The following is a 55,461-nucleotide window of genomic DNA, read 5'->3' as shown; positions in this document are numbered from 1 at the left end:
AAATTGTGGATTGCCCCCAGTTGGTCAGGGCCCCTAGAATTGTCATCCCTTTTCCCCCTTTACCACGCCCCTGGGCAGGGGGAACCCTATCTGATGGGGAAACGCAGATCGACCTGCCCTCTTTATCCTGGATCTTCATAGTATCTCAGTATTTCGAGAAAGTATCTCGAATTAATGGGATTGATTGATTATTTATTTATTTATTTATTTATTTATTTATTTATTTATTTATTTATTTATTTACCAGAGTGGCGGAAACGAGCTTCCATAGTGTGGGAGAGATTGTATCTGAGTGGGCTTCCCCACATAGGTTCCACCTCTGCTCTGCTGCTTATATCTGTCATTAAATTAACAGCTGATAATGTTTGCGAAAGCCTGTTTTTACAAAAGAAGAGTGTACATTGTTGAATTTATACTAGCAATTTGATTAAACGGAGTATCTGGTAGTTGTGTTGTAAACTCAAGATTCTTGTTTCTGTAGATTTCTCTCTGAAGAACGGTCCTCTTAAGTGAACCAATCACAGAGGCCAGTGGAAAGCGTTCTTTACAATGATTGGCTGAAACTTCTGTCAGTCATTTGTGGGAGCGTGTCTACTTGCTGCAGCTGTCAGATTGGGAGCCGCCTGCAACCAAACAGCAAACACAAGAGCTTAGAGAACAAAAAAGACAGAGGAATACCGGTCGTCTGTGTAGTGCCGTGTTTCTAGGACAGAGGTAAGAAGTATATTAGCCCAATAAATAATTTCAAACAGCATAAACGGTTAGAGGGGCACGGCTTACCGCGCCCCAAGATGTGTTTTTAACACGCAGGTATGATCACGCTAACGGTCAGCTGGCAATGACGATGAGGGAATCCCGGATACCAGGTCGCTTTGTCCGCCTTTTCATTTTATACAGCCACGGCTTTGGGTTTTGCACCGTCGTATTTCGCTTCAAATTATCTGGTATTGATAGGAGAGACTGACTCAACCCCCTGTTTGGAGACAATACAGAGGCGTAACTAGAAAAATTGGGGGGAAGGTTCGCCAGCCGTTGCTGTACATCTTCCCCCAGTTCTCCACACCCCCCTTTCCAAAACAGATTACCTTTTCAAAACTGATGTTCTCATTCCATTCATTTCAAAGAGCATTAGAATACCTTTGAAATAATACCAATATCATGCATGTAGGATAAATTAGGATGTTGTAATTAGGTGGTTTAGGATCGACACATAACGTTAGATCTGTTTTGCAATGTAATAACTATAACGGGAAATTTACAGGAAAATAGTAATATGGCATGGCAGGACACAGGTAAAATACGGTAGTTTCCTAGCCAAAATGGGAGAATTGATAGGAGTGTTGTGTCATTTTTTCAGACTTTGAACCCATAAGTTCCAACTTTGCAGTACAAATAATTACGCAGTTAAATTTGTTTCACAATTATTCATTCAAAAATAAAATCATGTCATACAAACAAATAAAAAATAAAATTGTGATCAAAACTTTTGGATTTGCAAAAAAGATGTTTCAAACAAAAAAATAGTCTGAATAAAAAAATGAAACTGGTCAAAACTTTTTGTATTGTAATATTTTTTTAACAAAAAAAATTAAGAAACATTTTTCTTTTTTAAAAAATTTTAAATCACTCATTTTAAGCCTACTTTTTACACTTTACCTAGTGCTGACATTAGGTAGCACGATATGCTTACAGGGGTCGTGGCAGACAAGATATGTGACTGCCATCATAAATTGTGTAAAATTTATTTTTTGAAAAAAAGGTGGACATTTTAGTAGCTGTTAAACAGTGTAATTTTGTGAAGATTACTTACCATTCACATTCTGTGTCCCGTCACCGAAGCGAAGCAGAAAGCGTTGCAGTTCGGGAGAGTTCTGAGATAGCAGGGAGTCAGTCATCCACTTTAGTCAGCGCTAACCAATAGGGACAGGTCTGACATCGTTCGTCTTTAGGCCCCACCCAGGATGTTCATTTGAGAATTGCAAGCAAAACTCGTTGAGTTCAACCAAAAAAAAGGGAGCATCAACCAAAACTGAGAATCTCAACTAAAAACTTAGGCTGTCAACCAAAAAATTCTGACATGTGCAAATTAAAAGTTTATGTTCTGCAAATAACTTTGTCACTTCATCAAGCAAAAATGAGTGATTTTAATAATAATAAAAAGCTTTTTTAACAATAAAAAAGTTATTGCAATTCAAAAGGTTTCATTTGTTAATTTTTTTTGATTGTGATAAAGTTTTTTTTGTTCAAAACAAAACATTTTTTGCAAATCCAAAAGTTTTGATCACAAATTTATTTTTTTTATGTGATTTTTTTTTTTATTGAATAATTGTGAAACAAATTTAACTCCATAAATACAGGATGTTAAAATTGTTTTGCCTGTTATTTTATTAAATAACAGTAAGCCTCAGATGTCAACTTCTTCAAAGCATCTTCTGATTTGTAGCAGTCTATACCAGATTCTGGAGCCATCACCAGAAACCCTCCAATTCTCAACCCAGTGTTGCCATGGAGACTCCCAACAACTATGTGTTCATCCACGGGAAAAACATCTCCCACAACACGTTGGCTGGCTCCGCTGTGGGACCCCACATGTCCATTGACAAGCTGTTTCCGGCTCTCCTTGAGTGCTTTGGAATCATTCTGTGTGGTTACATAGCTGGACGGTAGGTGTATGGAAACAGAGACATGTGTGTGTGACATGTCAAATAATTTGAACTTGGAAGATTTAAACCTTTTTCTTCCCACAGGACTGATATGATCACGGAAAGCCAGGCAAAGGGTTTGGGGAACTTTGTCTCTAAATTTGCTCTTCCTGCTTTACTCTTTAAAAACATGGTCGTGTTGGACTTTGGGGACGTCATTTGGGCTTTTCTTTGGAGTGTCTTGGTTGCAAAGGTTTATATGTTATTATTATAGACACACTGCAACGTGACGTCACGCACGGATGACTGTCGATGATGACTACCATTGGTTTTAGTTTCAAATTGTCAACATAACATGCTAAATCTTAAATGTATACATGACATAAAAGATAAAGGGATGCAACGCTTTGCTACTTACTGTCAACACTACGACAATTAGGTAACAAAGTTCAAGGATATCCCATTTCACAAGTCAGGAAAAAGTTTCCATTTTAAAAAAATAGGAGAGGGAGGCCAGTCAATTATGCTAGCTTGACTTTGACAACCTTGACATGTAGATGTGCTGCAGAATTTGGTGTGTTTACTTCAGTTAAAAAAAAGGCGACCTACACACCAACTCTGACAGATCATCAATGGAGCAGGTGACTAAATTAACTAATCAACTGTTACTGCGTGAACACAGTAACAGTTTACCTGTTAATTGTAGTTGATCATCTGAACATGATCAACTACAACAAAATAAACATCAAGCTTAAAACAATAAAACTGTGATGGACTGAATGTTTTGTTGTTTTTGAGGAAGATTTTTGCGTGTTTTTTTTGTGCTGAACTCATGGAGCTGTAGTCAATCAGTTACTATGGTAATAAGTCTGTGTGTAACATAGCTGACAGACCGAGGAAAAAAAAGAAAGCCAGTGGTTTTGAATAATTCCACAATGATTTTTCTGCGTTATTTTTCCCTTAGCTGAGGCGCTCTGCACTAAATAACACCAACATCTTCAGGTTTCATTTAGTTAACAGAATGATTCTATTACAGCAGCTCTGTGGATGACATGTAAAAGAATTGCCTTTTTGCCCTCCAGCGTTGTGCGCGTGCGTAACATGCAATGTGTCTATATATTTTTATTATATTATTATTGCTATATTAGAAGAAAATTAATAACCTTGTCTTGCTAGCAGGTTACGGTGTTTGTGCTGGTGTGTGTGCTGACACTGATGGTGGCCAGTCCAGACAATAGATACAGCAAGGCTGGTCTCTACGCCATTTTTGCTACCCAGAGTAATGACTTTGCCTTGGGATACCCAATTGGTAAGAATCACCCGGCATGGACATTTGATCTGAGATAATTTCTCAGGTCTGGCTGTGTCTTCTCTTCCAGTCGACGCTTTGTATCGAAGCACGTACCCAGAATACCTGCAGTACATCTACCTAGTCGCCCCGGTTTCCCTCATGCTCCTCAACCCCATTGGCTTTGCTCTCTGTGAAGTGCAAAGTTGGAGGCAGGCCAGCCATCTGCAACACAATAGTCTTGGCATTCTGGGAATTGTAGTTTTACAGGTAATATCAGTTATGAAGTATTAACGTTTGGTTCATTCTTCTAAATTTGTCTCTTTGCCTCTTAAGGTGTTGAAGAACCCAATAGTGTTCATGGTGATAGTGGGAATCATCTCTCATTTTGCCCTGGGAGAACGGATTCCCTCCGTTCTTTCTGAGTTCATAGACGGCCTGGCCAACTCCTTCGGAGGAGCAGCGTTGTTTTACCTTGGCCTCATTATGGTGAGCTGTTGGAGATTGAATCTTTTTTTTTTTTTATGGTCACAAGCCTAAAAGGTTTACTGAGATGTTATCTCTGTACTTATGAGGCAGGTCGGCCAGCTAAGAAAACTAACCAGAGACACTGGAGTTGCCCTGATTCTCCTCATAACAGCCAAACTGTAAGTAAGACAGAGGAGGATGTCAGGAGTGTTCACTTCTAGTCAGTTTTATTTTTGTAAAATCAAATACTGACCCTTTGTACATGACATCAATCTATTCAGAATGCGGCTTACTCCGCCATGATAGCCGTCAAGACAACCTATGTAAAAGTCACTTTTATTCAGTTAATGTAACTCTAAAACTAGTCATAAAAACTGTGAGGTCAGCTGCACAGACAGACAAGGATACAAACCAAACTTATTTTATTGTTCGTTCCTGCTTTTTTCACTCATTTTTGTTTGAAGTGTAAAAGTTATTTTCAGAACATAATCTTTTATTTGTGCATGTCAGAATTTTTTGGTTGACAGCCTAAGTTTTTAGTGGAGATTCTGAAAGTTTTGTTTGCTGCTCCCTTTTTTTGGTTGAACTCAACGAGTTTTGCTCACGATTCTGCTGGGCGGGGCCTGAAGATGAATGATATAAGACGTGTATCTGTTGGTTAGCGCTGACTAAAGCGGAGGTCTCTGGCTCCCTGCTTTCTCAGAACTCTCCCGAACTGCAAGGCTTAGAAGTTAGGACATTTTTTTACAGAAATGTAAAAAAAAAAATCAGGGCCCTGTCTATTACTGTTATTGTGTTTTTTTTAGCAGTAAAAATTAAATGTTACCCCTCCCAGACCAAAAAGTGCACATCTACATTTGTATTGAACACCCCTCCTGGATCTGCATGAAAATGGTTTGTTCCTGCTTGGCGCACTTGACAGTGACGTTTTCAGCAGCAGTCAGTAGAAGACAAGAACGACTGTGGCAGTCACTATGCTGCCTAGAAAAATAATGAAGTCAAGTTTTCAAAAAAGTAGAGAGATAAGAGATAGAAAATGACAAGAGTGTGAATTTGTAACACAGTTTTTCTCTGAGAGGTGAGTAGACTGTGTGAGATTATCAACCATTCAGCATAGTTGGCTTAGCTACAGACTACTGTTTGCCTCCATAGCATTTAATGAATTAAGGAAAAGAAATACCAAGATATTCATATGTTGAACTTGTACCTGTACCTCTTAAGAAACTCGTCTCTTAACAACAGACGAGTCAGTCAGCAGCAGCTCTAACCACCATACCAGCATACACCTTCTTCCCCCCCTGTCCCAGTGAAAAAGGTGAGCAACACTGTGTCCAATGACAAGCTAGTTAGCATCACTCCAGGGAATCTATACGGATTTCTCTGTGTCTTTGCTCTTTTTACAATTACACAACAAAAACAATGTATTTGTTGCTGACAGAAATTCAAACAATCTTTATAAAATGATAATAAAAAACAGCCTCCTGTCTGGACTGCAGCCAGCCCACACAGTTTTACCTTGGCTTGCATTTAAATTACAGATATACAGTATGTTGCCACGTCCTTCCTGACCTGTCCTCTTCTAACTGAAATTAAAGCTGCAGTATTTAACGTTTATAAAAAAGATTTCTTTTTACATATTTGTTAACTGTCATTGTGTTGTGACAGTGTAGCATGAGAGATAATTTGTGAAAAAATTATTTCCTCTACTTTCTCCCCGTGCTATCTAGAAACAACCAATCAGAGGCAGGAGGTGGGTTTTAGCGCCGTCAATCACAATCTCATGTGGCTGCTCATCCTCCCTTCCCCTTGCTCTGTGCTATGCTGTAACTAGCATAGCACAGAGCTATGCAGATTCAAACTGAATGCTCAGTCTAGTTTGCATAGCTACCAATGAAGTTTTCCTGTAACAATAAGTTGTTTCTCTGCCATTAGCACATTTAGAAAGGAGTGAATGAGGTAGATTAACAACAGTAAGACCCTCCTCCTGGTTCTGATTGGTTGTTTTTGGTCAGAACGTTGCATTACTTTAGCTAACAATAGTAGTTCAGCGAGGAGGTGAAGGAGATTGATTTTTTTCAGATTATCCGTCTCATAGTCACAACATTGTGACTTTAACAAACAGATAGACTCAAGAAACTGTAGCAGCAGTTGCAGGGGGGGGGGGGCAATTTAATTTTTTGTCATGAGGCCCAGGATTCCTGGCGGCGCCCCTGGTCGTGTGATTAAGTGATGGGCTTGCAAAGAGTCGGTAACAGGGTTAATAGTGGGTTAATCGAGGAGCCATGCTGGGATGACTTCCTGAAGGCGGAGATTCAGAAAGAGCTGAAGCTTCTTAAAGAGACAGACCCAATTTCAAGGCATTGAATTACAAAGTGAAATTTCTTTTAAATCATGTTTGATATATACAGTATTTTATAACAACTGAAGTTAATGTAGTTATTTGGTTGTCCTATAAAATGGCATTTTGGGCCTGGAAAATGCTTGACACTGCCCCCTTCTGGGCTCTGTCATCTTTACAGGGTAAAGTATATAAGCTGAAAAGTTTGGAGATCTAAAACCGAGCTACAAAGTGCAACATCTGGAAGCGTTTAGTGTTTTAGTAATTATGTGGTGTTTGTCTGGTCCAGCCTGGTGATGCCGTTGGTCTGCAAAGACATGGTGGACATCCTGGATGTCGGGGTGAACAGCACAAGTCCGAACCACACCAGTTTATCCAATTTTGCTTTTCTCTATGGAGTCTTTCCAACTGCACCAAGCGTGGCTATATATGCCGGCCACTACAACATGGAGCTGGAGGTGGTGAGTTCTTGAGTTCTGTTTGAAACAACAAACTGCATTACAACAGTGGTGGGAAGTAACAAAGTACAAGTACTTCGTTACTGTACTTAAGTACAATTTTCGTGTATCTGTACTTTACTTAAGTAGATTTAATAATGGGTACTTTCTACTTTTACTCCATTACATTTTACAGTAAGTATCTGTACTTTCTACTTCACTATATTTCTACAAAACTGTCGCGTTACTCGTTCAGAGTCTTAAGGTGGCGCCGTAAAATCCAAGCAATAATGTGACTTAGTGTCTGTCACCCATCGCCTCCACCTTTACTCGCATGCGGAGCTCCAGACATGCGCAGAGGTTTCCTCTGAGCGGGAGAAGATGTCTGTCTGATCGTCAGTAATATAATAGCGCTGCATAAATTATAAGATATGGCGACATGTAAAATCAGCACCGCGGTAAAGCTAGCCGGCTCTGACTCCAGCCGGCCCAGCACACAATATACAAGTGCGCGGTCGCTCAAGACATTTTGCACCATTTACGTGCTGCTTTCACAATAAAAGCGCACATCCGGTCCATGTTTGAGCTACTCAAATCCAGCCGCATCATTTGCAAACAGAAAATAATATATGCTGAGAGACTAATACAAAACATATATATATATATATATATATATATATATATATATATATATATATATATATATATATATATATATATATATATATATATATATATATATAGAGTCATTTTTATCTTTTTCCCCTAAGTTGCCGTGCCCATTGCTGAGAAACTCTCTGTTTCCAAAGACTCCTACCACTTCTGGGTGACAGAGGGACACCTCTAGAACAGAACCAGAAAGTTGCAACCAGATCTGATGTGTAATTTCAAAATAAAAGCCTATCAAAAAAGTCATTTTTTTATCTTTTCCCCCTAAGTTGCCGTGCACATTGCTGAGAAACTCTCTGTTTCCAAAGACTGCTACCACTTCTGGATGACAGAGGGACACCTCTACAACAGAACCAGAAAGTGGCAACCAGATCTGATGTGTAATTTCAAAATAAAAGCCTATCAAAAAAGTCATTTTTTATCCTTTCCATCTAAGTTGCCGTGCACATTGCTGAGAAGCTCTCTGTTTCCAAACACTGCTACCACTTCTGGGTGACAGAGGGACACCTCTAGAACAGAACCAGAAAGTTGCAACTAGATCTGATGTGTAATTTCAAAATAAAAGACCATTAAAGTAGTAGTTTAGATCTATTCCACCTAAGTTTCCGTGCCCATTGCTGAGAAACTCTCTGTTTCCAAAGACTGCTACCACTTCTGGATGGCAGAGGGACACCTCTAGAACAGAACCAGAAAGTTGGAACAAGATCTGATGTATAATTTCAAAATAAAAGCCTATCAAAAAAGTCATTTTTTATCTTTTCCACCTAAGTTGCCGTGCACATTGCTGAGAAACTCTCTGTTTCCAAAGACTGCTACCACTTCTGGATGACAGAGGGACACCTCTAGAACAGAACCAGAAAGTGGCAACCAGATCTGATGTGTAATTTCAAAATAAAAGCCTATCAAAAAAGTCATTTTTTATCCTTTCCATTTAAGTTGCTGTGCACATTGCTGAGAAACTCTCTGTTTCCAAAGACTTTTACCACTTCTGGGTGACAGAGGGACAACTCTAGAACAGAACCAGAAAGTGGCAACCAGATCTGATGTGTAATTTCAAAATAAAAGCCTATCAAAAAAGTCATTTTTTATCCTTTCCATCTAAGTTGCCGTGCACATTGCTGAGAAACTCTCTGTTTCCAAAGACTGCTACCACTTCTGGGTGACAGAGGGACAACTCTAGAACAGAACCAGAAAGTTGCAACTAGATCTGATGTGTAATTTCAAAATAAAAGACCATTAAAATAGTAGTTTAGATCTATTCCACCTAAGTTGCCATGCCCATTGCTGAGAAACTCTCTGTTACCAAAGACTCCTACCACTTCTGGATGACAGAGGGTCACCTCTAGAACAGAACCAGAAAGTTGCAACTAGATCTGATGTGTAATTTCAAAATAAAAGACCATTAAAATAGTAGTTTAGATCTATTCCACCTAAGTTGCCATGCCCATTGCTGAGAAACTCTCTGTTACCAAAGACTCCTACCACTTCTGGATGACAGAGGGTCACCTCTAAAACAGAACCAGAAAGTGGCAACCAGATCTGATGTGTAATTTCAAAATAAAAGCCTATCAAAAAAGTCAACGTCTTACAACGTCTGAGTGTTGTAAGAAGAAGGGGAGATGGCACAGAGTGGTCAAAATGGCCGTGTTCCAACTTTTTTGGGATTTATAGACATTGTGAAATTTTGACTCAACATATATCTCCTGTAAAATGTTACATTTACTCAGATTAAACTTTTGATCTGCCATCTATGTTCTATTACGAATAAAATATTATATGTTGCCACCTCCACACCATTGCATTCAGTTTTTATTCACAAATTGTTTAGTGTCACACCTGTTTTGAAATCTGGTTTGTATATAAGTAGTACATGTATAGGAGATTATAGAAAAATCTGTATATAAAAAAGATGATTGAGTGAGGCAGCTCTTTACATTTTCTACTTATTTGTGTATATAAAAATAAAAACGTATTATTTTAAAGGGATTTAATTTTGAAATTATAGATCATATGTGTTTGATATTTTCTGGTTGTCTTGTAGAGGTGTCCATCTGTCACCCAGAAGTGAGAGAAGTCACTGGAAACACAGTTTTTCAGCAATGTGCAAGGCAAATTGGTGGGAAAAAGATAAAAAATGACTTTTTTGATAGGCTTTTAATTTGAAATTACACATCAGATCTAGTTGCAACTTTCTGGTTCTGTTCTAGAGGTGTCCCAATGTCACCCAGAAGTGGTAGCAGTGTTTGGAAACAGAGTTTCTCAGCAATGGGCACGGCAACTTAGGTGGAATAGATATAAACTACTACTTTAATGGTCTTTTATTTTGAAATTACACATCAGATCTAGTTGCCACTTTCTGGTTCTGTTCTAGAGTTGTCCCTCTGTCATCCAGAAGTGGTAGGAGTCTTTGGAAACAGAGAGTTTCTCAGCAATGTGCACGGCAACTTAGGGGGAAAAGATAAAAAATGACTTTTTTGAAGTGCTTTTATTTTGAAATTATACATCAGATCTGGTTGCAACTTTCTGGTTCTGTTCTAGAGGTGTCCCTCTGTCACCCAGAAGTGGTAGCAGTCTTTGGAAACAGAGAGTTTCTCAGCTATGTGCACGGCAACTTAGGGGGAAAAGATAAAAAAATGACTTTTTTGTAGTGCTTTTATTTTGAAATTATACATCAGATCTGGTTGCAACTTTCTGGTTCTGTTCTAGAGGTGTCCCTCTGTCACCCAGATGTGGTAGCAGTCTTTGGAAACAGAGAGTTTCTCAGCAATGTGCACGTCAACTTAGGGGGAAAAGATAAAAAATGACTTTTTTGAAGTGCTTTTATTTTGAAATTATACATCAGATCTGGTTGCAACTTTCTGGTTCTGTTCTAGAGGTGTCCCTCTGTCACCCAGAAGTGGTAGCAGTCTTTGGAAACAGAGAGTTTCTCAGCAATGTGCACGGCAACTTAGATGGAAAAGATAAAAAATGACTTTTTTGATAGGCTTTTATTTTGAAATTACACATCAGATCTGGTTGCCACTTTCTGGTTCTGTTTTAGAGGTGCCCCTCTTTCATCCAGAAGTGGTAGCAGTCTTTGGAAACAGAGAGTTTCTCAGCAATGTGCACGGCAACTTAGGGGAAAAAGATAAAAATGACTATATGGTATTAGTTTTGTATTAGTTTCTCAGCATATATTATTTTCTGTTTGCAAATGCTGCGGCCAGATTTGAGTAGCTCAAACATGGACCGGATGTGCGCTTTTATTGTGAAAGCAGCACGTAAATGGGTGTACCATAATGTCTCGAGCGACCGCGCACTTGTATATTGTGTGCTGGGCCGGCTGGAGTCAGAGCCGGCTAGCTTTACCGCGGTAAATCAGCAGCACTTCGCTTTCACATACAGTGGGGACTTCGTCCAACTTTTAGCGTCACTTCAAAGGAAAGCTTAAAGAAAGGTCAGATCCGTGGACGTGATGCTAGCAAAGCTAGCTGTACTGAGACACATATGTTGCATCTGCAATGAAAAAAAGTTGTCACTCATGCGCTGAATTATTGTGTGGAGGTGTTGACTGAGGTGTCGCATATATGGGACAACGCTGTGACCAAAGTACAATATAGTGATATGACATTCAGGAACGATCCGATTCTTCCGGACGGATTTTTACCAAGTCCTATAGGACTTCCATATCCTTCCCTGCCAGTTGGATTTCTTTCAAAATAAAAGTCACTAGTGGCCAAAAAAGAAGAAGTAGTTCATGCTATGTTAGGGCAGGAGACAAGATGTTTCCATCCCTGAAATTATGATGCATAGAATCAAATATCTAAGTCTAAACTATGTTATAGAGTAAACACAATGAAAACATGCTTTATCTGTGGCATTGTTCATTAAAATGGCACATTACTGATGTATTAAAATTAAATACGATCAGTTCACTTAATATTAGCAATTAGGTATTATTCAGCAAGTACTTTTACTTTTAATACTTAAGTATTTTTAAAATCCAGTACTTTTTTACTTTTACTTAAGTAAAATGTTAATGTGGTACTTTTACTTTTACTTGAGTATATTTTTGTCTGTGTATTTGTACTTTTACTTAAGTAAATTTTTTGAGTACTTTCTCCACCACTGCATTACAATACTAATGCCATACAGCATTTCAAACATTTAAGCATGTAAGATCCATGCAACAGAAGTGAAGCAGGAGCAGCATGAAGCTTTCATCTTTTAATGAAAGAAATGCCTCATATATATATATCTATAGATATATATCTATATATATCTATAGATATATATATATATATATATATATATATATATATATATATATATATATATCTATATATATATATATCTATAGATATATATATAAAATGTCATTATTACAAACTATGCAATATAGTACTACAGGGTATAATGCCCTTATGGCTACCGGGTATAAACTGTTCTTCAGGCTGTTTTTTCTTGCTTTAATGCAAATTGTAACCGGGGTGTGAGGAGTCTTAAAATGTTCTTGGCTTTTTTAATTGGAATCCTGGGGTACACATGAATTCTAACACTTTTTATGTTTGTATTCATCCTCACGTCTGGTACTGGAGAGTACTGTGGTTCAGCCCTTATAGCTAACAAAACAACAACTATTGTTTTACACTCCGACATAATTTACGGTCCCTAACAGTAAGGTCACAGATTATTATGGCCAGGGGTACGGTCGGGTACTGCTTACCCCTAAAAGATTTAGTGGGGGTACGCAGTACCTGCAAGAGAGAGGAGCAGCTGTCTGCTGTAAAGAATCATTGGGTCCACTGTGCAGCCGTGAGTGCACCCACGAATCCGCCGTGACTGATTAGTTTTTCAAGAACAATCCAAAACATACGGAGCCCTCCAGGGGACATGGGGAATTTTTTTTCTTTTGCGTTCCCTCGCAATACTTTTGCGTTCCCTCGCAATACTTTTACGTTTTCACTGAGGCTCTATAAGAGCAATATGAATGAAATAAGTAATTATTGATATGACAGGAGCAGCTTTGACACCTGGTGGTGGGCGTGTCAATGTGGGAGTGACGTCATCTAATATGAATGGGAAGGTGACGCTGCTGGCTGTGTGTGTATGAGGAAGCGAGTGAGCTGGGTGGTCAGTCCTCGCAAAGTTTGGAGCATGATAATAAAAATAAAAAAATCGATAATTGTGACAGAACAAAGAAGAGGTTAGGAGTTGATTGATACATGGTCAGATGAGATTCCCCGAGTTAATCCAGTGCGGCCGTCTACCACCATTAGTTTGCTGTGTTTTATAATAATAAAACGTGTTTATTATTATTAACGCTTTGGTGCAAAAAACTGATTGAAAATCAATTTATTTACTGCATGTTTATGTCTGTTAAGGCTCAGATGGAACTGCACAGAAAGCAGGCCTTTAAACCATTCAGACACGAACACAATGGAGACACAATCAGACGACTTATTACCCCGCGATAATAACTCAATAGTCCATGGAAAAACCTTATAAGCTTGTATAAAAGCAGAAAGTACGGCGGCCACCGTAAAAAAGGCTTATAGTATCAATTGTGCCGCATGAACTGATCAGTAGGTTATTGCGAGGGAACACAAAACCTTTTGCGAGGGAATGCAAAAGAAAAAAAAATCCCCATGTTCCCTGGGGGGGCTCCGTAAAAACATGACTTAATCAGTTAATAAATAGCTTTTCCCCCCCATTTCATATTGTTTCTGAACTCTTCGTGCTTTGCTGCAATACGTCGATCGTGGAAGGTTTTGAGTTGATCTCAGCATTAGATGACAAACTGAACGCCGCCAGGACGATGAGACCAGTACTTCCTCCTCTGACTGGCTTATCAAAACGTTCATAACTTCATTAAAGAAAAACAAACAAAAGAAAGTCAATAAAACGTGTTCAAATTAATGACCCAAAAAAATAAAAATTTCAGTAAATATTGTTTCAATAAGGTGTTGCGCAATTCTGCGCGTTTCGGTTCCATTATCAAAATAACTAGCAGAGCAGGAATTTAAAATTAACTAATCAACCACCGCTGTGTTCATGAGAGCGCTTATTAATAAGCAAAATAAATATCAAGCCTGAAAACCTATCGTAACGGACAAAATGTTTTAAACGTAATCTGTGCTCGGCTCAAGGAATGAGCCGTTGCCACGGCAACGGGTGTGCTTAAACGACAAAGAGAGAGAGAGTAAAAAGGTGCGAGTGGTTTTGAGTTGACCACCTGTTCAGGTTATTTTGTTTATCTTTGCTGTGGTGCATCACAGCTGCTGTAGTTTCTGAATTGACAAACTTGGACTAATTATCTTGTTCGTCTGCGAGTATACGTCATTCACAACAAACATCAAACACAATAAATATGTTTCATTAAGTATTTAACAAACAAATGGCTTCTACCGCTATAATTATGTGAAATTAAGTTGTTAGTTTTATTGCTCTCTGGCATCTCGCTTTCAGCTCAGTCATTTTTTCCTCTATCAAAGATTTTTTGCTTCTTATTTAGTGAAAATATTGATGTTGATGGGACTTTCTCCAAAAATAACCTTTTTCAACCTTTATAACTCCACTGTTGAAAATACAGCTCCATTCTGTAACAATGCAAGAGCTACCCAGCTTTTATTGCTCGAACATTCACAAATAACATTGAAATAAAAACCAGTCCAACATCTGGTTTGAGGTGATTCCTCTGGAACCTTTTGGAGGAGACATATATCAACTTCAGAAGATGTGCTTTTAACTTAACAGAGCTCCTATCAGTATAAGAGTGAGGGTGAAGCCATGTCAGGAAGACGAAGTGGAAGCTGCAGGATCTTCAGAACAAACAGGTCATGATGCTAGGCCTACTAATTATCCCTCTATCTGGACACAGGATCAATATAACCAATTTAAAAGCTAAAATGAATGGTTATATGCCAGACATGGAAAACTGGGATGCACCCCATGCCATGATGTTCAGAATTTAGGTCTCATGGCATCTCATGGTGTCGACATTGCAGCCAGTGGGCTGAGGGAAATACAGTTCCAATCTGTAACAATGCAAGAGCTACCCAGCTTTTATTCTTTTATTGCTTCGCAAAAGAATTCATCAGCACAGAAACTCCAAAGAAGCAATTTTATATATATATATATATATATATATATATATATATATATATATATATATATATATATATATATATATATATATACTTTTGTCATAGTACCCCCAAGAATTTAAAACATTTAAAACTACTTTCACCCCTAATTATGGCCATCAAAATCTCTGACCAGTGTCAGTTTGGCTATTTGAGGGTTAAATATTGTTAGAAGTGTGATATGACTGTAATGAAGTGGCAGAAACATTAAAAATCATGTTAAAAACTACCAGAGCACTTAGAATAATTTCTTGATCGTTTATCGATTTATCAAATGGCTGAAGTTGGTTTACATATTTCAATGATAGCACACAGGCATTCAGTGCGATGATCAGATAGTTTAGAGTCAAATACGAAGTAATACATTATTTTCTCGTTAATGCAAAGGTAATAAAGGAGCCATGAAGTTTACAATCCCAACTGTATCAATATTTACACAGTTTACGTAAATACTCTTCTCGCTGATCTTCAAGATGTACCTACCAGCGCTCTATCGCCCTATGCAGTCACAGAAAATCATCATTTTGATGTAGCACTTGCTATGTCCTCCGGGATGTAAAATATTAGAGTGTAAAAAAATCAGCCGTAAGACTCTGTTCGCAGCAAACAGAACATGTTTACTGTAGCGGTGGTTCATGTTTAGCCAAGAGGTGGTTCGCCCAACTTAAAGTGAAATGATCCAAGTTAATACCACCGAAATGCAGGAAAAGTGCCAAGCCACTGCATCTCAGTGCGCTGCCATGGCAACACATATATTATATTGACCCCCCCCCACCTCCCTTATCTGTGTTAAATGGTTCGTTCCTGCTTGAAGCGCTTCACCGTGATGCTGTTCAGCTGCACAAAGTGGAAGACAAGAACGATTGTGGCAGTTACTATATGCTGCTAAGAAAAGTTATAAAATCAGGTTTTCAAAAAAAAAGAGAGGGAGAGAAAGAAAAAGGCAAGAGTGTTAATTTATAACCCAGTTTTTGTCCAAGAGAGGTGGGTAGACTGTGAGATTATCAACCAATTAGCATAATTAGCTTAGCTACAGACTACTGTTTGCCTCCTTTTCACTAGCATTTGATGAATTAAGGAAAAAAAATTACCAACATATTAATGTATTTAACTTGTCCCTTGTACCTTTTATCACTTAACAGGTGAGTCAGTCAGCAGCAGCTATAACCCACATCCCTCCTGACCCGTCCTCTCCTGAGTGAAATTAAAGCTACATTATGTAACTTTTATATAAATATATTTTTTCCACATATTTGTTAAAACTGTCATTATGTTGTGACAGTATGGTATGACAGGTAATAATAATAATAATTATAATAAATTTAATTTATAATGCACTTTTCATTAATAAAAATCTCAAAGTGCTACATGGTTCATCTAAAAACATAAAATCAACAATCAAAAACAATTAAAAAAAGACTATCAAATAAAAGTGGAGAAGGCTTGTCTAAAGAGGAAAGTTTTCAAGCCAGTTTTAAAATCGGACAATGATTGCGGGGCTCTCAAATAGTCCGGGAGAGAGTTCCAAAGATGAGGAGCAGCCACAGCAAATGCCCGATCACCCATAGTCCTTAGTCTTGATCGAGGAAGGTGGAGAAGATTGCTGGATTGGGATCGTAGGGGTCTAGAAGTTGAATGTGAAGTAAGGAGGTCCTTCAGGTAATCCGGTGAGGTTCCATGTAGACAGTGATGGGTGATAAGTGCAATTTTATATTGAATCCTATAAGTTACAGGAAGCCAGTGAAGCTCGTAAAGAGTTGGTGTGATGTCATCAAATTTACGAGCTCTCACTAGGATCCTGGCAGCACTGTTTTGAATATACTTAAGCCTCTGAAGGTGTTTTTGGTGGACTCCGATGAACATGGAGTTACAGTAGTCGAGACTGGAGGAGACAAAGGTGTGGATGAGGGTCTCAGCATCAGAACGGGAGAGAGATGAACGAATTTTGGAAATATTGCAAAGATGGAAAAAAAACAGGTTTTAAACAGGTGCTTAATGTGATTTTCAAATGTGAGATGGGAGTCCATTCGGACGCCAAGGTTTGTAACAACGGAGGAAATGGGAATGTCTTGTCCAGAGAATAAAATACTCGTCAGAGTCGAGGATTGAACCTGATGAGGTGTTCCGATCAGTATGGCCTCGGTTTTGGAACAGTTCAACTGAAGAAAGTTATGGGTCATCCAAGACTTAATCTCCTCCAGGCAGGACGTTAGCGCAATAAGCGGAGGTGAAGTGGAAGGTGATCCCGTTCTAATGTAAAGTTGCAAATCATCCGCATAACAGTGAAATGAAATGTTATGCCGAGTAATGCATAACATTTTCCGAGGTAATCTGTGAAAAATGATTTCTTCTGCCTTCTCCCAGTGCTAGAAAGAACCAGTCAGTGGCAGGAAAGGTTTAGTGCTGTCAATCACAATCTCATGTGGTGCTGCTCATCCTTCCTCCACCTTGATTTGTGCTGTGCTGCAGATAGCATAGCACAAAACTGTGAATGCTCAGTTTAGTTAGCATAGCTACCAATGATGGCAGACAAATGGTTTCTTGTAATGATTAGTTGTTTCTCCACCATTTAGCAGTGAGCGAATTAAGTTGATTGGCAACACTAAGAGCGTCCTACTAATTCTGATTGGTTGTTTTGGTCAGGACTCCAGAACTCCAGTAATTGTAGTTCAGGAAGGAGGTGGAGGAGATTAATTGTTTTCACAGATTATCTGTCTCATAACAAACTGCTACGACATCGTGACGGCTTTAACAAATATGGAGAAAACATCGTTTTTATTAAAGTTATAGACTGCAGCTTGAATAAAATGCAACTACATAGAATTTTTGAGAAGTCTGGATTGCTTCATGTATTTTTGTACATTGCTTTTGACTGTTGCTCATGGGGAGACACATTTCAGTAATCTAATAGAAAATAAATTAAGCAACCTACTGGCATACTGGATGTGGACTGTTGGGTGTTAAATCCATGAGCAGTAAATATTGTCAGTATTGATTATCAGTAATAATTATCAGTATTGAACCAAAGAAAGCAAGGTAGATGCAAGCCTTTAAAATTGTGATGCTTTTTATAGATCAAATAGACTCAAAAAATTGTAACAGCAGCTGTGCAGGGGGGCCCAAACAAATTTTTTGTCAGGGGGCCCAAGATTCCTGGCGGCGCCCCGTATGTATGTGTGTGTGTCTGTGTGTGTGCGCGTGTGTGTGTGTGTGTGTGTGTAATTTAATATGACTTAAATATAAAATACACCACTAAAATAGCAAGTATGTGCAAAGAAATATGTTAATTTATATGTTAATTTATAGATAAATGTCAGACCTAAGTAGAATTAGACTTAATCACTCAGAGTTGGATGCTGTATAATCTAATCTAATATAATATAATATAATGCAAACAAGCAACACACACTCATGGACACACACTTTACCTGGTTATCAGTAAGGGTGTGAATATTTCCAACCTCTCTGTAACTGATGTCGCCCTGTCGGATCACTTTGCTGTTATCTTTGAAAGTTCTTTATCCGTTAACCCACTTGTACAATAAGCTACTATCACAAAACGTACTTTCACAGAAAACACAGAAACATTTAATCAAATCTATTCTTCCTCGTCCTTAAGCTATAATGACGTAGATAAGTTGGTAGATGATTTTCAGTGCAAACTTTCAGATATCATTGATTACATTGCCCCCATTAAAGTGAAGGTTGTGTCTGGTAGGAAGAAATCTCCATGGAGAAATGCACAAGCAGTTCAATCTGCAAGACAACTCTGCCGTAGGGCCAAACGCAAATGGCATAAAACTCAACTGCACGTTTATTATGACATCTATAAAGAAAGACAATGTAACTATCACTCAACACTAAAACATGCAAGAGAGACTTTCTTTGCAGATGTCACAAACAAAAACATTAACAATGCTTGAGCTCTATTTGCTACTGTTGACAGGCTCACAAATCCTCCTGTGACGCTGCCACCTAAACTTCAATCTAATGCCGCCTGCAACAAGTTTTCCAGTTACTTTTCAGAGAAAATTCAAAAGATCAGAGGATTAATCTGCACATCCACTCCAAAGCCAGTACCAATGCTGTGCCCAAACAAAACAAATGCAGGAAAAATGACTCAATTTCAACTACTTCATTATAAAACCCTAGAAGAAATTATAAGTCAATTAAGCTCCAGTTTCTGCTGTCTGGATGTCCTACCCACATGTTTCTTTAAGAAAGTTTTGCCTGTCGTTGCTAATGATCTGATCCAAATAGTAAACTCATCGCTCTCTTCAGGTGTTTTCCTGAACTTTGAAAACAGCAGTTATCAAACCACTGATAAAAAAGAACAATCTAGACAAATCACTACTGAAGAATTACAGGCCCATCTCCAACCTCTCATTCATCAGCAAAGTTCTTGAAAAAGCAGTTTTTAAACAATTAAATAACTTCCTAACAATAATGAATCGCTTTGACTCCTTCCAGTCTGGTTTTCGTGCTCACCACAGCACGAAGACGGCCTTTGTAAAAGTGTTCAATGACATCCATATAAATACAGACTGTGGGAGTACCACAGTGCTGGTTCTGTTGGACCTCAGTGCAGCTTTCGACACTGTTGACCATGACATTTTACTGAATCGACTGGAGAGTTGGGTCGGGCTCTCCGGTCCAGTGCTCAACTGGTTTGAATCTTGCATAAAGAACAGGGATTTCTTTGTTTTAATCGGAAACTGCTCATCAGAGAGGTCAAAGGTCACATGTGGGGTACCCCAAGGTTCAATCCTAGGGCCCCTTCTTTTAAATGTTTATATGCTCCCACTGGCTCAGGTTATAACAGGAAATAGGATTAGCTACTATAACTATGCGGATGATACACAGCTCTACATTACGATGTCACCAGGTGACTCTGAACCCATCCAATCACTGAACAGATGCTTAGAACAGATAAATGTGTCGATGTGCCAAAACTTTCTCCAGCTGAACAGAAACAAAACTGAAGTTATTATCTTTGGACCTAAAGAGGAGCGATATAGAGTCAATGCACAGCTTCAGTTATTACAACTAAAAACCAGCGATCAGGCCCAAAACCTGGGTGTTTATCTTCAGCCACATTGATTACTGCAACAGCGTCTTCACAGGTCTGACTAATAAGTCAATCAAACAGCTGCAGCTGATCCAGAACGCTGCTTCTCGTGTTCTCACTAAAACCAGGAAGATAGAGCACATAACACCAGTTTTAAAGTCCCTACACTGGCTCCCTGTAGCTCAAAGAATATACTTTAAAATACTGTTGTTAGTTTATAAATCACTGAACGGTTTAGCACCACAATACCTTAAAGATCTGTTATTGCTGTACCAACCGTCTAGACCCCTCACATCTTATGGTTCTGGTCTGCTCTGCATCCCCAGAACCAGAACCAAACGAGGAGAAGCAGCATTCAGTTTCTATGCACCACATATTTGGAACAAACTTCCAGAAAACTGTAAAACAGCTGAAACACTGGGTGCCTTTAAATCTCAACTTAAAACCCACCTGTTTAGAGTTGCTTATGGCTAAATTAGGGTTAGAGTGTGGGTTTTGATGTCTTCGATGTTTTTAATGTTTTTATCTTTAGTTTTTATGTCTTCGATGTTTTTAATGTTTTTATCTTTACTTTTCATCTAGTTATTAACTTATTTTTATTTCTCTTTCACACTGACTATGTAAAGCCCCCAGTAAATGTCCCAGTTCAACGAATCTATATCTAGGGGTGTGAGAATCCTTGTTAAATGACGTTTAACTAAAGTCCTATGGGGTTAAGAGTCCCAGTTGACGGTGTTTCAACTAAAAACCTAGAGGTTGGAGTCCTTGTCAAACGGTGTTTTTGACTAAAGTCCCAGAGGGTTAGAGCCCCAGTTAAAACGACATTTAACTGAAGTCCTAAAAGGGGTGCGGGTTTGAAATGTTTTTATCTTTTTTAATCTTTTTCAAAATGTCTTTCTCTTTCTCAGTTTATTCAATGTCACATGCTGTTTTTATTTTAATTATGTAAAGCACTTTGAAATGCCTTGCTGCTGAAATGTGCCATATGAATAAAATTTGATTGATTGATTGATATAATATTATATAATCTAATCTAATAATATAAATTAATTTATTGCTACACTTTTTTTTTATCTTGAAGTAGATCTGTTATGGAGACAAATGTTGCTGGACAATTTGTTACCGATAAACAACCTTAATATTTTTGAGATTATTTTCAAGTAATGTATTGATAACAGCATAATAATGCAAGTTTACCACCTCAAAGACTCATTAACTTAAATTGTATGTTGAACTGGAAGATAACTTGAATATTAAAATTAAAACACAACAATCAAAAACAATAAATAAAAGGAAATAAAAACCACACACACAACCAAAACTTTAAATAAAATCGATTATGAAGTTTGAAAACAAAATTATCCTTCAAATAATATTAATCATCCGAATTCTAATTATCAAGCTTATTTTAATTCATAATGTAATTAACCGATCAATTGCTTATTGCAACAGGCTTAATGCCAACTAAATTGCATGAATCTGCAGATCCATCTCATTTGCTTTTGCTGCTTCTCTTTAAATCTCTATTTGATTAGAAAGCCTAGCAGAGTGAAAAGACTTTGAACTGTGACCAGAAATCTTTTGACTTGAAGCAGTTTTTCTATGTTCTAGGTGACGTCTGGGATGGTGATCAGCACTTTTTTGTCGGCTCCGATCATGTACGTGTCGGCCTGGTTGTTGACCATTCCTTTGATGGACCCTAGTCCCCTGGTGGCAGAGCTGGAAAACGTCAGCTTCAACATCAGCATCATCAGCCTCATAGGACTGGTTCGTGGTTTTGGTGCTTCTACATTGCTGCTCCCTCAAGTTCAACGATATCATATCAATATCTGGATCATTCTCGATGTTTGAAAAACAATCCAGATTGAGTATCAATGACAATGTGCCCAATTCATAAGGTCAAATCTATTCAGTCTAGTTCTGTTAAAACAGCTTTCCATAGTCAGTACGCATACATACAATCCACCTTTTAGCTCAAAACATCACATGCAGCAATGACTTGTGGGTAATACACTTCACCAAAGTCCGTAAATATGAAAGTACACTTCGCTGCAGCAAACAGAAAGGGGAGGGAACTATGGCAACAGTCATTCTTTATTTATTTTAGATTATAATCAATTTTCCTATTTTCTCTTGCTCTTTATTTGAAAGTTTTGTTGGTGTTTATTTTTTGCTGTTTATTTTTTACATGTTTGACCAAAGTAGTCAACATATTGTTTTGACAGTTTCAGTTTTTTTACTATTTATTTTACATTGACCATTCTGTTCTGAACTGCACTGACTGAACTAATGAAAGTTGTTTTTTCCATGTTTGACTGGCTTGTGACACTGTTGGTGGGTTTAAATGTGTTGTACTGGTGCAGAGTTAGCAGATAATTTTGTAATTCTGTACATTTACAAACATTTCTAACATAACTTTAACAAATGTTTTAAGTCCATTCAGCTGTTTTTCTGTATTGGATCGGAATCAACTGATGCAAAGCCTCAGATTTGGGTTTTGGTATTAGAAGTGAAGAGTTGAGTCTCTACCAGGGATCAGCATCGATATTTTAAAAGAGAAACTCAGTTTGTGTTCCTGTCAGGTCTGGACCATCGCTGTGATGTTGCTTAGCAGGAAATTTAATCAGCTCCCTCATCTATTCGTATTGAATCTTTTCCTGGCTCAGGTCAGTTAAATTTGATACAGTTTTCATTAATATAATGCATATTTGCTCATATTTGCTCCAGTCTGCTACCTTAACCCTCTGCTTTGTGTGACAGTTCTTAGTGTGCATTAGCATGATCCTGTGGAACTTCCTGGTGAAACAAGAAGATAATTACCTCAGTAAAGTTCTCACCTTCACTCTATTGTACGGATCTCTGTACAGCACTTACATCTGGACAGGTTTGTATTTGCCAGATGCTTAAAACAACATCAGTTCCTGTAAAGCAGCCAAACAAACATTTTATTCTTTGCTTCAGAGACATTTGGGCTTCTTTGTGTGTCCAGGTTTAATCCCTCTGTGTCTGGCTCTGACTAACAGAGATGATCTGCTGAGACTCAGACCTGGGCTCTTCATGGCTGTGGGCTGGGGGTGAGAATTCAGGGACAGGAGCCGTGGCATCCACAGAGAAAAGATGATCTTTTATTTATTATTTGGTTTTATATTTCTGTCTTGATTGAAGAAGATGACTCTGTGTGCCTTTGTATGAATTGAAGATAATTCTCTGGAGCTCCACTGGAAAGAGATGAATAATTTAGTTTAAGTATTCTGTCCTTGGTGTGTTTTTGTAGGATTCCCTTTTTGACAGTTGGAATCCTTCTCATATCAGGAGAAAGGACAGAAACCCTCGACTCTGCCTTCTTCTATGGCAGAGCTCAGGTTGGAATCTTACGTTTTTATTGGAGATCCTCTGATCAGAACTGTGTGAATGATTTTGAATTTGCAGTTATTGTACAGCTTTGACTGCCATTTTTGATTTATCTTTAAGAAATGTAACATGATGAGGTGATTTGCTGTGAGCTCACCAGGATAAAAAGCAGCAACTTTTCTCTTCAGCCTTCCTGTTCTCTGGCAAGCTGAACAAACTGCAGACATGTCTCTACATGATGCAGAAAAGGTTTTGTATAAAGAGCTTCTTACTAGAGGCGTGCAGTATTGCATATTTTGGTTTAAATCCGATATACAGCACCAGTATCACTGATACTTTTTATTCACTTTTGTAACATCGAACTTCAGACTTTTTAGGTGTTGTGGTTTTTCCTTTACTTTTTTGTCATAACCTCAGACAAAATTTGGAGAAATTTTATATGTAAGTAAAGTAAAATACTTTGATAACATATTAACATTACGCCTATAATCAATAGAAAAACAAAACATATGTTTACATGTTTTCCTGCATAAACAAAGTGCAAAACATTATTTGAGAACAATCAAATTTAAATATATGAGATAGTTAGAAAACTACAGTACCAAAAATAAAATATATTTTTATGAGTGAATTTGAATCTAAAGTATCGATCCTACCATGCTAGTATTGATCCGATACCAACTGGGTATTGATGTAATCGATATTTTGGATAGTTCTTCCCACTTCTACTTCTGATGTCTTTTAGCTTCTATAATGCTGAAAATAGCTAACTTTGACTGCTTTTTGTCTAGTAACAACATCAACACTGATGAATGTTGTACTTCCATATGGTGCATTTAGAAATCAGAAAAACTTTGTATTTTTGAGTTTCGAACTGGCCAAACACCAATTTTTTGTTTTTCTATTGGCACATCACCACTCTGTGTTTAAAATGTTTTTATTTCATTGGTTTGTTACCTGGATAGGAATAGCAGTCTAAAACAACAGAATTGTGTTATTTTTATTTATTTCGGTCATCCTAACAATAACAAACCCCTTCATTTCCTTCTGCCTCAGATAATCAGCTCTGCTGTGGTTCTGGCTGTGAGCTTGGCCCTCGGTGCCATTTCTCTGATGGGTCTGAGCCAGGGGGGCCGGGAGCAGGTCGGGTACGAAGCCCTGAGCCGAGCTGCTGTCACCGGCATCAACGATGAACTGAGGGCTCCGGCTGACCTGGAAGATCAACAACAGCAGCAGCAGGAGGCCAACTCCACAAATTCTCCCACCTGCGACATCAATTCATGTAGTGCTGCTGTGTTTCTCTCTTTAATTTTAAGACATTTGAGTCTTTCAGACCTTGTTTTTATCCCCAGATGGACAAGTGTGTGACTGTTGCTCTGTTGTTAATAGTTTGTTCTCTTTTTGTCCTTTGTCTTGTCTCGTTGAGGAGATTTCCACAACATTTCTCCTCTCCAGACCAGGCCTGACATGATGGCCAGCACACAGAGCACAGGTAACAAACTTATAGTAATGACTTCATAAATGCACAAACTAGAAGGTAACGTAGTCAACATTTAGGCATGACATTTTAGTAATTCTGATAGACATTCAAAGAAACAGCTGTCTGTAATTTTACACATTCAACATTTCAACACTATTACTATTATTATTAGTAGTATTAAAATGTATGTAACTTTTATGAATATGTTTTTACATGCATGTTAAAACTCTTACTGTGTCATGACAGTATGGTATGAGTCAAAAAGTTTGTGAAAAAATTTACTCCCTCCCTTTTCTCCCAGTGTTTCCAACGCTTACTACAGAAATACACCACTTGGTCAGAAACAACCAGTCACAGTCACAGCCAGGAGTAGGGTCTTAGCGCTGTTGATCACTTTTGTGTACATGCTGCTCAGACCCTCACCTCGTGTACCCGAGGTTTAATGACAGCGCTTTGACCTTCCTTTTTCTGACTAGCTGTTTTTGACCGGGAGCAGTGCATTTCTTAAGGTAGCAGTTGTAGCACTGGGAGGAGGTGAAGGAGCTTGATTAATATATTTTCTAACATATTAAAATTTGTAACTTTTTTAATCACATTAACAACATGATGACAGCTTTAACAAATATGTTAAAATAGTTATATGCTGCAGCTTCAAGGAAGGTTGAAGGAACCTCAATTCTAATTTCTGTTTTCCTGCTCCAGGCCACAGCGGGGCGCTGTGCGATGGACAGCAGCCGAGATCATCGGACTCGGAGCAGCCGCTGGATTTGCCACCTCCAGGCCTTCAGAGCAGCGATGATAAGCAGACTGTGAGACACATGTTGCTCTGTTTGCTGCTCAGCGTCAGTCTGCTGGCGGTAAGCAGGAAGCAAAGAGGACAAATTGCAACTGATTGTTTCACAAAGAGAAATTAATAACCACCTTCAAATTCTAACTTCACTGCCTTGGATGGAGATCATAAATGAAGTGTAAGCAGTGGAAGACGTATTGCTGTCTCGTCATGTAGAATCTGTCCAGCTGTCTCTGGTGGCTGTTCAACAAAGATCCAGGTCGGCTTTACCTGGAGCTGCAGTTTTTCTGTGCTGTGGCCAACTATGGGCAGGTACCTCAGTGACTATGCTTTGTATCTTTGGCTCCATTTCTGTTACAAATATCAGCAAAACTTTGTTGATGCTCTGCTAATATAAAAAAACACACAATTTCCCAAATGAAAGAAATCCAATTAAATTCACACGTGAATAAGCTTAGAGTGACAAGTCATTGAAAGCACGCCGCACCATCATCCTACCACTTCCTGTTGTCGTCTTTATCGTTTTTGCCACCAGTAACATCCAGGTCGTTGCTCATATTGATCATCTGGTCGCTGATCATGTGACTCGTGCGATGTGATAAATGTTTCCATTGAAGTTTGGTGAAATACACTAATTTCTATGCAGCCAAAAAACAACCTCATGCAAAAACTTTTATAAAAAAAAAATAATAATTTTTTTCAAAATTGCCAAATTTATTTTCGCATTTCAAATTTGAACAATTATATAGTCAATGGAAATGCATGTGTGTGCTGTTGTAGGGAAGACTACAGCTTGTGCTTGTTTTTGCTTGCTGTTTCCCAGGGCTTCCTTTCATTTGGAATATTTGGTCTGGACAGACACCTCATCATTGTGCCGTTCAAGAAGAGGTGGGCTGAGATTTCAGCTGTGATTTCACACTGCTTTTGTAACGTCTTTTGAGAAAGTTCTGAAATAATGATGTTGTCCAGGTTTCTCAGCCTGTGGCATAATCGAGACGGAGATGATTCGAGTCCGTCTGCTGTGCCTGAGGACGTCCGACTCACTTGTACCCAGTTTGTCCGCTACCACAAAGACCAGTGTGTACAAGACATAGTACACACTCACAGGTATGAGGGACACAGTTGGCACATTCTGTAGTGCGTTGTAAGAGTATTTATAACTGCTTGAGTATCATGATAAATAAAAAGCTAAAAAGTGTGCCTTGCCTTTGTATTCAGCCATTCAATACTTTGAATAACACTTTTTGCTGTAATTACAGCTAAAGGTATTCCAGGGATATCTTTGTCCATTCTACTATGCAAAATAACTCAGTCTAACTGGATGGAGAGCATCTCTAGCTATCAATTTTCAAGTTTTCCCAATGATTGCCAGTTGTATTTGTAGGCAGACTTCTATCTAAATCTTTCAATAGTAACTCTGAATGTTGGGATATGCCTTGGATATGCTAGCATCAGCCTTGGATGTCCTACCGTTATCCTTGGATGTGCTAATGTTAGCCTTGGATATGCTAGCATTAGCCTTGCCCGGCATTAGTTGCCAAGGGCTTCTTGATTGATGCCTTCCTCATTTAGTATGTCAGCTTAAGGAGACAGACACGTCTTTGTAACTGTTGGAATTGTCCCCTTGTTATGGGATATTGTTTGATATACTATAGTCTTGTTTTTAACTTCTTCATGACTTTACCTCTGCTCTATGTGCTGTTCTGTTTGGTCTTCTTCATTCTAATGTTCTCTAGCACCCACCTGAGTTCAGAACCGCTGCAGTTTCTCTAAGACTTAATAACACTTGGACAGTTTTAAATGGATTTTCTTCATCAGTAACAGTGTAAATGGGGTTGAACACAAATGTATGACATATTTCTGTTTTTGATTATTTTTAAATAATAAAAATAGGCTATTTTCATTTACTGTCTAGTTCACAATTGCTCAGTCTGAGGTTGTGAAGTGAAGCAAAGTCTAAAAGGTCAAGGAGCATGGATAAATATTTTTCGTTGTTTGGAATTTGCTGTATATATTACAACAGATTTCATCGTAGGTTTGGAAAATGTGTGCAAAATGTACTGATCTTCAAATAACATCTTATGGTGGTTCCAGTTTTCTGATTCTGACTTTTTACTAGTGATGCTGCATGAATCTTCAAGTATTACTGTCTTGTTTCCCTCAGAGCAACATAAATATTGCCTAAACATGAAACCTTTCCACCCTATTGAAAAGACCCAGGCACTACAATTTTATGCCTCTTGGCTGATGCTCTTTGCTTTTCTCCAAACAAGTTCCTATTCTTCTTTCACCTTTCATCTCAGATGAATTAATCCTTTCCTTGCTTTTTCTCTCCCTGTCTCTGCCATATTTCCTTTGCTTGGTTGCTTCCTGCGCTCCCCTCCTCTTCATCACCACCTAGTGGCTCAGGGGAGAGTGTGAATGCTTCGACAGGTGAATCATTCCTCTAATTGTCACAGGTGTGGAGAAGTGAAGCAGGAGAATGGAATTGGACGTTGCTTTTCCCATCATCCCCAGTATTTAAACACAAATCCTCAGAGACATGGCAAGTCACAGAATCTGCACTGGAATTACAGTCCAGACGAATCATGCAACCAAACTTCACTTCCTTCCAACATGGAGGTGCCGGATGAACATCTCAGATACATTTCTACCCTTCAGGGACACGATGACATCTACTCAAGCCTGCCCTAGTCCATCTTTCGAGGGAGTGACTTGGTGGACTGGTTAATGAAGCAAGGTTTGTGCACCAGACGGACTGAGGCGAAACATTACGCCGTTCGTCTTCAGCGAAGGGGAGTGGTGAGCCACCTGACAGGCCAACAGAGCTTCAGGGACAAGCCCACTCTAACCTACTACTTCCTGCAGGTGGAGGGACGGCCCTAGAACATCTGAGAGGACGAACAGAAACTTTGGGGTGCCAAACAGGAAGTGCCTTATGGTGAAATTACCACAAGATACTAGCTGGATTGTTGCAAGACCCAAAGACTCTGTGCAGAATTACATTACCCACCAAAATCTGTTTTATGGGGAGAAAATCCTTTTGCACTGTAAAAGTATTGAGTAGTGCTTCTCCATTTTCATAAGAAAAACAACAAAACTAGTCTTGACCTCTGACAGGAGGTCATAAAATCAACATCCAGGATTTTCCAATCATTCCCTGTCTGAGCTCCAGGTCAGGGTACTAACACTCTTCAATGTGGAAGCTGTTACTGAGGTACAAAGTGTCAACTGTAGGAATTTTTAGTGACAACAGTTTCTGTTGCCATAGTCCCCTCCCCTTTCTGTTTGCTGCAGCGAAGTGTACTTTCATATTTACGGACTTTGGTGAAGTGTATTACCCACAAGTCATTGCTGCATGTGATATTTTGAGCTAAAAGGTGGATTGTATGTATGCGTACTGACTATGGCAAGCTGTTTTAACATAAATTCGGTTTCGTCTGACTATCCGTAATTACATTCCAGATATCTAAAAATGCATTTTGACTAGACAAAACTACATTTTGACTATCCAGAATGGTAATTTAAGGTATCTGTATTTACATTCTGACTAGTAAGAATAATAATTAAAGATTACATTTTGACTAGACAAAATTCCTTTCAAGATATCTCAAATGTCGTCACTGAATCTGTCATTTGACGGGACACATATCCGTAATTACGATTTAAGATATCTTCAACACAATTATGACTATTCAAAATTACAATTTTAGATATCTGAATTAAGAATGACATGGAAACCCCTTTGTGGTGTCCAAACAGTTGCCTGCAGAATTTTATGTTTCCTGCACAAAATTGTCAGTAAATGCCACAAATTAGAAAGGGCTCGACAATGTTGGAAATGCAGAGATAGCAAAACTTCATAAACTATAAGACTACTTCTGATATCTGCAAAGAATTTCCTGCTTATTCATTTCCGACGAACCGAATGCACTTAAAAACAGCTTTAAAAAGCTAAAATTACTATTGTCAAACCATTTTCAACATGAAAGCGGCGAATTTTCAAACATCTTTTTTCGTTTTCTCTATTTTTCATTGTTTTATTAAACTGTCAAATTGCTACGTAAGTCAGGAACGTTTTGACTAGACAGAATACTAATTCAAGATATCAGTAATGTCATTCTGACTAGTCGGAATGCCAATTTAAGATACCTTAAATAGAAAAGCTGTGTAATTCAAGATATCTCGAATTCATTTAGAGATATCGTAAAATGAATTTTGACTAGTCAAAATTACAATTCAAGATATCTTTAATTTAGTTTTGTCTAGTCATTATTTGATTTTAAGATATCTATAATTTAGTTTTCACTAGTCAAAACTGCAAATCTCCTATCCAAAAATACATTTAAGATATCATAATTTAATTGTAGATATCTGAAATGTGTATTTCAGATAGTAATTCATTGTAGATATCTTGAATTAAAGTCTCCATACAAGTCAATGGTAAGTCTGACATCATTTCGACTACTCAGAATGTAATTAGAGATATCTCAAATAGTTACTTTGTCTATCGAAATATAATTAGAGATATCTTAAATCGCTAAAACATCTAGTCACAAAACAATTAGAGATACCTAGAATGTAAGGGCGGTGTTACACCTGTAAAACCTAATTTATGTTGAAACGGCTTGTTATATATTGTCCCAATTCTCACATTTTCGCACGCTTGTAAACCCTCGTGCATAGTGACTCCACACTTCAAAGAGGGCTTGCCATAGGGCAATGAACATTGGGAGCGAGTCACTAACGTATGGCTAGTCATGTGACACTGAAATCACGCGAGAACAGACACACTGAATGGTCTTTGTTCTCCTTTGATTTATTTTTGGTATTTTTGAAATTATTATTTTTTTTATTAAATAAATCTTTAAATTAATAAATTAAGTAAAACTGAATCTAACAAATGGAGAAAAATACCTCGTTGCATTTACACTAAACCATAAAATGTAAAATTGTTAAAATATATAGTATTTGAACAGTATTTATAACGTGTATCACCTTTGTGACACACTTTATAAATACATGTCCTGTATCTTTTATTGCTTTAATTATTCAATCTTATTATGTATTGTGCTTTTATCACCTCTTTTTATTTCAATGGTTTCATTACGCAGCAGTTCTATACTGTTCCTGCGTATTCTTACCGATCTGTCTGCATGAAATGTGGCATAAGAATAAAAGTATGATCCCTCACCATGATATATTTCCACTGTACTGCACAAATATTGATGAATGTTTCAGATCATCAGACATGTTTTATTCTAGACAAATATAACCCGAATAAATACAAAAAGTAAACTAAGCCACGGAGTCCTAGAGGACAAATACTTTTTCAAAGCACTACGTGTTTAAATGTTAGTGAGCAATATGTTTTATTTCATTTATAAATTCTTAAGTTAATATTTATCAATTGTATGCTAATTCCACAGTAAACACACTTGGAGCTACTGGCCGAATGAAAATACGACTGACGTAGAAATATCACTATGTTTCACTTTAAAACGGAAATTCAAGTACAGTTTATTTACCCTGCCTTCTAGTGGTCGTTGTGTTAAATTGCATGTTAACATTGCATTCAAAAATATGTTAATATTTCACAGAAATGAAGAAATATTTCTATATATTTTGGATAATAGTATATGCTAGCTAAGTAGAGAAAAAAAAACATGTCCATGTGTACTGAAGAAAGCTGTCTGTCACCAGGCTGCTATACGATCCGTGCACCGAACACTGGCAGAATGTCAACCGTCATATGCGGCTTGCCTCTCGGAAAGTGACACCTTCTTTTAGCCGGTGCCGTCCAACGGAACCAGAACACGTCAACCTGTCGTCCACCGGCGTACTTCCTCTGCGCTTAAACTGAGTTGTTCTTGAAAGTTGCCGGTCAGCAGTAAAGTTTCTCTGGACGGGACAACATGCGCTCCTTAGCGGGACTAACTGGCATCGTGGCGACTGCAAGTGTCTATCTCTACCTGCTGTCGACGCACCTTCCCCCGGGACCGACGCAGCTCCAGCCGGGGTCTGAGCCGGAGGGAGAGGCCGACCGAGAGTACAGGTAGGAACACACTGTCTTAAATGAAATACAGTTCAACCTGAGGGTACTAGAGCCACACAGATACTTATTTATTTTATTTTTCTGCATAAGTCTACCAGAAGGTTCAATCGACTATATTTTATCTTCTTAATTCTAAACAAATTAGAAATAAGCTAGTCAATCTTTAGCTTATTTCTTTAGAAACTGTAGAGTACTCGCTATTTAGACCAATATTAGATTAATTTTTAGATTATTATGCAGAGAGACTCCTCTTATTGCAATCCAGAAAAGGAATTAGAACGAAATTAGAATCCAGAAAGAATTCGTCCAGAACAGGAACACTTAGTTTTTGTTATTACTGTACTTAGAAACTGTGGAGTACTCGTTACTTTTACCAATTTAGGGTATTTAGACCAAAGGATACTTACTTATACTTATCTAGCAACGCTGAATAGGAGAACCTAGTTTGTTTACTTTGGATTCGCTTTTTCTTCTTTTGCTCTTTCTTTTGGTTTATTTTGTTTGCATTTCCTTTTAATTCCTGTAAAGCACTTATGTATTGCCTCGTTGCAGAAAATGTGATATATAAATAAAATTACCTTCACATTTTTTGCCTTCTTTTATTATTATAGAATTCATACTTTTCATAATTGTGATATTTTTATCTTATCTTCTAACTTAAATGAAGGTCATCAGCCTGTAGACCTCAGTTTAATAAGCCAAAGTGCTATTATGTATTTTAGGCATTGTTGTAGATATGGTTCACAATGTCCGAAATTTATGTATTATTTTGTTGCGGTCAGAACTCCGCTGGGGGTCAATTTCCAAATCAACTTTGATTTGAAATCAAAGTAAATAATAACAATAATAATAATTAAAAGGGACGCTTTTATTGTTGCTACTAAAAAAAATTAATTACAAATAAACTGAAAGATAATACTGGTAGTTGATGTGTGTGATGTCATTTTGTGTTATTTTCTTATTTTGTGGTTTGCAAGCTAAGAATATAAATGATAAACTGCTTTTAATGTTGGTAGTTTTTTTTCAAGGGTTTATTATTCAAAACACCTCATTCATTTAGATTTTTAGATTTAACCTTTATCTACTGTTCTAGTTATCAAACAAGAATAAGATGCTAATATTAGTTGGTTATTTAGTTCAACTGGCTGATTAACCAGCTCAATTAGCTGGTTAATTGAGCTGGTCCAACTAAGAGTTGGCTGCTTAGAAAAAATGCTCTAAACTTGTTACGCAACTTTATTCTCTGTTAGCTTAACAGAGATTAGATCAGTTTCCACACCATAACTGTCAAGAAATGTTTTGATTCTTTTAAGTGTTAACCTTCTTTCTGCCAGCCGACTAACAGTGGCCGGTAAGGTGGGAGCCGAATTTGTTTCTATTAAATAAGAAACACAATTAAAATGAATAAGATTGTTCATCAAAAAACATTGTATGCCACAATCCTCCAACTACTTCCTGTCATCTTCTTCTTCCTGGTTTTTGCCAGTGGTAACATCTGATTGTTGACCATGTGATGTGAAAAAAGTGTTTCCATTGGACTTTTGAGGAATAAACCAATTTTAATACGACAAAAAACCCCACCTCATTCTAGCACTAAGAATTTTCGAAAATGCCATTTCCGTTATGATTAAATTTATTTTCAAAATGTCAAATTGCGCAACTGCATGGTCAATGGAAATGCAATTAATGACTACATTTTCTACTATTAGACCTTCTGAAGTGGAATAAAAAGGTAAGTAATAGGAAGCAGCAAATCTTCTGATGAGCCAGTCATATCTATTTCAAAAGCCAAAGGGGATTCCCCGAAGCTGAGACAAGGTGACCCGTAATCCAAGTGAATGGGTCACCACCAGGAGATTTCAGCAACTTAAAAACCAGAAATGATGTTTCACACATCTTAGAATACCAAAATAATCCCCTAAGCTATTTTGTTATGTTAAACTTTAAGATCTTGTGCATTAAATAAAACCCCAACACTTGGGGAGTTTAAATTTATAGTTAAATGTGACACTGCAGAGGGATGATAGAATAACACTGAGCCAGACTCTCTGAGGCCAAATGCAGAAAGCATTTATGTGTGTGTGCGTTTTTCATGCACGCGTGTGTGTGTGTGTGTGCTTGTGCCTAGTAAATCGATATTACGATCATGACTAACTGATCCAGGCATCTTGTAAACTAAATTCCCTTTAGTAGGTTTTTTTTCTTAGTCAAAGGAAACTGAAAGGTTAACTGTTCATGTTGGGGTGAGTGATGTTAACCCTGATGCGATTGGTGGGTTGATCCCACATCTGTCCGTTCCTCTCTGTATGTGTGTGTGCGCGTGTGTGTGTGCGCGTGTGTGTGTGGCGTGTTCTGCTGAGGCAGAACATGTTTCATAGAGTCAGCTGTAAGTATCCCTCCTCAAATACTGTACATACATCCATTCAGTTTCACGTGTCGGGCTGTTTCCACGTCAACCACCCAGTGGACCAGTAAGAGGGCTGGATGTTTGTCCTCTGACTAGTAAGAATAAGCAATGCTGGACCTCAAAGCAGGTGGCAGAGGAAAGTCGGCAGCTTGAGTTTCAAATCAGGGTGGGGAGGCGGACAGACGGGAGATTTTCTTTTTGCAGTGCGAGTTTTCAGAAATGTCTTCTAGTCTCTTCTCAAGTCTACAAGCTGTGATGCTATTTCTATCTTTGAATTGAATGTATCCAGTTACTCTTTGACTCAGAGATACAGAGCATGGTCACTGATTCTTCTATAGTTCTGTTTTTCTGTCTGGTTTCAAGTTTTTGCCCTGTTTGTATTTCAACTATTTAAACTGAGACGAAAGCCATTTTCTACTTAAGATTAGGGATGCACAGATTTCAACATTTGGGCCGATATTGATAGCCAATATTAATATTACTTAGCAGGTAACTGAATGTTATCCTAAGCAGTAACTATTATGTCAGAAAATCTCCAAGACTGAAAACATTATTTGTTTTTTGAAGTTAAATGAGTAACTGGATCCTTTCTGCGTTGTGCTGGTTTTATTGAATGATCAGGGCCGTGACACGAGATTTCTTTGAAACTGATGGTTTCTCGATTTATTTCTGACGAGAACAACAAACCGAAAACAATTGTGTTATGGCTGCCTGCTCCAACTCCTCTCCTGCAGGACAACATGACCAAAGGGGGAAGACCATGTCTCACATGTTTTAAGTAATCAAAATCTTTTTTACACAACATACTTGATGAGAATGTAGTGGGTTGAGAAACAGTAAAAAAAAAAATAATACACCCCCTATTTTTTAATTAGAATTAGTCCTGGCTACTGTCTTCGTTTTTTATTCTTTCTTTTCCCAAAAAACAGGGAGAACGGGTTTTCTGGCTCTGGGCATGCGCAGCTCAGCATAAACGAGCTCTTGCTGGAGTAACATTATAACTCGCTTCCTCTGATCCACAGGTAGGATAAAAGGCAACTCTTATAAACCCATAAAAACAGCTTCTTTAAATATATTGTGTAATTTTAGACAGTTTTATACTAAGCTTTGACATGTGTCAAAGCTTAACATAAGCTTAGCAGTACCATAGCAGTCCTAGCTTGATTTTTGTTGAAGCCATTGAGATTTTGAACTTATTTAAATTACTTAATTAGTGACTGTTATATTTGTATTTGGGCACTGTTGCCATATTGGTATTTGGGAAATGCTTGGCATAGTATTTTTTTTCTCATAAAGGTGTATTTTTTGTGATGAGCTTAATCTCCTTTATAACCGCTATAGCGGTTATAACTCCCAAACATTGGTATTTACAGTGTGTTGTAGATGGAATGTTGTGTTCAGTTTGGTTGTTAACTTTGGATCAGATTTTCTTCATTTTTTGTAATTATATTATTTTATTTATGCATGTTTTATTTTATTTCCTTGTAAAGACTCTGGATGTTGACTGAATGTGAATTATACTGTAATTGTATTTTGTTTATTTATTTTTTCTTTAATTGAAAATGTTGTTAGAATAAACAAGCTCTTGCTGGAGTAACATAACAACTCGCTTCCTCTGAGATCCACAGATATTGGTTGCACAGGATTCTTCTGCCTGTGCGCCACTTGATACTGGCTCAGATTCCCCCTAGATCTGGTGCCGGTAACAATAACAACAAACAAAAACAGCCGTGTTATGGCTTCCCCCTCCAAGGAACACAAAAGTACATCACAGAACTAAAGTTAATTCCTGCTAATTTGTGATTGTAGCTTCACTTAAATATTTACATTACAGAATGGATTAATATATTACAATAGTGATAACAAAAACTAACTTAGTAGATCTATAAATAAACTGGATGTATTTAGATGAAAAATAAACACCACACACCTCTCCCACAGGACAACATGACAAAAGGGGAGGGTGTAAATTTCCCATAGCAATTAAATAATCACATCAAAAGTTAGAAACACTGTTGCTGCACTCTTTAGTGCTTTCTTTGACTAGTACATATATTAGTGTGTGTGAGAGAATGTGTCAGTGACAGATATTTTAGAACGGCACTTTGTGAAGTTCAGTCCATTCACTTGTATTAGCTTACTGGCAGATATGTCACATTAAATATGGCGGACACTGTGACGTATCGCAGCAAACGTACCAACCTGCTCAATGAAGCATCGAAGTGTTCATGTCTATATGCCCATAAAGGGTGCAAACAATTTAAAGACAAAACCACAGAATAAAAAACAAAAAGGAGGGGCTTTCAATCCTAAAGTAACACGGTTAAAACAATGACAGAGTTTTTAGAGGTGTTTTAGTCAAGTAAGTAACAATATGAATAACCAAACAAAAAAGACATTTTGTGTAATTATAACAAAAGAAAAATACAACCAGGTTACAAATGCCCCCTAACAAAGTGACTAATTTAGAGATGGGTGAAGTTTCCAGATTGACCATCAGGTATATTAAGATAAACCAATACTTTTGCTTTGTAGAAGTGTCTCCCTGCTCTAAATTGGTGACATTACATTTAGATTTTCAGTCACAACTAGAAAATATTATGCTGAACAGTTACCATAAACGTTTAGCATAACACGTTTATGCTAAAACATGCAGGAACATTTTCAAACCAAGCCAAAATTTTGGGAAATAAATGCAAAGGTTCTTGAAAGTACTGCACAGTCAATATGATTTTCCATTTGAATCGGGTTAAGATTGGACCATTGAATGGGCCATTTTGTTCTCTTTTTCAGTCAATCTGTTGTCAAATTTCTTTGCTGTGCTTTAGGTTAATTGTTATTGTGTTCCATCAGTCATATCACAACTTGATTTTAGTAGCGAATGAAAAAACTCACATAAGTGTACTATGGTGTGTTCCTCTGGTTTTCTCTCCAGGCTGAAGTTCCCATCAGACCTGGAGTCACTACGGGAACTGGCCAATATGCTCAAGTTTTACAAAACAGAGAACTACAGCTACGTTCTGCTGCTGTTCTGTAGCGCCTACCTCTATAAGCAGTCCTTTGCCATACCTGGCTCCTCTTTCCTGGTGAGCCACACACTGACAGAAACTGAACAAAAGCAGAGAAACAAACACTTCCCTCCATGTAATCTGTCCTGTTTCAGAACATGTTGGGGGGAGCGATTTTCGGACCCTGGGTGGGTCTGATGCTGACCTGCCTGCTCGCCACTTTCGGCTCCACGTTCTGCTTCCTGCTGTCCTCAGCGTTTGGGAAGCAGTATGTGATTCACTTCTTCCCAGAGAAAGTGGCTTTGCTGCAGATGAAGGTAGGTATCTTCACCAGATTGGTCATTTATCCTTTATTTGTGTGGTAAACGAGAATGTGCACTTTTTTTTTTTTGAAGGATTTAACTTGTTTTCTGGTGATATTCTGGATGTTTTCCGAATGTCAGAAATGTTGACCCAACTGGAAATGAAGCAGGAAAACCTGAATCATTTTTTAAAAAGTCATAAATGACTTTTAAAACATGATTTACGTATTAATTTATAAATGTCATAGTTTCAAACTAAATATTTCATTAGAAAGATAAATATTTCTTAAGTCAATTGAATATTTAACTTCAAACCACATATTTTGTTAAATAAATATTTATTTAGCAAGCCAGGTAGTTTGTTTCCAAACTAAATATTTAGTCCAAAACTAAACATTTAGTTAGCAAGCTAAATATTTAAATTACAAACTAAACATGTAGTTCAAAACTAAAAATTTAGTTAGCAAGAAAAATAATTGGCTTAACTAAATAACTGAATATTAATTATTTAGCTTGCAAACTAAATATTGAATTTGAGGCTAAATATGTAGCTTCAGACTAAATAATTTGCTCAGAGCTAAATATTTAGTTTGAAGCTAACTATGTCGGGAGGCGTGGTTGGTGGTGGTGAGATAGAATGCGGGGACCCAGACGATAATGATGATGAATTTAATGAAGGTAGCAGCTCAAACAGTCAAAACAAGTAGGCAGCACAGTGAGCGGAAAATAAAGCTAACACTGGTAGCAATAGACTGAGCAACAGAGCCAACGTCGACACAGGGGTTAGTGATGGGCTACCTGAATCCAGGCTTCGAGGCTTGTACCGAGTAAAAAGGGGGCGTGGCCGATGAAACCCCGCTTCGAGGCTTGTGTCGTCTTGCTGAAAACCACGTGACTGGCAACAAACGAGGCCTCACATTGCATGGGTCACGTGACTGCTTCATTTTGCGTGTCGGTTTTCAAAATAAAAGCGCGATGAGCCTTGCTGTGTCATGGGTTGTTGTCCATTTGGTCACGCATCAGAGGATGATATTTGTCTTCAGTGGCCAAATAAAATGAACATTGACCAACATATTCGATGTATATTGATGGCACTCATCAAAATGTTTGTTACTGGTTTTCTCAATTGTAGATTATGTTGTTTTATAACTATATTTTTGTGATTTTATGATGTAAATCTCTTTGAACTGCATTGTTGCTGAAACATGCTACACAAATAAACTTGATTGTCTGAAATGGAGCCAGCAAGAGGAAAATCTGACATCTGAGAATACTTTGAGATTATCCTCACAATAAAATTCTTCTTAGATAACAATAATTAACCCTCCACCTCCCAATTTCTCACCTTCTGCAAAGTTCCACTATTATTTGTAGTCTGATTAGCAAAGATATATCAGTCTTGCACAGCAGAAACAGATTTAATCTTGTTGCAGAACTAAAATTCAACATGTAGCCAAATATGAGGGATCAGAGCCAATTAGAAATCCAAGAAAAAGTGAACGCCCCAACAGACACTGCACTCTCAAGACATTAAAACATCAATTGTCTTTATTGTCAAATCCATCTATGACATAAAATAAAACCCAACACAACCACTAATGTTCAACATAAACCAGGATTAGATTGCTTACAAATAATTGTAATAATTAAAACATATGACAATTAAATATGGTTTCATTGATTATCCTGTTACTAAACATGAGTTTGATGAAAACTTTGTGACAATATTGCACTTAGTAACTTTTGGAAGTATGATCCAACTGAGTGACAAGACTGTTACAGTTTCACCAGCAGATGTCACTATAGAGCAATGAATGAAGCATCGAGTAATGAACCTTTTTGCAAAGCAAAGGGCTGGAAAGGTTGATTGCTTCATGAGGCTTCATTTGCCCATCACTAACAGGAATTGAGCAGTTCTGCTGTGACGACGAAATAATCATAAACTCGAGACTAACAGTTCCACTGAGAAACTGAACTGAAAACTACAACGGATGAGGAACAGACGAGGTATGTCGTAGGACGAGACAAAGACAACAGGTGGGACTAAATACACAGGGAGGGTAATCAAGGATTGAGACACACCTGGGAAGCAATCAACGGGGAAGACGCAGAAACGACAGAGACTCGGGACAGAAACTGAACACAGAAAAACCTTAAAATAAATACACAGAAACACGGATCATGACAAACTATTTAGCTTGCTAATAAATATTTAGTTTGAAGTTGTGGCACTTAAATGAAAGAATAACATGGTGCAAATATGACTGAAAAATGAACCTGATGGGGGGCAGATAAAGCTGACAATAACCAGATTAAAACTGGTCTATGGGAAAACATGAAAGTGTAACAATTCCTCTGAGTTTTCTGTTCATCTTTTCGGTCTATAAATAACTCAATAAAATGCAAAATAAATCTAAAAGTGTCAAATTAATCTATAAGTTCCAATGCTTGCAGATTGACATTTTTTTTTATTCCCCATCAGAAATGTTTTGGTTTAATGAAAATCTCTTTCAATTTAAACTAAACTCATAATAAAGTTGTTGGACTGAAGTGTTGCACTAATAAAGCTTTTTTGCTTAGAATCGGTGGATTAAAACTGAACATTTTTCTCACTACTTCTTCCTAACCATGTCTTGTTTTTATTTTCCTTTGAATCCCTGCAAAACCTTTTTCTTTGTTATATTTTCTTTCCTGAACTATCCTGTTCTCATCTTCCTGTCAGGTGGAGGAGAATCGTAGCAGCTTATTCTTCTTCCTCCTCTTCCTTCGTTTTTTCCCCATGACTCCTAACTGGTTCCTTAACATAACCTGTCCTGTCCTCAACATCCCTCTATCCATTTTCTTCTTCTCTGTATTAATAGGTGAGCTAAAGAGCATAAAAATGAATAAACAAACAGATGTGTCACAGATCCAATGACACAGCTGCTGTTTCCGTCTTATCTTCCTCCTCCAAGGTTTAATCCCGTACAACTTCATCTGTGTGCGTACGGGTTCCGTCCTGTCACAGCTGTCCTCTTTGGACGACATATTCTCGTGGGGGACGCTGGCTCAGCTGCTGGCCATTGCGCTCATGGCTCTGCTGCCTGGAGCGCTCATCAAACACTATGGCTCTGCTCACCTCAAGCTGGATGGCGTCACCAGCAATGGAACCGGCCAGGACAGAAAGAGCAGATGACATTGAATGCCAATGCTGCTCAGGTAGAGATAGACATTTGTGACCTTTAGACCTCTGCTAGGTCACTGGAGACTCCAGACATTCAGGGCGGTGCTTATTTTGAACTTCTATTTTTATCAGGTTGTGCTTAGTCTTCATTGCCTTAAAACACCTTAGAAGTTACTGTGGTGAAAATCCTCCTCTTGAATGGATGGAATGTCACATTTTGCAAGAAATTTTAATTATTTTGCATAGAGCTGAATAAGTGTCACCTTCGAGATGAACAAATATTTCTGTTCCTGTTAAAGATCTGATGCATGCACTGCAAAAACACTAAATATTACAAAGTATTTTTCTCTAGTAACTTAAACTTAAAATCCGACACACGGACTCACAAGTAAGCTCTGAAAAAGATATATGAGCTTGTTTCAGGTAAATAATTTGTCAATATTAATAAAAACAATAGATTAATTCCACTGGCAGATTATTTCTTGTTAAAAGTAGCGAAATCTGCCAGGGGAGTTGATACTTTTTTTCATATATATAATCAGTACAAAAACTTGTACAACTTACTGAGAAGTTCTTGTAACATGAAATGAGAAAAAATGAAGATATTTGCAGTAGAAACTAGAGAACGATAGATGTTTTTGCAGTGTGCTAAGGTTGCTAATCATGATTAGCTTCATCATCACTTATTCTGCAGTATGTTGAATGGATCTATGTTTTCTCTGTAAAATGGGAGAGGTCTCGTTGCAGTGACTCTGAGCGACTAGTTTTTCACATATAGAAATATTCAATAAGTTGTTTTTTAATTTTTTCTGTAATTTTTATTACTTAAATCGCTTCTTAAATGGTTAGCGATTATTTGGCTACATGTTCAAAAACACAGACTGTTGTAAAGTCTTAATTATTTTGCATTTATGATTTTACTATCTCTTAGACATCTAGATTTTAGATGTAACTTTCTTTCAAATCTACAGGAAGATTCGAAAAAGGCATATTAAATTTTTTAGCCTGAAATCTGTTCTTTTAAAATAATAATAAACGACCAGTTTATTATAATAGCTTGATTAACGTTGTGAATCAAGCTCACATATTCGCTGCTAAATGTGCTAATTGAGGAGAAGTAGCTTTCTGATCCAGGAAACTGTTTATCCGAAGTCATCAGTGGCCATGCTAACTAGCAGGCTCTGTTGATGGGGCTAGCTGTGACACAACAGAGAGTGAGGGAGTGGGCGTGAGCAGCGCACACACAAGCAGGTTTAACAGCACTGAGACGTTCCTCCTTTTTTATTTATCATACATATTTTACCAACTCTTAGACATAAGCCAGTAGATTTCAGATGTTATATAGTAACATCTAAAAATTCAGTCTTCTTCTGAATTGGTTTTTTCTGACCAAGCGGTGGATTTCTACAAATGTGATTTTTTTTCTCCACAGATTATCTGTTTCATGTTAGGCTGCCATGACAGAGCAACACATATGATGTAAAAAAATACTTAAAATAATTATTTTTACTGCGGCTTTAAGGGCTGCCTATTTAAATCAGGAGTTGAATCAGATGTAATTATATAAAAAACAAAAACCTTGGAGTTAGAATTTTATTTTGAGCAGCACTATTTAAAACATGAATAATCATGCAATAGACTGATTATTGCTGCAAGCAAAAGTACAATGAAAAGTGTGTTCAAAATCATATCTTATGAAAAATGTGCTCAAACACATTCGATGTAAAACTCTGGGATTTATGTATCTGGCTCCAGATGTTTCCTTCTGTTCTGATTTTGAGACTTCTGTTTTTACCGATTGTGTTCATTGCAGCTGTCTAAACTTCATAGTGGCAATCCCGTTTTGGTTTGTTTACATATTTACAGCATAGTCAAGTTACTGTTTTTTTTTTTTGTTGTCGTTTGTTTTGTTTTCTTGAAGCACTGAAACACATCTTAAGATTAAATAGATGGTTCTGACTGAGCTACCTTAGGTTTGATTTCATCTGAATCTGTTCTATTTTATTTAGTATTCTATTTTAATAAGTATTTTTAACAGTAAAGTCCAGGGCTTGACGGAAGGAAGTGGACGGCTGGAGAGGCGGCGTCAGAGGGCGGACGGGTAAGCGGGGAATTCCACTGCTAGGCGCACAGGCAATCTCGGATCTCTGAGGAAGAGGCACACAAAGGTTCACTGAGAAAATCTCTAGACAAGGTCAGAACAGAGATGAAAACTCTGGGGCCTGAAGTACCGAACATAGTTGACACTCTGGCAGTGAAGTGACGGCGACATCCTCCTAATATAGGAGCTGACGAGATTGGCATCAGGTGTGTTGGAATCGGAGCTGAAGGCCAACCCTCCAGGCAAAAGCCTCAGGACGCCCTCTGGTGGACAAAAGGTGAAACAACCCCACCATCCCAAAACCCTGGATCCCAACGTTAATCCCTGCAGACGTTAATATGGCTGCAGAAACTTCTGATCTTTTCCCATATTAACATACTTCTGACCTTGTTTTGCCACTTAAGTTAAACTCAGTGGTTGCAAAATCACATCATGGAGAACTTTCTACGTGAAATTCAGTTTTTCAGATAGGTTTGGGATTATGACTTTTAAAGGAAAATTAAAAAATGCCACATTTCAAATTTTAATGGTTTCAGAATGCTTCATATAACACAAGGCACTTTCTTTGGAGAGTCTTTTACCAGTCTTTTTAATCTTCTGTCTTCTGATTATACCAATTTAAAGTTCTTGTTTTGATGTTTTGCTTTTTGCATATTTCAGCCTGTTTTCTATGGAAAATGCAATAAAATACATTTCACTCAATTTTGTCTTTATTGGGACGGGACACAATAATTATTTGGCGGTCTGACAAAGCGAAACGGAGCCATTTTAGGACGCAAATAATTTTTCATTGGCGTCCTTGTATTTTCTTATTCTTCTGTCACTCTCCCTGGTGGACATTTTGAGAACATTTATAAACCAGATTGATAATTATCCTGTTTACCAGAAACACACACACGCACACACAAATTAGTATTATGTATAATCCCCAACCATCCAATATCGGTCATGCAAATACACACACACACACACACATACTTCCATCTTGTCAGAGGCAGGCACTATGAATTCAGCAATAAATCAATACATAGAAAAAAAAATCTAACCTCATAACAGCAACCTGACTGGTGAAGTACACGGTAGTGGTTCTAAAAGCTGGGGATGAACACACTCAGTAAATACAGCCGTGTCCGATATTATTGGCACCCTAGAAAAGTTGTTGAACAGGTTGTGAAATCAATTATGGGAGAACAAATCTGAAAAATCTTCAGAACAAATTGGGGGGGGGATTTATATATATATATATATATATATATATATATATATATATATATATATATATATATAAATTCCTTTCTCACCCTCCGCGGGTGGTCTCTTTCATCCTCTGAGCTCGGGTCCTCTACCAGAGGCCTGGGAGCTTGAGGGTTCTTGAGGGTTCTGCGCAGTATCTTGGCTGTGCCTAGAACTGCACATTTCTGGACTGAGATGTCTGATGTTCCTGGGATCTGTTCGAGCCATCCCATATATATATATATATATATATATATATATATATATATATATATATATATATATATATATATATATATATATATATATATATATATATATATATATATATATATATATATATATATATATATCTCCTTTGGCCATTGAGGACAAAGCCTCAATGGACGATGTGCTCAGCGAATGTCTCAGACAATGGGGAACAGAGGACGAGGTACTGGAGGAACCATCATGGGAAGACAAGCCCCTACATGGGATGTACCACCGACAAATAACTGAAGTGGCTGATATCAGGAAATCCTACCAATGGCTGGAGAAAGCTGGACTCAAGGACAGCACAGAGGCCCTCATCCTGGCCGCCCAGGAACAGGCCCTAAACACCAGAGCAATAGAGGCTCAGATCTACCACACCAGACAAGACCCAAGGTGTAGGTTGTGCAAGGAGGCCTCTGAGACAGTCCAGCACATAACAGCAGGGTGCAAGATGCTGGCAGGGACAGCGTACATGGAACGACATAACCAAGTGGCGGGCATAGTGTACAGGAACATCTGTGCCGAATATGGACTGGAAGCCCCGAGGTCAAAGTGGGGAACACCCCCAAAGGTGGTGGAGAATGACCGAGCTAAGATCCTGTGGGACTTCCAGATCCAGACAGACAAGATGGTAATGGCGAACCAACCGGACATTGTGGTGGTGGATAAAGAACAGAGGAAAGCCGTTGTGGTGGATGTAGCAATACCAAGTGACCACAACATCAGGAAAAAGGAGCATGAGAAACTGGAGAAATACCAGGGCCTCAGAGAGGAACTGGAGAAGGCCTGGAAGGTGAAGACCACAGTGGTGCCTGTGGTCATCGGGGCCCTCGGGGCAGTCACCCCCAAACTGGAGCAGTGGCTCAAACAGATCCCAGGAACAACATCAGACATCTCAGTCCAGAAATGTGCAGTTCTAGGCACAGCCAAGATACTGCGCAGAACCCTCAAGCTCCCAGGCCTCTGGTAGAGGACCCGAGCTCAGAGGATGAAAGAGACCACCCACGGAGGGTGAGAGGGGAATTTTTATTTTTTATATATATATATATATATATATATATATATATATATATATATATATATATATATATATATATATATATATATATATATATATATATATATATATATATATCAAGGACAAATATGCTGAATGTTGCTGATGTTGGAGTGTCCTATCCATAATGAATAGCCTGTTTGATCCCATCAGGTTTGTTGCTCCAGTCATAATACATGGAAGGATTCTACTTTGAAAGCTAAACAGTGACACATTTGACAGGAACACACCATTACCTGAAGTGAAGCGTCAAAACTGGGAATCTTAGAAAGATTCTCTGCAAGAACTGGGCCACCTGCACATCCCTCACATATGCACCAATAATTCCCTATGCAAAACTGTGTGGAAGGAATTATGTGTCTTCTCTGATACATCTACCATGGCCTTTGGAGTGGCCATAAGTCACAGCCATAAGTGGAGATGGGACAAGCAGTGTGGGTTTCATTTTTGGGAAAGCCAGACTGACACCCCAGTCAGAGCCCACTATCCAATGCCTGGAGCTGTGCGCTGCAATGGAAATAGCTGACTTCATTTTCAGCGAGATTTACTGTCAACCAGACGCAGTGAAATTTTACTGCAACAGTACGATTGTTTTGGGTTATGTACATAACCAGAGCAGGCGATTTTATGTATATGTGCATAACAGGATTCAGCGTATACACCAGTCTTCAAAACCTGAGCATTCCCCCGGAGCAGAATCCAGCAGACATGGCATCCTGGCCAGTTCATGCCTCCCAGCTATCCTCCACCATGTGGCTCTTTGGACCAGCTTTCTTCCACAAACGCTATCAAGGTAAGGAAGAGATCACTCAAACACATGAGCTTGTTATCTAGCTTGTTATCTGCGCAGTATCTTGGCTGTGCCTAGAACTGCACATTTCTGGACTGAGATGTCTGATGTTGTTATCTGGATAGATGAAGACTTTGATGTGCGACCAAGTGTCACATGCTATGTTACAAAAACTCAAACTCTCATTTGAGCGGCAGGTTTGTGGATCCATCCATCCGTCCATCCATCCATTCATTCATTCATTTTCTGTGCACCCTTGTCCCTAGCAGGGTCAAGAGGGGTGCTGGTGCCTATCTCCAGCAAACGTTTCAGGCGAGAGGTGGGGTTTACCCTGGACAGGTCGCTAGTCTGTCGCAGGGGTTTGTGGTTAGTTGGAGGTAAAGAACTCATTAGCTCTATTATTCATTCCTGCATCACCTGCCATAAACTCAGAGGCACAGTCATGGAACAGCAGATGGCTGATTTGCCCCCTGAACGCGTGACAGCAGCGCCACTTTTCACATTCATAGGTATGGATGTTTTTGGGCCGTGGTCAGTTACTACCAGACAGACGAGGTGGCCAAGCAGAAAGTAAGCAGTGGGCTTTGCTGTTTACATGCATGTCTACCAGAGCAGTACACATTGAAGTTATTTCTACTCAGGATACATCAGGTTCCTCTCAACTTTTAGATGTTTGATTGTGGGAACAAAACCTTCTACTGATCACACATTTTGACAAGAGGCAACTAGTGAGTGTTTGCTTGTTTGGGAGCCAGCATGCTAGCGCTAGCCTCCATGATATTGTTTGGGCTCTTTTTGTCAGTGCAAACTAACTTTATTTGAGTGTTTCTATGTCACTTTGAAGCATTTAACTAAAAAGTATTTTGAATGGTGAAATACTATTTCCATTGTGTGCTAAAATGGAATATTGAGAAATTTAAAAATGAATATGGACTACTCACAGGAGTTTAATTATTTTTATAGTGTAAACCTATTTACTATAGTAATAAGAAAAAAAACATATAATCTATTAATATCCTCCTGACTACCACTAGTTCATTTTTGACCTCTGTAGAGGACATTTCTAAACTTGAATATCTCCCACCCCCTGCATTCTACTGAATTAATTCCTTTTGGTATCTGGAGAGGACATTTAGGGCTTTTCAATGATACCGCATGTGAAGGGGTGGGACTTTTGTACGTACCTTCTTCTAGTTCATAAAAATGGCGTTCATCAGTAATAGATTTTATGGGAAGAGACAAAGTAAGTGCATAAAACCTTTTATTACCTTACAAAGACTGTGGGATTTAAAAGAAATGATGATTGGATAATATTTTTTTCCTGGTATATATAATATATTAATATAACCTATTAATATAATAGATTATATTAATATAATGATTTTTGATGTTGATAAGACTCAGGGTTTTGAATTATCAGGTCTGTTTTACACAAGCCAGGTTCCTGTGGAAGATCCTATTCCAGATCTTGTTCCAGGACAGGAGACAGGATCTGCTCCTGTCTGTTGCCAAGCGGACCAGACTGGCAAGCTAACCATCCATCAAATCAAGAGAAACGTCACATCCCTTCAACTCCTTCCTGTCTGGTAGGAGATATTCAAACCCACAGCCACACTTTCATTCTTACTCTGGACTGAACTGAATTGGATCCTTTTCCATCATCCTGATCACTTCCATGAAAAAGTTGAATTGTTAAATGTTGCCTTGGATAAAGAAAAAAAAACATTTCTAGGATTTTTTGGACTATTTGAAGTACTTCTCTGTATATATTGTTGTAAATATTATTTAATACACTTCACTAATTTTGCACTATTCGGTTGTCTGTGTTTTAACAAATTACCACTCCCTCCAGCAGTCGAGCCAGGAATTTTCTCATCTGACCTCATTAACTAACTTATAATTCATTCTAATATCCATATATGTAATATCTTACATAAAGAAAAAAACAACAACAAACAATTCAGGCTGCTGCACCCTCCACCCTTCAAACCTTTCCTTTCCAAGAAACAAAAGTAGATTTCTAAGATTAACATTTTATTTTCTAATTATGTTTTAGTTGAGTGCAATGCAATCTTTGTAGGAACATGTTTTATGACAATGTTTTTCCTTTTTGAAAAAAACTCAAATTAGAGGTGTGCATAAAAGGAACATCTTTCTCAGATATAACGAACACATGAACAGCTTTGGCTAGTAATTAGGTGCAAAAATTGAAAGATTTTTTTCCCCCTCTTCTCTCCATTTCTTCACTCCTGCAACAAGAAGAAAATAAGACATAATTACAAACAGTACAAACACATTTCAGCAAAACCATAACACATTTTCAAGCAGCTTACAGTTAGAAATTACAACCAAAATGCTTCAGTTGTTAGGTCTAGATTCATGCTTTTTCACATAGCACCAGATTGGTTTGCACAGCTTTTACTCCATAATAAAATAATCATTATCAGGTTATCTTTAACTGCTACGTTAAAACCTGTTTGATGATCTGAAACATTAATTGAAAAAAAAAATCACCACAACATCTGGAAGGTAGAAACATTTTATCGTGAATGTTTGAAATGTTTTGGAAAGAAAATGAAAGTGAAAGAAAGCGATAAATTTTACACTCACTGAGAAAACTTTTAAGATTTTGAGAAACGCTCCGTGATTGGTTCAGGGGGCACAGGCTTCACTTCTCTCTGTTCCCCTCTCATTTCTGCAAGGGCCACATCTTCTGGAACAACTGAGACACCAAGATCAAACAAAGTTTCTGTAATAATCCTCAAGTTTCGTGCAAATTATGAAAAGGCTAAAACAAGGACTGTACCTGGTGAGTCCCCATGGGAATGGACGGACATCAACTCAACTCCGACAACAACAACAAGGAGTAGGAACAGAACCAGGACTTTCATTTTCTTTGAGAGGACATGGACGATCAGTCGCACAACTGGTTTATGATAATCAAAAACAGAAGGTTGAAATGAAAGCTCACCTCAGGTGCAGCGCATTAGCTGGGAGTTATCAGCGGATCTAATTGTGATGGGCTCTCAGAGGTTTTGGAGTTTACACATACCGGACTAACAGGTATGAAAATGGGTGCGTCTCTAAACTATTTTAAGAATGTTACCCAGTCGACTGCCAGTCCAAATGTGTCCCTGAAACAGTTCACTCATTGTCATTTTAAGAACAGAGAACAGCCTATTGTGTGGCTTAGCTGGTGAGACTGAATTGTTCATAAGACTTTCTCTTCATTGTACTTTTCTAGAAGCTATAACCAACAATAAGTTCATCCATTTTACTTACTTATGCTTCTGTCACCAAATTAAGGCTTTAGCAGAAGTATACTTCAAAAACTCTGGTTAGGTACACCATCCAATCATAATTTATGACAGGTTATGAATATGAATATGAAAATAGGGAGAGGGGAAAGGGAGGAATTTCACACCTCTTCACACAGCTCTCATTGTCTGTACTTGTGTCTGAAAGACACCTATCTCCTACTTTTCAGTCTAATCGACTTGCATCTAATCGAGTTGTATCCTCTCCTCTCTCTGTCTCCTGTGTCTGAAAGACATGTCTACTGTTCTTTTGTGGTCTATTCGAGTTGTCTCCTCGCTCCCCATTCTTTGTACTGTCTGAAAGACACCAACTGTTGGGAACTGGGGTTTTGCCTCTTTGTGGGGATTTTCTGTTTGTATGCTGCTTCCCTCGGCATCCACTAGACCAGAGGTTCCCAAACTGTGGGGCGCGCCCCCTAGGGGGGGCGCGGGAAGCCGTCTGGAAGAAAAAAACAAACAAAAAAACCCATGAACGCTGTATGCGCTGGGTTTTTACCTTAGAATGGCCAACTCTCTGTTATTCCTCTGTCAATTTGATACAATAGGGGCTTCCGCACTTCCCATATCTGTGTCCTCTGTCACTTTTATCAGTTGTTAAAACTGTTTAATCCGTTGTTAACATGTCGTAACCTGTTTTTCCGAGCCGCCTTTAAACGCAACATGAGCGCTACGACGCTCGCGCTGGGTTTACACCTGTGCAGCAGTGAAGGAGACCTGCTGCTGCTGTGCAGAGCAACGCAGGAGTGTGTTAGAATCATGGCAGTAAACCAGCAAAACGTAAAGAACTATTCACAGTTTTCCCCCCAAACTAACAGACTGTTGAGTCATGCTGTTGGATGCAGGTAAAGTTAACTAAAAGATGACTAGCTAGCTAATATCAATACAGCACCTTAAGCTTGTTAACAAGTAGCTTAGGCTACTGGTGTTGTTGTCTATGTTCAGCTACGATTCATTTTGCCCCCCAAAAAGTTGATTTCCGCCCCCCCTCCCCTTGTTCATCTTGAGTCAGGGCAGAGTATAACAGAGAGTCTCTAAGAATCCATCCCCCACCCCCTTCGCTCACACACATCGTTCAACCAGACAGCTATTTGTAAGCCATTGGGGGAAGGGGGTCGGGGGGGTCAGAAATAGTTTGGAAACCACTGGGGGGGCCCAGGAGAAAAAGTTTGGGAACCACTGCATTGAGGCTCTTTAAATGTGTATATATTAGAAATTTTAAATTGACATTTGTGACTGTATCCAAAATAGACCAGAGTGTATTTGCTTTTTGTGAGGGAATGCAACACTTAAGAGGAAATGCAATACTTTGTGCCAAATCTACTGGTGCTTTTTTTTTGTTTTTCTAAATAAATTCATTCATATTCAATCTGACACAGAAGATGCGGTGTATATGTCACAGAATCCAGATCACTGTGTGGGTGTGAAAGCTGACTGAAAGAGGGCAGAGGATGACACAGAAGACTGGGAAATATGCGGACGAGCTGCAATGAGACCATGAAATTAGGGAGAGCCAGCGAGCACTAACACTTAAGAAAAATGGTTCAGCGATTAAGAGATCAGTGGGCAGCTGGGGTTGGAAGGCAGAATGTGGACAAGAGACAAACTGAGTCAGATACGATGGATTCCTGACAGAATTTGGAGCGATCTAAAGCGATAGAGGGATAAGAGGGCTGAGGTGACCTGACCGGGGAATACTAAATGAAGCTGACAAAAGAGCATCTGCCATTAGAAAGGCGGAGCCGGTGATATTTCAGTCAGCTTAAAACCCGACTCTGGGAACCACACAAGCTAATCACATCTCTGAAGATGCCAGGACTAACCAGCAACGGGAAGTACTGGTGCACTGACAGTGACATCATTCGAATGAGTCAGGAGCAGGTACGTCTTACTAGATAATGCTCCCATGGGCGTAGCGAGGTTTGCCGGTTGATGAGGCTGAAGAGCCTGAGATACGTGGAAGTGAGCGTGGCTGTCTCATGGCGCCGTTCTCTTGGAGGTGAGCTGGAAGAGACGATCTGGGCGAAAGAGCGAGTCCACAATGAGATGAGAGCAGAGAAGAGCCAACGAGCGTCAGTGGTGGGAAGGAAAAGGACGGTAGATCGTGGAGAGGACCAGCACTTGGGAGCAGGGGTCAGCCCTAGGGAGCCGCAGCAGCAAAGTGATGGTGAGCCTGAGCGGGGAACCATGCAGAGGACAGAGAACGTGAAGGAGGGAAGAACAGGAGATTTCCAACTTTTCTGCCACTGATGGAGGCCAAAGGAAGGCATGATGGGGGTAGGGAGATCAGCGAGGAGTAGCTGAAAGTCAACATGGCCGGTGGCCGGGGGATATTCCCTGCTGGATCTGAGCCATGAAAAAAGGGAAGGATGACCGGAGGGTGCTTCTGCGGGCCAATCAGGGATGGAAGGACCAGGATCACTGACAGAGAGTAGGTAGCTGAACTAGCTGACTAAATGTCGGACAGGTAGGAAAAGTGTGCACATAAGCTCGGTTGTTTGGCCTTTTGAAGGAGCTCTTGCATGATGATTGGCTGGGGCTGGGGCGGAGCGGCGATCCAGTGCCGGTAGGATTAAGAGAGTCTCACAACTTGAATTTACGCCTTTTTTCCTAGTTTATATTATGTCTGTAATATAAACTAGGAAAAAATGCTAAAACTTTCACTTGGTATTATATCTATACTGAAAAACATAAGTTTTTTTCTTTGTAATTTCTAACCAAAGTTATAAAGAGCCAATGTGGAAGATAAAAAGAGCCACTCATAGCTCCAGAACCACAGGTTGCTGATGCCTTGGGTGCCAAGTTGAGGGGTACTACTGCAAACAAGAAGAGAGAGGAAAGGAAGGAGAAAACAGTCATTATAGTAATATTGTGCAGCCCAGCTGCGGCAGGTAAGTTCTTAAGATGCGAGGAGCGATCCGACTGCCAGCCGTCTAAATAGAAACTGTCAATGATTCTTCAGTAGAGGAACACGGGCAACCAGTGGGTAAAATCCACAATGTCATGAAGGGAAACCAGAAAGCCAGGAACTCGGGTTACACAGTGGTTAAATCTGAGGCATCACAAGGAAACACCTGAAGGTGAGGCAACAGGAGTATATTACTTGAAGTAATCTCAGAGAAAACTCAGAGAGCAACCTCAGAGGGAAGCAGACTACCATAACTGGCAAATCCTCAGCCGCTTAAGTGCTGGCAGCCAGCTCCTCATATACTCTGAGATGATGAGGTGATTGAACACAGGTTCACTGACACCAATCAGCAGGCACTCCTTCCAGGTAGTGCAGCCTCTAGGCATCGTCTAGTGCAGTGGTTCCCAAACTTTTTCTCCTGGGTCCCCCAGTGGTTTCCAAACTATTTCTGACCCCCCCGACCCCCTTCCCCCAATGGCTTACAAATAGCTGTCTGGTTGAACGATGTGTGTGAGCGAAGGGGGTGGGGGATGGATTCTTAGAGACTCTCTGTTATACTCTGCCCTGACTCAAGATGAACAAGGGGGGGGGGGGAATCAACTTTTTGGGGGGCAAAATGAATCGTAGCTGAACATAGACAACAACACCAGTAGCCTAAGCTACTTGTTAACAAGCTTAAGGTGCTGTATTGATATTAGCTAGCTAGTCATCTTTTAGTTAACTTTACCTGCATCCAACAGCATGACTCAACAGTCTGTTAGTTTGGGGGGAAAACTGTGAATAGTTCTTTACGTTTTGCTGGTTTACTGCCATGATTCTAACACACTCCTGCGTTGCTCTGCACAGCAGCAGCAGGTCTCCTTCACTGCTGCACAGGTGTAAACCCAGCGCGAGCGTCGTAGCGCTCATGTTGCGTTTAAAGGCGGCTCGGAAAAACAGGTTACGACATGTTAACAACGGATTAAACAGTTTTAACAACTGATAAAAGTGACAGAGGACACAGATATGGGAAGTGCGGAAGCCCCTATTGTATCAAATTGACAGAGGAATAACAGAGAGTTGGCCATTCTAAGGTAAAAACCCAGCGCATACAGCGTTCATGGGTTTTTTTGTTTGTTTTTTTTCTTCCAGACGGCTTCCCGCGCCCCCCCTGCAATGGCACGGCGCCCCCCCCTAGGGGGCACGCCCCACAGTTTGGGAACCTCTGCCTCAATGAATACATGTTGACAGCTTCCGCGTAAGGTGCCACGGGTGCCACTGGCTACTGCGTAAGGTGCCATGGGCTGCAGCAATCTGCTACTGGCACTTGGCTACTGGCACCTGGGACGGGTGCTACTGCCCAGCAGCACAGGGTCCCGGACCAGCCAGCCTGTCGCAACCTGGCACAGGGTGCCATGACCAGCTACAGCTTAATTACAGCAACTTCTTGCTTCTTTGACATATGCCAAAGCTTTTGTGTCAGACTGAAAATGTATTATTTTATTTTAAACAAAAAACAAACAAAAAACCAAATGCATGCACCGTCACGGATTCGGTGACATATACCGCAGCTTCGTGTCAGATTGAATATGAATGAATTTATTAAAAAAAAGAAAGAAAGGAAGAATAGAAAGAAAACATTGTTTTCTTTTGAGTTTCCTCACAAAAGTATTGCATTTCCTCTTAATTGTTGCGTCCAAATGTGCAAATGTGCCCTGGTCTATTTTGGATACATTCACAAATGTCAATTTTAAATTTCTAAAGATCCTCATTTGAAACTGGGGATCTTTAAATCCTCAGTTTTAAAGAGGAGGCAACTAGACAACCCCCCCGCCCGACTCCCTAAACCCAAGGGGTTTGTGTGGTGCAAAAAAAAAACTGATTGAAAATCGACTAGTGAACGTAAACTTTGGCATTCAGACAACACTTCTGAGCGCTACACAACTGAACAGGACACGTAAAAACAGAGGTATTTTTGTTTTATTGATCTTTGTCTCATTAACATTTGAAACAGAAACATTTAAATTTGACAAACAGAAGAAATCTGTAAGAGGCTAAATGTTTTCAGATAATAGATTCACAACATTTTGTCATCAATATAATTGTGCAATTGTAATTGTATAATCGGAAAACCTGCTGAAATAATCAGTTTTGTAAAAAATATTTTTTATTTTGTTATCTGGGATACCTCCAGTCTGTATTTTCTTGATTTATCTGTCCTCAATAGCTAAACACATTGCTCAATAAGAGAACTTCAGCTCTTGTAATTCATACTTTAAACCACAGGGTGGACACAAAGCGCTGCCAGGTTTTTTTGAACCAGTTTATGCTCATTTTCTGTCATTTACTATTTCAGATTTAGTTTCTCCATACACATTAGGAATATCACAACTGCAATAATACAACAGGCAAACAAACAACAATTAATAACATGGGTCAAAGTTTGCTTTCACCTTTAGTAAATCACTGTTTTGTAACAACAAAACAGTGATTCTTGAGAAATGGGACAAAATGGGTTTAAATTTTCCCCCCAAAAATTTTATTATTCTTCAAGCTTATGTATACAAATATGACAAATAATGATTTGGAAACGTAAAGATGCTAAGGTGCAGGCTCCCAGACCCAGAACTTTGTCAACACCATCTGACAAAAATAAATGTAATGTTAGACTCATGGGTGTCCAGCTACTGTGATTCTCCTTTGTAGAATAATCCACAGAAAATAATTGAGCTCGTTCTCAGTGTCGAACATTTAATTTTTTTCCGCTACACCATCAGCTGTCATCGAACTCAGCTGACCGGCACTCAGCTGTTTCCGAATGTTCGCTCCTCTCCCCCATCCGGGGAGCCTTTCACAATAAAACATTTTACATTTCATAACTCCAATTTTCACGCTTACAGTAATATAATTTTTTAATGACCCTATTAGTAACATTTTTACTCAGTTTTACAGACAAATGCTTCTCAAGAAACAAAAGAAATATTTAAAACAAAAAACATAAAGTCCATCTGATGGAGCTGAAAGTGCATGATGGAGTTGACACAGAACTGAAAGTGGTGACAAACTAGTGAGTAAAATGAAAAACTTGATACATGTGAAGTAATGCCATTTATGTAAAATACATTAAAATTAACTGCACATTTAAGTGAGATTTGTCAACACTATCATTGAATGAGTCACACTGTCAGTTAAAAACTGATGGAGTGACATCTGAAGGACAAAACGTCAAACTACCTC

The 55,461-nt window shown here is 38.7% G+C and overlaps 2 protein-coding genes and 1 long non-coding RNA gene across 5 annotated transcripts; 2 read left to right on the top strand and 1 right to left on the bottom strand.

Moving 5' to 3' along the window:
• The first annotated feature begins 200 nt into the window (after window positions 1-200).
• LOC106908410 (lysosomal cholesterol signaling protein-like) lies at window positions 201-30,854 on the top strand. 3 transcript variants are annotated; one of them, XM_088012903.1, is made up of 21 exons: window positions 203-714; window positions 2,444-2,663; window positions 2,748-2,895; window positions 3,822-3,951; window positions 4,022-4,200; window positions 4,267-4,419; window positions 4,510-4,577; window positions 7,026-7,197; window positions 21,646-21,801; window positions 22,617-22,700; window positions 22,795-22,918; window positions 23,024-23,108; window positions 23,309-23,396; window positions 24,442-24,667; window positions 24,815-24,877; window positions 25,568-25,722; window positions 25,872-25,967; window positions 26,479-26,543; window positions 26,625-26,762; window positions 28,115-28,395; window positions 28,524-30,854. In XM_088012903.1, the coding sequence occupies exons 2-20, from the start codon at window positions 2,506-2,508 to the stop codon at window positions 28,347-28,349; spliced, it is 2,523 nt and encodes an 840-aa protein (XP_087869029.1). In that variant the 5' UTR covers window positions 203-714; window positions 2,444-2,505; the 3' UTR covers window positions 28,350-28,395; window positions 28,524-30,854. The 3 variants fall into 3 exon arrangements, with proteins under 3 accessions (XP_087869030.1, XP_087869029.1, XP_087869028.1); XM_088012904.1 differs by lacking the exon at window positions 28,524-30,854 and having other exon boundaries at window positions 201-714; window positions 28,057-28,254; XM_088012902.1 differs by having other exon boundaries at window positions 204-714; window positions 28,115-30,854.
• Window positions 30,855-30,950: 96 nt separating this feature from the next.
• LOC106908411 (transmembrane protein 41A-A-like) lies at window positions 30,951-43,393 on the top strand. Its single transcript, XM_014974493.2, has 5 exons — window positions 30,951-31,710; window positions 37,053-37,203; window positions 37,281-37,442; window positions 40,150-40,288; window positions 40,382-43,393. Exons 1-5 carry the CDS (start codon window positions 31,571-31,573, stop codon window positions 40,600-40,602), a joined length of 813 nt encoding a protein of 270 aa, XP_014829979.2. The 5' UTR covers window positions 30,951-31,570; the 3' UTR covers window positions 40,603-43,393.
• Window positions 43,394-48,040: 4,647 nt separating this feature from the next.
• LOC106908412 (uncharacterized) lies at window positions 48,041-49,146 on the bottom strand. The gene is made up of 4 exons (XR_001415813.2): window positions 48,995-49,146; window positions 48,830-48,917; window positions 48,634-48,745; window positions 48,041-48,272 (listed from the first exon to the last, which is right to left on the bottom strand). It is a non-coding gene; the product is annotated as an uncharacterized LOC106908412 (long non-coding RNA).
• Window positions 49,147-55,461: the final 6,315 nt, after the last annotated feature.

Source organism: Poecilia mexicana, unplaced genomic scaffold (assembly GCF_051168715.1).
Source record: "Poecilia mexicana isolate PSO_F unplaced genomic scaffold, ASM5116871v1 scaffold_15, whole genome shotgun sequence".
Classification (NCBI taxonomy): Eukaryota; Metazoa; Chordata; class Actinopteri; order Cyprinodontiformes; family Poeciliidae; genus Poecilia; species Poecilia mexicana.
The sequence above is the reverse complement of the archived record's forward strand: the minus strand, read 5'-3'. Positions and strand labels throughout refer to the sequence as shown.

Bases quoted from the DNA above. Each gene is read 5' to 3' on its own strand.
- LOC106908411 (XM_014974493.2), top strand. From the start codon at position 31,571: ATGCGCTCCTTAGCGGGACTAACTGGCATCGTGGCGACTGCAAGTGTC. The intron at 31,711-37,052 runs GTAGGAACACAC...TTTTCTCTCCAG, and splicing joins GAGGCCGACCGAGAGTACAG to GCTGAAGTTCCCATCAGACC. The intron at 40,289-40,381 runs GTGAGCTAAAGA...TCCTCCTCCAAG, and splicing joins CTTCTTCTCTGTATTAATAG to GTTTAATCCCGTACAACTTC.
- LOC106908410 (XM_088012903.1), top strand. From the start codon at position 2,506: ATGGAGACTCCCAACAACTATGTGTTCATCCACGGGAAAAACATCTCC. The intron at 3,952-4,021 runs GTAAGAATCACC...CTTCTCTTCCAG, and splicing joins TGCCTTGGGATACCCAATTG to TCGACGCTTTGTATCGAAGC. The intron at 4,578-7,025 runs GTAAGTAAGACA...TGTCTGGTCCAG, and splicing joins CTCCTCATAACAGCCAAACT to CCTGGTGATGCCGTTGGTCT.